This window comes from Malania oleifera, chromosome 2 (assembly GCF_029873635.1).
Source record: "Malania oleifera isolate guangnan ecotype guangnan chromosome 2, ASM2987363v1, whole genome shotgun sequence".
Taxonomy (NCBI): domain Eukaryota; kingdom Viridiplantae; phylum Streptophyta; class Magnoliopsida; order Santalales; family Ximeniaceae; genus Malania; species Malania oleifera.
The window spans coordinates 96,712,235-96,784,323 of NC_080418.1; the positions used below are offsets into that span (position 1 = coordinate 96,712,235).

A 72,089-nucleotide genomic window follows, 5' to 3' on the forward strand; every position below is an offset into this window, starting at 1 on the left:
AAAAACAAAGGGGAGTTCTCTTTGCTGAGTTTGTTTTTAAATGATTAAACTTTTCTACCAAGCTTAGCCCTTTTTGCTGATGCCAAAAGAGGGAGAATGTTTTTTAAGCAAAATGATAATGATTGAAATATAGGGGTAAAATTTATGAGCATGTGCTTTAAAGCAAAAATTTAAATGCATGATCATTTGTAATGTCTTCTTTTGTAAATATGCTTAAGTTTTATTGTTTGTATTTTATATTATGCATATTCTCAGGGGGAGCCTTTTCAGGCTGTACCCATTTTACTCTGATGCGTTTGTCATCATCAAAAAGGGGAAGATTGTTGACTTTTTAAGTCTGATCCTTGGTTTTGATAATGACAAACCATAAGTTACTTATGTGTGTTTCTAGTGGTTGAACATGTTATAATTTAATACACATATAAGAGGTCTGAGATGGAAGCCAAACAAAGCTTAAAGAACACATTATTTGGCATATTCCATGAAGACGGAAGAGCAAAAAAAGAAGAAGAAGAAGAAGACATGTTTTCAGTTGTATATGCATCTAATTTTTCTATTTTGGTATGCAATAACTGCATACATCTTGCATGATATGTCTTAGTGCTAAAAAAAAATCATAGATGGACCTTAGGGCTTACTCCGGTGGACCTTCGGTCGACCGACGCCGGGTTTTTTAGGGTAAATTAAAATGCCTAGACCTTAGAGAGACCATAGGACCCTGCACTTCATTTAAGGAAAATAACAAGGATAAAATATAACCTAGGTTGAAAATTGAAAGGGATTCGGGCGATTGAACCAGGTAAGTCAAATTGCCTCAGTCGACCGAACTATTAACTTGTCAAATAGTTGACTTGACTTTGGACAACCAAACTTAAATGACTATAGCGTCTTCGGTCAACCGAACTTGTACCCTGTCCTTTTCCATCAACTTGGGCATCCAAATGTTTACGCTCAAAATACCTTTGGGCAACCGCACATGCAAGTTCGGTAGACCAAACTTAAGGATGGCCAACCAAATCTCAGACATTTTGAAAATCACTGACTTCAGCCACCCGAACCAGTTTTCAGGCACCCGAAGTTCAAAATTGCCTTTTTCTCATGTGTCTGTTCGGGCGATCAAACCTATGGCTCGATCGACCGAAACTATCGAGTTGGGGTAATTTTAAATGCTAAAATGGATTTAAAATTTAATTAAACTTTTATAATAATACCCATCGTATCCCCAACGGTCAAAAAATTCTCAAATTCTATATATACCCCTTCACAAGCCAAGATTAGCAACTTTGATTAGCTTAACTTTTCTCTCAAATCATTTTCCTAATCGAAGTTCCCTCACATATTCTTTTACTTGAAAAATCATTTTGGGGTCAAAATTTTCATACTCTCCAAACACTCTCTTTCATTTACTCTTGAGAATCATTTTTACAAGAAAGTATTATTTAGGCATTTTGTTTACATTCAAACCTTAGGTTCTCCTATGTTTAATTGAAAATATTTTTCGAAGAAATATTTGGTTTATGGTTTAAATCTTTGAGGTGCACATCATACATATTATATTCAAAGATTACAAAAATTATTTTGAAAGCATCCTTACTCCTTGAGCATTATTTCATATCACTGAAGTGTGTATTTTTATGAGCTTAATTTGTACATCCATGCTTGTATTTTTCAGAAGCATTTTCATGTACAAAAATGTTTTTATTATACCAATTGTGCTCATCCTATTAATTGAACTGGGAAGTCTTAACCTCGTAAGTGAGACAGGTTCGGTTTAGCTCGGAAATTGAATTAGGGAGTCTCAACCCCGTAAGTAAGACCGGTTCGGTTCAACCCGAAAATTGAACTGGGGTTTTCCTTGCCTTATAAGGAGAGGATGTAAGTAGCTTCTGCTCTGCTCGGTTAAGTGAGTAGGGATAGTGTAATCCTTGAGGGGTATGCCCAAGGCAGGGACGTAAGCTAGTTTGGCCGAACCTCAATAACAAATATCGTGTGTTCCTCTCTCCCCATCTCATTTACTTTCCGCACTGTAATTTCAATGTGTATGTTTTTCCATTTAAAGTTATAATTATTTGCATGCACACATTCATTTAAATGAGATATGTTGCACGTGTAGCTTTGCACTCACAGTTTTATTATTTGCATACACGTTTATATTATGAATGGGATATGATTTGTAGTGAATCGGCGAAATGTTTAAATTAGCCAAAAAAAATTTAAAACCCAATTTACCTCCCTTCTTGGGAATACACCAATTCCAACAAAGTATATTTCTAATTGATTTGAGAAATTATTTGTCATTTTAGAGTCGTAGTTTTCTAAGTTAAGTAGCTCCCCCTCAGTTTATGCACTCAATCATATTTCTAGGTGGCATCTGTACTGTGCATTAGGCCTATTCATGTTTAATCTGTATAAATCTATCCTTCTGACGAGGTTTTGTGAATATGTCAGCTCACTGTTCATTAGTGCACACGAACTCAAGTGCCACATCCCCCTTTTGCACATGACCCCGAATAAAATGATGTCTAATTTCAATGAGTTTGGTTCGTGAATGTGAGATGAGATTCTTGGAGATATTGATTGCACTAGTGTTATCACATTTGATTGGAATCGTGTCATAGTGCAAACTAAAATCCATAAGTTGTTGCTTCATATAAAGCGTTTGAGCACAACAACTTCCAGCTGCAATATATTCAACTTCGGCTGTGGATAAGGCAACTGAGTTTTATTTCTTAGAGAACCAAGAAACCAGAGATTGTCTTAAGTAATGACAAGTGTCACTAGTGCTCTTTCAATCTACTTTACTACCGGCAAAGTCAACATCCGTGTAACTAACAATCTCAAATGAAGTATGCTTAGGGTACCACAATCCTAACTCGATAGTCCCAACAAGGTACCTAAATATCCTCTTAACTGCTAACAAGTGAGACTCCTTAGGTGCAACCTGAAATCTAGCACACATACAAACACTAAACATAATATCAGGCCTACTAGCTGTAAAGTACAAGAGACTACCAATCATCCCATGATAGAGTTTGACATCAACAGGAGTATCTTGCTCATCTTTGTCAAGTTTAGTGGAAGAACCCATAGGAGTTCCTAGAATTTTACCATCTTCCATATTAAATTTCTTGAGCAAGTCCCTAATATATTTTGATTGGCATATGAAAGTCCCATGTTTAGCTTGTTTAATCTAGAGTCCTAGAAAGAAGCTTAGTTCACCCATCATGCTCATTTCAAATTCGTTTTGCATGCATTTGACAAACTCATTGCACAATTCATCATTTGTAGCTCCAAAGATAATATCATCAACATATATTTGTACAAGGAGCATGTGATCATTTTTAGATTTAATGAAGAGTGTAGTGTCAATTTTGCCTCTGGTAAATCCATTTTCTAGAAAAAAAAAAAAAAACCACTAAACCTCTCACACCAAGCTTTAGGAGTTTGTTTCAATCTATACAAGGCTTTAGACAATTGATATACATGATTAGGATACTTATGATTTTTAAATCCTGGTAATCGTTCTACATAGACCTCCTCATTTATATAGCCATTTAAAAAGACGCTTTTAACATCCATTTAATACAATTTAAGATCCTTAAAAGCGTATGCAAGTAACATGTGAATGACTTCCATCCTAGCCACGGGAGCATAAGTTTCCTCGAAGTTTATTCCTTCCTCCTGATTATACCCCTGGGCTACTAATCTAACTTTGTTTCTAGCCACTACTCCATTTTCATCCTTTTTGATTCTATAAACCCATTTGGTTCCAATAATAGTGTGATCATTAGGTCTAGAAACTAGGGTCCAAACTTTACTTCTTTCAAATTGATTTAGCTCTTCCTACGTAAATAGTACCCGTGATTCATCCTCTATGACTTCATTAATATTTTTAGGTTCTTCCTCAGATAAAAATGCAAAGTGACTAACCAGGTTTCTTAAGGAAGAACGTGTAGCAACACCACATGAGGGTTCACCTATGATTTGTTCTAAAAGATGGTTCCTAATAAATTTCAAGCCTCTAGGTAGTTCTTGAACCTCATTTTCAACTTTGTTATCCTCAATTGATCTATCATTAATCTCTGAATTTTTATCTACATTATTTTCAATGGAGAGCTTCTCTAATCCTGTTCTAATTTCAATATCATCTTCATCATCTCTTTTGGAAAAAAGGATTAGACTCATCAAAGACAACATGGATGGACTCAAGAACAGCTGAGGTTCTTTGATTAAATACCTTGTAAGCCTTGCTGTCAAGTGAGTAACCTAGAAAAATTCCTTCATCAAATTTCAAGTCAAACTTTCCTAGGTGCTCGTTTTCCCTAAGCACAAAGCATTTATAGCCAAAGACATGAAAATAATAGATATTTGGTCTATAACCATTCCATAATTCATAGGGAGTTTTATTAAGAGAGGGTCTAATTAAGACTTTGTTCATTACATAGCAAGCAGTGTTCACTACTTCGACTCAAAAATATTTGGGTAATTTATGTTCATTAAGCATTGTTCTACCCATTTCTTGGAAGGACATATTCTTTCTTTCAACAACACCGTTTTGCTATGGGGTCCTAGGTGCAGAGAAATTATGAGATATACCCTCTAGGTCACAATAGTTCTCTATGCCTTCATTTTTAAATTCTGATCCCCTATCACTTTTAATGTGTGTTGTTTTGTACCTCTCTTCATTTTGTATTCTTCTACAAAGTCTAGTAAATTGTTTGCATGATTCATCTTTATGTGCAAGCAATAGTACCCATGTGAACCTAGAATAGTCATCTACAATTACAAATGCATATAATTTTCCTCCTAGACTATGAACTTAGTTAGGACTGAATAAGTCTAAGTGCAACATTTGAAGTGGCCTAGTAGTAGATATGATTTTCTTTGTCTTAAAACTAGATCTCATTTGACATGCATCACAAATTTTATTTTTCACAAAAGGTATTTTTGGTAAGCCTTTAACAAGATCCTTTTTCACAAGTTTTGATAGAAGATCCATACTAGCATGCTCAAGACGCCTATGCCACAACCAACTTCTTTCATTTATAGTAGAAAAACATATTACATGTTGTGAAGCTAAGTTATCAAAACTAGTGGTGTAAACATTTTTGTGACGATTAGTAGTAAAAAGAATTTTGTTATCAGATTTATTTTCAACAATGCATTTGTCATTTTCAAAGGACACTTTATAACCTTTATCACACAGTTGACTTATACTTATTAGGTTATGTTTTAAACCATCAACTAATAAGACATTATCAATGACAAGGGAAGGTTCCTTACCAACCTTACCTACTCCGATGATTTTGCCTTTTGCGTTGTCCCCAAAAGTCACAAACCCTCCTTCCGTGGGAGCAATGGACACAAACTTGGCCTTGTCGCTAGTCATATGTCATGAACAACCATTATCCATATACTACTTGTCCTTAGATGAGGACGACCTTAAGCACATCTGCAAAAATATTTAAGTAACTGATACTGGTCCCCAAATTCTGTTGGGTCCAAAGGTGCTTGATTCACCTTTGACTCTCCATACTTTCTTAATTTTCATATTTCTATTTTTAAATGGATAGTCAAATTGAATATGACCATTCTATTTGCATTTAAAACATGTCATTTGACTGAAAAATTCTTTTGGTGGAATGTGAGTTTTTGATTTACAAGTAAAATGTCCCAAATAAAGATCATTTCGTCTTATGTTTTGAATTCCATTAAAACTAAGACCTTCTTTACCAAGCAAATTTCTTTGAAGCCCCAAGAAGTTTTTCAAAATTGTTTTGACCCTCTGTAAATTTATAGATAATTTTGGAGCTATCCTCCAATTTTTTTTCAAGCTCAACAATTTTCAAATCCTTTTCTTTAAGAGATGCAACATGGGACTTCTTTCCAATTTCAAAAAGTTTTGACCAATTTTCACATTTGTTTTTCAAAGCATCATTTTCCTTGGTCATCTTATTTAACAATTTAAAGACACAAATATATTCATACTGCAGTTCTTTATATGTAGGCATGCTATCAGAATCAGAATCATCACTAGAATAGTAAGAAGATAAAGAACAAGATGATAGTACCTCATCATTGTGTGCCATCAAGCACAAGTTAGCAACCTCAGAGTCACTAGAGTCCATGTCTGAATCACTGCTATTAAGTTTGTCCCATGATGTGGCGACTTTCATTACTTTCTTCTTTTATGTTGCGACTTTCATTGCTTTCTTCTTTTTCTTTAATTCCTTTTTCAATAATGGGCAGTCTGGTTTGATATGCTCGACTTTGTTATAGTTGTAGCATGTGAGAGCATTTGATTTTTCTTTTCTTTTGCTTGACTCTCCTTTTTTAGATGCTGAGTCCTGGAACCTTCTAGATGATCTGCTATTTTTTTCTAAAGAACCTACTAAATTTTCGAGTAAGCATAGCCATATTTTCTCCTGACTTTGGTTCATTACATTCACTATAAGTGTTAATGGATGTTTTCAAAGCAGTTACTTTCTTTACTCTATTTTGCTCATTCAATCTCTCATTAATAGCCATCTCATATGTGATAAGTGACCCTATTAGTTCATTTATAGTCATTGCCTTTAAGTCTCTACCCTCAGCTATAGATGTAGCCTTTACTTTCCAAACAGATGGCAATCCCCTAAGAATTTTCCTAATCATTTCATGTGTGGGATATGTTTGGCCTAAAACATGTAATGAGTTAGTGATGTGAGTGAAACGAGTGTATATGCTTTGTAGGGATTCACTAGAGTTCATTCTGAATGCCTCATACTTACTAGTTAACTTGTCAATTCTACTATCCTTAACATCTTTAGTGCCCTCATAAGTAATCTCTAGTTTATCCTATATTTCCTTAGGTGTTGTGCATGTCATAACCCTGTTGAATTCATTTGCATCAAGTGCACAATATAAATTATTCATAGCAGTTGCATTTACATTTATTGCTTTTATGTCATCATCAGTGTCCTCTACAGTTTTCATGGGAATGTCATTTCCTCTAGAAACCACTATCCACACCTTCCAATCAATGTTTTGAAGGTAAATGTGCATCCTTTATTTCCAGAAAGTGTAGTTCACACCACTAAAAATAGGAGGACGTGTGGATGAGTGTCCCTCAGCAAAAGGGGTTACACTAACATGAGCCATTATGATTTTTTTTGCAGAAAAAACGATTAAGTATAAGCAACTTGGCTCTAATACCAATTGTTGACTTTAGTGTAAACCCAAAAGCGGGGGTGAATTGGACATTTAAAATTTTTCTGTCTAGGTCAAGTATACAACAATAGTATTTCACAAACCTAGAGTCAATCTAGTGCAAGACTGACAGATGCAAATACAATTAACTTACTCCAGATAAATCTAAACAAGCAAGCACAATATAGCAATGCAGGTAAATTAAAAATGACACCAGATGTGTTATCAAGATTCAACAAATGTGCCTACGTCCTTGCCTTTAGTTCGCAAGCCCAAGGATTTCACTAAAGCTCACTTGCAGGTGGAGGGACACCGAATACAACACTTTTTCCTTGCTGGGCAAGGGAAACCCCAGGTTAGATTAACAGGGCTGACCCCAACCTTTACAAATAATCCTTATGGGCAAGATCAACACCCCCTCAGGCCACGCCTAAAATACAACACATAGGCAATACAAATTTGTGTACAATATCAATGCTTCTCCAATAAGCAAGTACGTACCAATACAATCAATACACTTCAATATGATAGGAGTTATAAGCTCAATGAAGTTTAATATAACTACTCTCAAGATAATGTCAATATATCTAGTAATATGTGAGAGTGTGTTGTGAATGAATCTTTGAGTCAAGATATGTATGTATGTATCAATCGCAAGTTGCAAACTCAAAGATATCAAGAGCACAAGAAAATATCTCAAAAATAATTTTTCAAACAAGTACGAGAGATATTCAGATTTAGCTTGTTAAAAATGTTTTTCACAATATCATAATACAAGTCCTTGAATCTTGCAACAAGAATGCAAGACTCACAAGCCTTAGAGAGGTTTTCCAAAGAAGACTTATGAATTAAATCACAAGGGAAAACTCAAGCTTACTCTCAATAAAAGAATATAAGAGTGTAAGCTTATAGTAGCAGTATGGATGATCTCAAGATACTCTCACCAAAGGAATTTTTGCAAAAGGAATGTGCAAGAGTGGAGTTTTTAAGCTTGTAAGGGAAAAAGTGGCTTAAGAAATTTCAAAAATATTTTGCTAATTATATTTTCTAATCTAATGCTAATCATAACAAATGAAGGAGCATACATAGACACTCCAAAAATTATAATCCTTTGGGACTCAATAGGTATTTTTGAAAATGTTAAATTAGGTTTAATAAAAAATAACCCAATTTACCCTCAGTAAAAATCTCGCAACCCAAGAGGTTTGGTCGACCATATTCAAGGTTTGGTTGACCATATTATTAAGTTCAATCGACCGTGGTAATTTTGAACTAGGGATTCGGTCGACCATCTCAAGGCGATTTTGAACCCTTTTGTGGGTTCAGTCGATCAAAGCTAAGGTTCAGTTGACTGTTCATGTGGTTTGGTCGAATGATGTCAAAATGAACTACACATTTGGTTGGCTAAACAGTTAGGGGTCAGACACATGTTAGTTCGGTCGACCTAAAATGATATGTTCATTTTAGAACGATTGACCGCATGAAGTCAAAATGTGGACTTATGAATGGTTTGGTCAACCATGGCATTTATACTGCTACAGGTTCGGTCGACCATGGCTAAGTCTTCTCAACCAACAAAGATTTGGTCGATCCAGTTGAGTATAACTAGGTGGGTTCTGTAGTGACCTGGAGAAATTATGGTATTTAAATAATGAAAGAAGGGCGGGGGGGAAAGGAAATTTAATTTTAATATTTTAAACAGCGTCTCATCGACGAACACAGAGGATTCATCAACAAAAACACATGTGGGGTTCGTCGACGGGGACATGTCTCGTCGACGAGAAGATACCAAGAGGATTTTTCCATAGTTCTGAATCTCGTTGACGAGGGGTGAGCATTCATCAACGAATTTCCTTCTTGACCTCGTCGACGACGTGATGCGGCTCGTCAACGAAGGCCAGTGTATAAATAGGCCTAAACTTCATTTTTGGTTGAAAAATCACGCACAAACCTCTCCTTCTCTCTCCTCTTCGGTTTCCCACCCTTCTCTCTAAGTTTCTGGGTTTGTCTTTCACCAGATCGATAATCCAAAGCCACCACGACACTCCTGAGAAAGTTCTCTACAAGTCTGCTAGAGTGGATCGTTGGTGGGACTAGCTTGGTTTCCATCCTAAGTTTAGGGTAAGACATTTTATTCGGTATTTGACTTTCCTGTAGTTGTAGAAATTATAGTAGTCAAGAAAATACTAAAGTTTTGTTATGGAAGATGTTGATTTCAGAATGTTGAATGGGGAACCCTGCGAGTGCGGGATGGTATATTTTAAGGGCTCTTCAGGAATCAGGTAAGGGAATAAATTAAGCTAGTTGTTTTAATGAAAATGTATGTATAATTTTACAGCATTTAATTTAAGGAATATATATATATATATATATATATATATATTAGCATTATGTTTGGGAAAATACTGATGTAAATGATGATATGTTCTAAATATGTGCAATACCCATTTTGTGTGGCATGAGTAGAATTTATTATGAATTACTATTTTCTGGGAAAAGGTTAAATGATACAAAGTTTTACTATGATATACCAACGTACGGACCGAGAGTTGTTATATGATATATTGGTGTATGGGCCGAGAGTTTTTATATGATATACCGGTGTACGAGCCGAGGGTTTTTCTTGATATGATATGCCGACGTACGGGCCGAGCCTTTTATCTGATATGTAATATGGTGTACGGGCCGTGATTAATGAAAATACGAAATGCCTGTGTAAGGGCCAAAGATTTTCATATTATGTTATGAAATGATATGATGATATTGACTTGACAATTATTATAATGAAATAGTCATGTATCACAATTTGAAAATATGTTATATGTTATTAGAACCTGGTTGACTTGGTTTAGACTTACACGAGCACGATACCATAGCTATATGATCACGATTATGATATTGTTAGTGCTACCGCTAGTCATACGGGGCAGCGAGAGAATGGCAGTCAATGTGGTTTATTGTAGTGTTGGCACCCCTAGTGTAAGGACCAGTAGAGGCAGACCCATCGTACTTATAGATTTTTGCTTTTGATTCGGTAGTGGTTAGCCAGCCATTGTCGGATCCCACCTTCGGGCCGCATAACTCAATCATGTGGGGGTAAGACATGACACTAGCCAGCTAACCTTCCAAGGTGTTTTTGTATTATTATTATTATTATTATATGAGATGAATTATGTTTATGAAATTCTGTATGTTCCACCATGATATGATTATATACATGTTTTTCCCAGATATGATACAGACAGTTTCACCAAATATGTTTTATAACACGGAAATACTCATGTTGCCACACATTGGTATTAGTTTATCTTCCATTATTGAGAGGTGTCTCACCCCAAATTATATGAACATTTTAGGAGTCCATGATAGAAGAGTGGATAAAGCTCCGCAGCGCTAGTGTTCGATAGTCCTACCTTACTTGAAGGGTAAGTACTTGTTAGGGTCAGACAAATTTTTGGATAGCGACCCTAGGACTATTTTGGATATTTTTGTGATGTGTATATTTATATGATGGTTGTAGTAAACTCTGGTATTGGGTTGTATGGTAATATGATTGTATATGATTTCACGTTTCTTGCTGCTTAGGTAATGGTGATTAATTATGGGTTACCCCTGATACCCTTGGGTCCAGGTGGATTATGGTTTATAAGGGTATTATTATTATGGAAAAAAAAAAATCTATATGATAATTAAGCAGGTCGTTACAGGTTCGGTTGACTCGGGCCCTTTCAAAGATTACTTTAGGTTTTGATTTTTATTAGAATTCACCCCTGTTACTAATGGTATAACTTTTAAGCTATATGGGATTTTTCATGAAGTGTTTATGGGGGCCTAAAGTCAATCTATGGTCATTAAGCTTATTAACTCTATCATGCATGCGATGCATTAATTATTATAGACTATATTACAAACCCAAATGAATTAAACAACAAATACAAATGAAAATATTTGGTCTTCACTTCCTTTACTTCTCCAAACGCAACCATATGATCTTAGCATTGAGTTCTTTATGTCCTTGTTTGAATTTATGCCATTTCATGCTAAGAATGGTCTTACACACAAACTCAGGACACAGGTAAGATACAAAGATATTTGTCATTATAAAAACGGGATATGACCTATAAGGTCAACAATTTTGGATCCTAAGGTCATTCTACGGTCTTTGTTGAGCATCAAATCACATTATGCAAGATATGCAATATTACAGACCAAACTTAATGCATTACAATTTCAACAAAAATATTTTCAATCTTTGCTCTTCATTTTGCCATGGCGCAAGCCAAGTGATGTTAACTTTTAGTCCCTCATGGCTTCCATTGAACCTCAACTCTTCGTGCTTTTTAATAGAAATTTTTGTTCAAACACTAAATGCACAAGTGAGAACTGAAATTTTTGTTCAAACACTAAATGCACAAGTGAGATACTTTGGATTTGTCATAATCAAAATGGGATAGTACTCATAAAGTCAACATGGAGATAACATGGGGGTAGAATAATGACTCAATATGTTAATCTATAAGATTATGTGCCCTAACATCTTCCCTACAGGTACTTCTATTATAAATATTATTATTGAGTAGGAATATAATGTTGCCTCCTTATCAAAAAATATTCGTAGACATTTTTTCTATCATATGTGTTGTGATGCTTATTTGCTATTGATGTTATCGCATGATGGATATCTATGTTGGATGTGACTCTTGCCCTCTTGTGTTGCGGAATTAAGGTGACATTGTGTAATGGTCTCAGTCCAATAGTGATGAGGTATTGCTAATTTTGACCTATTGGCCTCCTAGTTTTGTCTTATAAAGGCACCTTACATAAATGGATTCAGAACCAACCTTAAAAGCCCAAAATTTGTTAGCACCGGAAGAGTCCATGGGTGGACTTGATATACATGGGTGAACACCAACTTGACCCAAAAGCTTAAGCCTATTGGGTTTTGGGCTTGACCACGTATATAAGCACCCATCATCCACTTAAATTTTCCAATGTGAGACAAACTCACAAGTGAAATTCTCAACAATCTCCCTCTCACTTGTGAGTTCCAACTGCTCCCCCTTGAATAGAAATTGTTTCCTTTATGGGAGTAACCCTAATTCCTCAATAGTTGTCAAATGGGTCTTACCACTAACGCCTTATGTGCTTCGGATTGCATTCCACATGCCTTTGAAACAATCCTACCTCCCATGTCTTAACCCTATTCAGATCCATCCCAGACCTAGATGATCCTTATTGGCCTCAATCACACACTTGGTCCTCTAACTGTTAGCACGTTAGGAGAATTAGTTTCACATCTCAACTTTTTACGATGTCGCTCGCCCAGAGTTACAAACATTCGGCTCTGATACCACTTGTTAACATTGAGAAAGTCTATGGATGAGTTTGATACACATGGGTAAACACCAACTTGACCTAAAAGTTTAAGCCTATTGGATCTTGGGCTCAACCACGTACATAAGCACCCATCATCCACTCAAAATTTCCAATGTGGGACAAACTCGCAAGTGGAATTCTAAAAAAAAATCTTCGTTAGTACATATCCAATGTGAGACCATAACATGCTCTCCCATATAATCTCTCACACCCTTGTTAGAGTGGCTCATGCTTTTATATAGGATCCACCCACATGATAGTACTTGTAAGGTGTCTTTAATACTAAACGTAATTGTCCTAGTCCAATATCGGTGAAATATTGTTCGCGTTGACCCACTGGTTTCGCAATTTTATCCTACAAAAAAAACCTTACATAGTTGGAACTCAAATCATCCTTATAAGCCCAATATTTCTTTAGTGCACATATGATGTGGGACTATGATATGCTCTCCCATTTGATTTCGAACGCCCTTGTCATAGTGACTCACACCTTTTTATAGGATCGACCTACATGATAGCACCCCCAAGATGACTCTGACACCAAATATAACAGTCTTAGTCCAACTTCGATAAGGTCTGTTTGCTTTTACCCAAGGACCTCATGGTTTTGTCCTATAAAGACACTTCATAGAGTTGGAGCCAAAACCATCCTTATAAATATAGATTCTCTAGTAAGCATCCAATGTGGGATCGTGACACTAAGAATAAACAATTTCGTTTGGGCTTTTAAGTAAATTCAAACTATCAAATTATGCAATTGCTATTAGCATTAGATTACACAGGTATACAAATGTACATATACATAAACATGATCACATTAAAACGTCAACACATTTGTATTTATCCAAAAATGTAATCACTCAAGAATACACCATGAAACTACCATTACATTTTTTAAACCAAATTTTCTCATTTCATTCTCTAAAATTTCCTGTATTACTAAAATGACCTTTCTAATCTATGAATTTTATATTTTTATACCATGAAATACATATGTCGTGAAGTTAATTATAATAAAAAAAATATTGAATTTCTTAATCCCTAACTAAAAATAACTTTTCTTTTACTAGTGTCTATTCTTGACATCCTAAAAAGTTTCTATATAAAAAATTCTAAATTTCAACTAAAAAATTACTATTACTTTAGCATATTTTCCAATCATCAAAGTGCATAAAGACTTTTAATTAAATTATAATAATAAATAAAAGTAAAAATATAAATAAATAAATATTTTTTATAAAAATTAAATGAAGACAAATTACACACACATCACTGATGTTGTAATATGGATGAAAAAAGAGATTCATGCATCTCCCTTTTCTTTATTCCTTAATTATTTTTTTGTACAAATATTTATATTTATTCATATAAAAAAGCTATTCTTTAATGGACTCTTCATTTTATTCCTTCAAATATTCTTATATCAAATATTTATCGGATTTTGAAGCTACTGTTAGTATGAAAAAAACATTAGGGATTTCATAATTATTTATAATTCTTTTTTTTTGGTATAAATTTTGATAGTTTAAAATATGCATATATAAATTTTAAATTTTAATAAAAACATTTGTCATTACATAAACTATATTTATTTGAAACATTTTTATTCATAGATTAAATATAAATTTAGAGTAAAAATAAGATAAATTAGTTTAGTTAAAAATTAAATTAATATAAATTCAATAATTTCTTAGTTAAAATATTAAGATTCAAGTTTCATAAGTTACAATTTTTTAGTTGAAATAATAATTTAATATTTAAGTAAAGAAAGGTTAAAAAGATAGATTTATTTATTATTCTCGTTGATTAGCACCCAAGATAGATCAGTATTTAAAAAAATGAAATAAATATAATATATATATATAGTATAAAACAAGAAAAAGTGAAGCACTTTTTGATGAGGAGAGACCAAGTGGAAGGAGAAAAAGGAAGGACCTAGCTTTTGCTTTCACTAATGCGAAAGGGAAGCGGGTGGGTCCCACCGCTTTTGTGCACTTTCCATCAGTTTTTGTGAGAAGTCTTACAGCGAACGACTTTGTTGTCTGGAAATTAGATAGAGATTCCGGTTTCTCTCTCTTCCACACACGCAGGCGCAGGGAGATTCGGGAGACGTCCGATGTTAGGGTTTCTGCGCGTCAAATGCAACCAAGTTCCTTGAACTTCCCTTTTCTTTTCCGCCATTCTTGCGGCTAAGCTGATAAATAAATAAATAAAGGTATCGTCGGTCTTTTCCGGTTGTTTGGCTCTTTCCTTTGGGCTTGCATTTGTGTTCTGTAATCAGTTTAATTGTCAATCGTTTTCCTGCGAAAATTTGCAGTTTTTTCTCGGAAAAATTCAGAGAAAATGCGAAGGCTGTTGGAGAAAGATTTTTATTTTTATTTTTAAATTCCTTTTATCGATGATTTTTTTTTCGCGGTGTCTATGGTAGAACGATTTGTTTTTATTTGATGGGATGTTGCAGATAGTCAGAAATGATTTTTCGCTCTTATTTTATGGTTTTTTTTGTGATTTTTTTTCTGAGTTAAAAATGTGAGCAACATGAGGTATATGCATAAGCGCCAAGTTTGTTCTGAACTGCAAGTTATTTCTTCTTCTTCTGATTTAACGGGGCTGTGTGGGTCTGTTATGGTGATTACAGTTAGAAGTTTTTGCCTTGCGGAATTAATTGGTGAGGTTGTTTCGAAATTTTGATTTCTTTGTTAATCTTCTTATTGATAAATTTGATTCGAGAGACTGCTAGAGTGATAGATCGCCGGACGGGTTTGTGTTCTTGTTGCAGGTGAAGGGAAACTGTATTGTTGAGCTTTTGAAAGAAAATTGGAAATTTTGAGAAAAAAAAAAAGAGGGAAATCAAGAAGGGGGATTTGTTTGAAATAGCTTTGCTTCGAGGAAAATCTTAAGCCTTCAATTAAACACGGTGAAGAAAAGTAATGCACGAAACAACTTGTGATGTTAATTAGTGTTATCTTTCCTATTTCTAGAATTGAAATAATCTTTGTGTCGTACACTGTGAAGGTTGGTTATTGAGATCTGTTTTGTAATTTTGATTTTTCACATGCATAATCCATCTCATGCATTTACTTGAGAAGATTTTTTTTTTCATGGAATGGCCCCCCTTTTTTCTAACCAGCATCCAAATAAGTGAAGCTAATTGATCATACTGGTGCAGTTCAGAAGTAACAAAGTCCTTATTTATTTTCATTGGACATTTTCTCTTGTTTTTATGGGTAGTCACTGTTTTTTCTTGCAACAGCTGAAAAAAGTAGGGCGCAAGGATGAAGAGCTGCCTTCAGGGTGCGCAAGTTCTACAAAATTTATCCTTCTCAGCTAAGGGTTATATCTAAAGGAAGATTTAGGAGAAACATGGGTTACATGTGTGATTTCTGTGGGAGTCAAAGATCCATGGTCTACTGTCGATCTGATGCTGCTTGCTTATGTTTGTCTTGTGATCGGCATGTCCACTCTGCAAATGCTCTTTCCAGGCGTCACTCCAGGACCCTTCTGTGTGAAAGGTGCAATTCCCAACCTGCATTTGTCAGATGCGTTGAGGAGAGGACCTCTCTATGCCAGAATTGTGATTGGATGGGGCATGGTGTCTCAACTTCGTCTACAACACACAAGAGACAAACTATTGATTGTTACTCTGGTTGCCCTTCGGCAGCTGAGTTTTCTTCAGTCTGGTCGTTTGTTTTAGATATTCCTACTGTGGATGATTCTGCTTGTGAGCGTGGATTCGGTTTGATGAGTATTAGCAAGAACAGTGATCAGAATTGCTTGGACACTCCAGAAATTAATGGCAGGCAAGACTTATCTGCAGCAATTGGAGTGAATGATTCAAAAAAGGTGGATAAATCAAGTGTTTGGATGGGCTCAACTTCAATGCCTCAACCTACGTCTTCACCAGATAGTGTGGATCAACCTTCTGGATCTGCAAATTTGACTGTGCCCAAGGTGGGTATTGATTTTCAAGTATGTCATAAACTTGAAGGCTTACGTTGATATTTTCCCACAGGAAATCTCTGGAGCACATCTCCTTGGCTTTATGGATAGTCTTACCATAGAAAAAAGTGATAAATGATTTGACTTATGGGTAGTGGGTTAATTTTATCAACTGGTTTCCCAATTTGGATCCCTTGCCTAAATTTTGGCTATTAGGCAACCATAAAATTTTGATGTGTTCCCATTTGCACTTAATTATTCCCCATTTTTATTTTTTCCAATTGTCCTAAGTTGGCATGGATAAAGCTAGTAACAGGTTTGGTGTTGGACTAATTAAATTGATTGCCAAATATTTTTCTGCACAAAGTGTTTTGGCTAAACTCATCCTATGGCAGGTTTTGGACCCTGCAGAAATACTATCTGCGGTAGATATCTTTGTTGTTCCTGTTTCTGGTTTCTTCAATTATTGTGCATTTGGCATCTCATCAACATATCGAACTATTCTACCTATAATAGAAAAATATATGAAAGCCGCAAACGCGTTTATCAATGAAAACCAGAGATGCACCACTTGTTTGGGAAACTTGTGACATGTAGCTTACTTGTCTGTAAAGTTATGCGCTGGTTTCTTCTGCTTGAGTTGCAGATTGGCTGTATTATGTGTATAGTCCTGATCACTGTCTTTATAATTTACATTTTTTGGAATAGTTGTTCTGTTTCCTTGTTGGTTCTCTAGAATGTACAAATCGTTGTTTTTATGGTTGCAATTGCAATCTATGCATAAATTTTTAGTTTGCATCCTGTTGACATTATGCTACAAAGAAACTACAAGGCCATTATTAACTTCTGGTGTCCGAGAATTAAGAAAAGTTTCATTTCCCGATTTTGAATGTCGTTTACAAAGTAAAAAAATCAAGCCTTGAGCTTTTATGCGAGTGTATGTTATTAATTTCATGATATCGTTTTTTAGAACCATTGCAAATATTTTCACTTTATTAATATGCAGTTATGCTGTCTTGGAACTAAAGGTCCTGGACTTTGTGAAGATGATGGTCTGTATGAGGACTTCAATATGGATGAAGTTGACTTGAATTTTGAGAACTACGAGGAACTTTTTGGGGTAGCTCTTAATCATTCAAAACAGCTTTTGGAGAATGGTGGGATTGATAGCTTGTTTGGAACGAAGGATATGTCTGGTGCTGATTCCAACTGTCAAGGACCAGTTGTTGCTGAGGTTCTATTATCTTCATTTTGCTTTATGGTGCCCTTAAGATTTCTGAAATAACCATGTTCTATTTCTTTCTGCAGTCAGTGCTTTGTTTTTTGTGTTAATTATACTTGTTAAAGTTATAAATTTCAATTTCTATTTTAATTTTAGAAATGATATAAATTAATAGTAAAGCACGGAATTTTTTGTGAAACATTAGAAACTGTTAATAAGCATAATAATGCAAGATTTACAAAACTAAATTTTTTTAAATACATCAATGATAAGTATGTGATTATATGGTGTCACAAATGTAATAAATAACCATATTGAACAATATTCAATTAGTTTAAATGAAATTCATGAATCATTTATATTTTAGTTATGCCAATTTAGACATGAAAGGTCAATACAATGTTGAAGCTAATATCCAAGTTCAATTTTGCATTAAATTTAAATGTTTGAAATTTATCATTTGTGTCCTTGTAGTAATTTTATTTTCAATAAAAATGGAAGTTAAGACAGAAATTTCAAATTTAGTTTTAAATCTCAAATTTTAACTTCAAAGAAATTTTTTGTTCCACCAAATTTTTCACTGACCTTTTGATTTTTTGATAGATTTTAGATGATTTGTGAAAAATTTGGTGGAAGTTTTGTAAGGTGTTAATTGACTGGCGTTTTGGTTTCAAGGGTGGTCGAAAGCTGAAATTTTGACGATTGTGTGGAAATTTAAGACCATGATTATACTTCATTGATGCATAGTCATGGAACAACTTTTTTTTTTTATTGTTAAAAACTAAAAGTTTTTGTGTTTATTAAAAAAGGAAAAAAAAAAGAAAAGAAAAGAAAAGAGGAAATTTTGCATATGATTGGAAGATATGATGTTGTTGATGCTCTCTCTTTTCTTGAGTAGTTTGTGGAGGTTATGAAAAACTTAAAGTGGTTATTTTCAACAGAAATAATTGAAGAGGCTATTTTTCATTCTTCATTGCTTTTAGATACTAATAATTTTTTCTTGTGTTGCATGTGAATGATTGCGAGTGAGTAATATTATGTGCAATTGAGGTTATTAATTTTTATTTAATATGCGAAGAGAGAAAATCAAAAAGTATGTATTTGAACTTTTCAAAGTAAGAAGCATTTGAACTCAAATGATTATTGATGTGTTGTACTTGTGCATATCAGTGTATATTATATAGAAGGTAACCTTAGTAGACAATAGTTAAGTAGTATTAAATTAATTTAAATATTTTAATTCATGTTAATATTATATATTTTAATTAAATGAATATTAAATTGATTAGGAAGACTTGACATCAGTCAAAAAATTGTTTAAGGTATATTTGTAAGATAAGCAGCAGAGGGGAATACTCTAGATTTATTAGAATTCTAACTTAAAGAAAACTTCTGCACAATTCATTTTGTTTCATCATTGTCCTTAATATCAATTGCATCTGCACATATTTCTTGTTTTATTATTTGGATCCTTGCTAAAAAATAATGTTAAATTGCTTTCTTTTTAATCTACTTTTCGTAGTAAATGCACACTTTATTCTAGTATGAATCCAATTTTTTTGTGCCTGTCATGGTGACATTCTTTGGGCAATGCTATGAAATGAGAAAGAATTTTATTATTTATAGGTAAGAAATTATAAATATATGCATTTTTACCTTATTTAATGATTTAATATATTTAATTACAACTTACCAGACATCCTGTTAAAGTTGAGTAACATGAAACTTGAAAGTCACGTTTACCATATCAATAACATTGTACACTTGAACTTTTTACTAATATTTGCATTAAAAAATTTCTAGTATTTTTAGATCATTGAATAAAGGAAATTATTTTCTTTTCCATGTTTTTTCTTGAGTATATTTACCTGTACAAATGTAGATTTTCTTTTTTTATTTTTGAGTATGTATGTATAAATAGTAGTTCATGATGCCTATTGTTATCTGAATTCAAATATGGATCCGTCAAATTTGTGACTTGTGTTTTTTTGTCTGTTATGTTTTATTAATTCATATGCTTATTTTTGTCATTCATAAATTTGCAAATTAGAATTGAACGACTGTAAATCTTCAATTGTGTTATATAAAGAAGTTTAACAAATAAGTCGAAGAACCATAGTCAGATTCCAAGCAAAAGTGTCTCTTTACTTTGCTAACCTTTTGATTTAGATTGCTGGTCACTTTTTCTCCCCCAGTCTAAAATTTTTGGAAAATTTGCTGAAATTTTAGTCAAAATTTCAGATTTTTGCCGAGGGGGTGAGGGAGAGGGGGATGTGTCAAAATTTCTGATTCCTGATATTCCTTTAAATCAAAATCAAACTTTCTAGTGAAATCAAAATTTCCAGAAATTGAGGCCCTCAAAATTTTTGTGAAACTGAAATTTAAATCCCTGGTTTTTTCTTAAGATTGATTTTTAATGCCTGACATTATTGCCTAATGGATGTTATTCCATTTTTTGTTTAAATTTTGACTGTTAATTTATGCTGATCTGATCATCTGTATTAAAATTTTGGTTGTACAATATTGTTAATCTATGCTATAATTCAATTGGTAATTTGTGTCAGGTTTTCCTAAAATTATGTTTTAGGAATGTTTTGTCTTATTTTTAAAAGTCGGGGATTTTTTTTTGTCCATAAAATGATTTACATTGGTCATACTTTCATATATGGTATATAGTATAGATAACATGCAGTGGCAGAGTGCAGTGGGTGAAGTATACAATAACACCACTGCGAGTTGTACTGGTAGAAGAGCAGTGCTGCAGATGACTTCTTGGATTTCCATAACCAGGATAAAGGCAAGCCCAAAATGTTCATCTCGTTTGAGGATGTTAGAGTGGGCCTTAACTTGGGCCTTGGAGCTGCAGATATGGGGGTCTTTTTTGGCCTTGCAGTCTCACTTGACTACTCAAAGTCCAATCGCAACTCTTTTTCTCCCTTTAAGCTTCATGATGGTCCTTCTGAAGCTGCAAAAAGTTAGTCCACTTTGGGAAGGCCGTCCCCTTCAAGACCTCCCCTCACAGGCAGCTGCAACTCAAGAGGAGACTGTTTGGAGCACGAACCCCCTAATTCTCGAAATGATATCGGAAGACTAGCCCTTGTCCCAGCCACTAGCACTAGTTATGAAACTTTGTGTGCCAATCCCAACTTTGAGGATTGATTGATAGACCCAATTTTGATACTTCGAATGACTTGGACTCGGACAACACTCACTTCAAGAATTAGGTTTTTGTTTGGGTTCTTCGGAAATTGAAATTGGTAAGAAAAACCATAGGCATGTCTTTTGAAGGGTTTGAGGACAGAGCCTTACAATTGTTTGAGGATATTGAAAGAAAGAGAAGAGAGGAGATGGAAGTAATCACTAAAAAAATAGGGAATTAAAGTCCTTGCAATGCATAGTGAACCATATAGAAACAGGAGGATGCTCAGAAATGGCAGAGGCGTGCGTAGCCAGAGCCCTTGTGTTAAATCATGTTAAGAAAAATTATTTCCTAGGACGTGAGGGGTCTTAATGACAAATCTAAGAAGAGTTAATCAAGTCCTTTCTTAAGGATTGGAGGTGTGATATGGTTTGCTTGCAAGAATCTAAGGTGGAGAAGGTGGAGCAGCTCTTGATCAATGACCTTTGGGGTCGAGACGCTTGTGATTGGATATCCCATGGAGCAGTAGGTGGCTTAGGGGGTATACTAGTCTTGTGGAAGCGTAGTGTTGTGGAATTGTTGGACCACTCCAACTTCTTCTCAATCTCTTGTTTGTTCAAAAGCACAAATGATAACTTTCAATGAATTTTCACAAGGGGGTTTACGACCCAAGTGAAGGATCCTTTAGGTCCCTTTTTTGGAATGAGCTCTTTGAGATTAGGAGTAGATGGGATGCTCTTTGGATTATTGGAGGCGATTTTGATATGATTGTGTATCCGTATGCAAGTGGGGTAGCCTTAAGACTAGTAGCATGAGAGAATTCCTTGACTTTATCAACTGGAATGGCTTTGTTGATCGCCCTCTCATTGGTGGCAACTTCACTTGGTCAAACTTTAGGGAGCTGGCCTTCCTTTTCAAGGGTTGATAGGTTCCTAATTTTGATTGAACTTCTTTTTATGTACCTGATTTAAAGTCTACTTCCTAGGCCCATCTCAGATCATTTCCTCGTCTCCTTTGACATGGGGGGAGTTAAATTGGGGACAGCCTCTTTTTGCATTGAGAATATGTGTTTTAAACATGATGGTTTCGAGGAGTTAGTGAAAACTTGGTGGTCATCTATTCTGGTCATGGGGCAGGCTACTTTTGTGCTTGTCTCAAAGTTGAAAGGAATAAAGGAAAAGCTAAAGATATGGAGCAGAAACACCTTTGGGAATGTTCAAGTAAAGAAGATTTTTATCCTTAATGGCATCAAAGTAATTGATGAGGAGGAAATAATCTAGGGTCTTGATGATGAATGGAGAATGAAAAAAGCTATGCTTAAGAAGGAATTGAACGAGGTTATTAATCTTGCAGGGATATCGTGGAGGCAAAAATCTAGAGCTTTATAGTTCAAGGAGGGAGACGTAATACAAAATTCTTTCATTGGATAGAAAACACTCATCGTAGAAGTAACACCTTATCCATCATTGAAATTGGGGAAATCACCTTAACTAGGGAAGATGATTTTGCTAAAGCTATTTGTGATTTTTATAAAGATCTCTACACTGAACCTGAGACTTGGAGACCTATAGTGGATGACATCAATTTCAAATCTCTTAACACTTTCATTGCGGGGGGGCTTAAAATATCCTTTGAAGAAGCAGAAGTCCTCTAAGCTATTAAAAATTGCAATGGGGATAAAGCGCCTGCATCGGATTGTTTCTCATTGGCTTTCTTTCAAGAAAATTGGAGCCTCCTCTAAGCATGACCTGTTAAACGTGCTTGAGGAGTTCCATAGATTAGGAAAATTCGTCAATTGCAGCAATACCATTTTTGTCACTTATGTACCAAAGAAAGTTGGGGGTGTGAACATCAAGGATTTCTGCCGTATTGGCTTGGTGGGAAAGCATTTATAAAATCATTGCCAAAGTACTAGTTGTGAGGCTCAAAAAAGCAATATCGGAAGTCATTGGTTAGTATCAACATGCTTTTGTGGCTTGAAGACAGATTATGGATGGTGCCCTTATTGCTAATGAGGTGGTGGATGCCTATTTGAAGGAGGGAAAAAGGGGAATAGTGTGAAAACTAAATATGTAGAAAGCATTTGATCATGTCAACTGGAACTTCCTTCTTTATCTCCTTAAGAAAATGGGCTTTGGGGAGCTATGGTGTAGTTGGATTGCTCAATGCATCAAAACCCCAAGTTTCTTAGTGCTTATAAATGGCTGCCCTTCTAATTTCTTTCGCTCCGTGAGAGGCTTGAGACAAGGAGATCCCTTGTCCCCTTTTCTGTTTATTTTGGTTATGGAGGTGCTTAACTTCATGTTGAGGAAAGCTATTGAAAGAGGGATCTTTAAAGGTCTCACGGTGAGCAAAAATGGAAGGCTTACAGAAGTTTCTCATCTTCCTTTTGTAGATGATGCTATCATTTTTTGTGAAGATGACCCCCTTCATATCCTGAACTTCGGAGGCATTTTGTTAGGGTTTGAGGCCATCTCAGGCTTGAAAGTGAACCTTGGTAAAAGTGAGCTTATTCTAATTGGAGAGAATGCAAGGGGCATGGGTGGGTGGGTGGGTGGGTGAACCTTCCTTGCTAATCTTTTGGGCTGCAAGCTTTCCCATTAATTACCTTGGTCGCCCCTTTGGAGCCAAATTCAAAGACAAAGGTGTCTGGGACCCTATTATTGAAAAGTTTGAAAGGAGGTTGTTAGGATGGAAATGAGAGTTCTTATCAAAAGGAGGCAGATTCTCCCTCATCAAAAGCACTTTAATGAATCTTCCAATTTACTTCATCTCTCCTTCCCTTACCAGCCTCGGTCGCTAGGAGACTGGAGGGAACTTAGAGAAGATTTATTTTGGGAAGCTTAGTGAAGGAGTTTAAATATCACCTGGTTAGATGAGGAGTGGTCAAACAACCCATTTGTTCGGGAGGTTTGGGGTTGAAATCCCTCCTTGGGAAGTGTTTATGGCGGTTCATGAAGGAGAAAGACCACTTTTGGTGGGATATTATTTTTTCTAAATATAGGCTTGAGCACAATGATTGGAAAACTCACAATAGAAGGGGTCTCTATGGAGTGGGACTATGGAAATTCATTCAGGAAAGGATGGGATGATTTTCTTCCAATTTGTGACATTTCAACTGGGGGATGGGGCCAATGTTTAATTTTGGTATAATTTGTGGTGTGAGAACAATAATCTTAGAGCTGCCTTTCCTTCCATCTACAGCATGACTTGTGACAAAAATGCCCTCATTTGTCATCATCTCTAAATCACTGATTAGGGAATGTTCTGGTGTATTCCTTTTACTAAGAATGTGGTAGATTGGGAACTTCATGCACTCTCTTTAGTTTTACAGATTTCTCTATAAATTCCATCACCAGAACATCCCCAATGAACCAAAATGGGCTTTGGACAAAAATGGTGTTTTCATTGTTAAATCTTTCTACAAGAAGCTCTCATCATTGGGAACAAATTGAAACAACTCCCCTTGGATTCACATTTGGAGGATGACAGCCCCTTCAAAGGTTTTCGTACATGGAAAATTTTAACCCTCAACAACCTGCAGAAAAGAGGCCGACAGTCACAATAGGGGTTCTGTTTGTATGGCTGATGCAGAATTGCTTAACCATATTGTTCTCCACTGCGTCTGGACAAGGAACTTGTGGAATTTGGCTCTTTCCTTGACTGGACAGCAGTGGGTTACGGCAAATTCAGTTGGAGGGGAGATTTGGGCTTGTAAAGGTGTCAAAGCCATGAAGGAGAAGCAAAAGGGTTTGAATGTCATCCCTCTTGCGATCTTTTGGTGTGCTTGGAAAGAAGAAATAAAAGAGCCTTCAAAGATTGAACTACTTCACTTCAGACTTGCAAAGACCAATGGGTTGCTGCTGTCTCCAGCTGGCTTAGTGGGAAAATTGTTAATGATGATTATGTAATCCTTCATGTTTGTGACACTCTACAAAGTGGTTGATGTTTTGTACTACGGGGTGGCATCCCCTTGATGCATTGCTAATATTATTTTCTCTTTGCTAATAAGGAAAAAAAAAAAAAAAGGTAGATGAGCGGTATAACATGAAAGGATAAATTAAGGAATTAACATATTCGCAATAAATTAGGCATAGCACCTATAGAAGATAAGATAAAGAGGGGTGGCTTAGATGGTTTAGGCATTTGAAGCACAGGCTAGTTATTGTTTATGGTCTAGAAGAGGGAGGGACAGACCTAAAATAGCTTGGAATGAATTAGTGAGGAGGGATTTAACAGCTCTTAAGTTACTCATGGAAAATTTCCTCAATTGTGTGAATTGGTGTAAAGGATTCATATAGCCTACCTCACATGGTGGGACTTAAGGCTTCTTTTTGTTGTTGTTGTTGGAAAATAATATTAGTCTTTTAATTTAATATTATAATAATTTTTTATTATATCTGTCATAATAGCATTTGGTGATACTTATTTACTTAGAGTTTGACTACTTCTATGTCTTCTTTTCTAGTTACCAAGGAGAATGGTGTTTCTTTGTTTTTATATTTTTGATAGACAAAGAATTATATTAAAGTATATTAAGGAAGAAAGGAGTACATGAGGAAAGGAAGAAAAGAAAAGACCAGGGAGTACAAGATATCCTCACATTCAAAAGGAAAACTAAACAAGAAGAAAAGAAATTCAAGAAAAATAATGCCAACCAATCCTGCAGCAAGTCTTCCAAAGAAACATAGTGAAAGAATCCATTTTCCAACATCAAAGGGATGCAGGGAAAACCTCACTGCTCTTAAGAATACTACTGAAAGTGATAACATCTTTAAAGATTCTATCATTTCTTTCCAACCAAATAATAGCCAAAACAGTAAAATGCTGCAAAACTTTCCTCTCTTTCTGCTTACCAAAACCTTCTAGCATAATGGTACAAATTCTCCAAAGAAGCAGGGCAAACCCAATTTTTACCATATACCGCAAAGAAATGCAGAGAAGGGACAATGTAAGAACATGCCAGAGCATGTTTTTAAAAAAAGGCTGCGACTGTTACGTAACGCCGTTACGTAACGGTTTTTTGGGTTACCGATACCATTACACACCGCGAAATCGGTGGGAATAAAAATCACGGTTGTAGCGGCTGTTACGGACCGCGACCGTTACGTAAAGGCCGCTACAGCCGTTACGTAACCGCTACAGGAATGTTACACCAAAAAATTATTTTATTTTTTACTTTTTCTTCTCACTTTTTCCCTCTTTTTCATGTATCATTCTCAATATACCAAGTGGCAAAAGGGGGAAAAGATTATAAAGAGGATGACAATGATATAAAATTTACTATTTCTTTAAATACTCACAATAGATGCATTAATTAACAATTTGAAAATACTAACTTGTTAGGAAAAATTTTATTTTGATAATATTAGTAATGTGATATTTATGTTCTATATTTTTCAACTTCAACCTTCTTTCTTTTCTAACTATTTTCTATTTGTATTATTCGTATGTCTTATGTGTCTAATAGATTAATGGAATGTATAATGTATTTTGTTTTATTAATCAATTTAGCACTCATAAGAATTTATCACAGATAAGAATAATGAGAAGTATAAATACGCACACACAGGTAATTTTTCTATCAATGGTGGTTTAAACCAAATGTAAACTTATTGCCCTTACTAAACAACTTAGTTGCTCTAATTAAACAATCCAAAATACACTAAAACTCTTTCTAAGAAGGGCTAAAAGCTTAAAACATGCAAGTACGCTAATATGCACAAGGTTGTGCGTGCTTCAAAAAAATTCACGACTGTTACACCCGCTTCCCGTTATGTAACATCCGCTTCCCGTTACACCCGTTATCGTTACGTTACGCTATCCGCTACCGCAATTTAAAACCATGTGCCAGAGCAATGTTTCCTATTCCTGAAGCAAAGGATGCTAACATTTGGAGATGGGGCAGTGTTAGGTCGTCACTTATGTGTTAAATCATTAATATTGATTTTCTCAAGGATAGTAGTCCAGTAAAAGGTCTTGATCTTTGAAGGAACTTTACCTTTCCAGATTAGAGAATAAAGGGTGTTGTAAAGTTAGCAATGGAGGAAAGGAGAACAAAAGAACAGGAAAAATTAGGTTGCAGTTTCCTGGAGCTGACAGAGTTAGGTCTGCCCTCTTATATTGATGATAAAAAGGCATGAAAGACTAAGAACACCCCCCCCCCCCCCCCCGCCCCCCCTTCCTTCAAATGGCATAATTATGCAAATTTGATATTCTCTTTGAACACTCCCCCTCAAGTTGGAGGCATATAAATATCACCTAATCCAAGTTTGTTACAACCATTAGACAAGGTAGGTTTAAATAAAATCTTTGTGAAAACATCATGCAACTAATCCTAGATTTCACAAATTGAGTCCACACAAATTTCTTCAACACAACATCTCTCGCGGAATAATGGTTAACTTCAATGTTGTGCTTTGTCCTCTCATGGAACGTTGGATTGCTAGCAATATAAATGTTAGCTTGATTATCACAGAACATATCTACGGGTTTTGTGATATGAGAGACTTCAACCACTAAATCCCATCTCTGATATAAGAGACTTCAACCCAAGGTCTTAAATTTCGATTTCGACTCAAATTTCGAAGCTCCAAAAGTACAGAAATTTCGATGGAAATTTCAATTTCGATGTCAATTTCGATTTTGATTTGAAAAAATAATGGAAATCATTAGTAAAACATGGAATTCTTTTATGAAGCTTTAGAAATGATTAATAGACATAATAATGTAAGTTTTGGGACTAATATGTTACAAGTAAATACATCTACGCTGTGTATAAGGTGGAGAAGTTGTAATATAATATGTGCGTCAAACATATTTGTAAGATAATGTACATTAAACATATTTAGTGAATCAGTTAATACAAACATAAATCATTTAAATATTATTTATTGTACAAATAATGATAATTTAGAACTGAATAGTTAAATAAAATGTTGTTGTAAATATATTTTTTCATATAATTTCAAAAGCACTTGTAATAATCATTTGTTTCAATAAAAATAAATAAAATAAATTAAAAGAGAAATTTCATTTCACTACTAAATCTCTCATTTGAATTTCGAGGAAATTTCATTGCATAGTTCAAACTTTGACAAGTTTCGCTAAAATTTTGAGATTTTGATAAATTTCGGATGATTTGTTGAGATTTCGATGGAAATTATGCAAGACGGAAATCGGCTGCCATTTCGATTTCAAAGGTGATGGAAATTGGAAAACAATTTCGTGGAAATTTAAGACCATGCTTCAACCATAGAAGCTCACTTATTGTATGAGCCATATTAGCTTCATCACTAGATCTTGTTACAGTAGTTTGTTTTGTTTCCTTTTTATGTCATCTAACAAGATTACCTCCCTCATATAGGAGTGAGCGTAATTCGGGGAAAACCGACCGAAATTGGTCGGTTTGGTTAAAAAATCCGGTTTGGTCGGTTTGGTTAAAAAATCCAGTTCGGTCGGTTTGGTTATGCTTTCCAATATTTCGGTGAATAGAAATTATTAATTCGGTTAATCGATTAACCGATTTAATAATTAATTAAAATTTAAATATAAATTAGTAAACGAAAATCCGGTTGTTCCTTCTCAGTCTCACTGCTTTCAGAAGTCAGAAGGCCCTCACTACCTCTCTCTCGCTCACCCGAGCTCAGTCCTCTGCACCACCATCTTCACGCGATGCCATCGCCTGCGCCCATCGCCATCGCCATCGCCGGCCATCGTCACCAACGCAGTCAATGCTCTCTGAAGTTAGAAGACCCTCACTGCCTCTCTCTCGCTCACCCGAGCTTAGTCCTCCGCACCACCATCTTCACACGATGCCATCGCTTACGCCCATCGCCATCGCCATCGCCATCGCCGTCGCCGGCCATAGTCACCAGCACACAAGCTCCCTCTCATTCTCATTTTTCTTCTCTCGTGCATAGACCAGTTCACCAAGAACCACCCCCGACTCCTCACCGGCGTCAAGCTCACTCGAGCCCAATAGTCTCCCTAACCACCTCTCCTCCGCATCAGTCTGGATACATCTTCCCAGCTTCCCCCCTTCTCTCGTTTCAGTCTGGATACACATTCCCGGCTTCCCCCCTTCCCTCGTTTCATGGTTAAATTCGGTTATCCGAAAAATAAATTCGGTCTGGTTTGGTTCGGTGAGGCCCAATGGTTCAGTCGGTTCGGTTAACAGTATTCTTTAACCGAAATTTTCGGTTAATTCGGTTAACTAACCGAATTTGGCCAAACCGACCGTTTGCTCACCCCTACCCTCAAATGCATAGTATCTAATAGTAGACATTCAATCATCAACAAAGCCACCACAATCTACATTGGAGTATCCCATGATTTCACAAGTTATATTACATTTAATAACAAACTTTCTACCAAGGGTGCCTTTGAGATACCATAGAAACTACAAACATCATCGCAATGTGGTTGTTTAGGATTTTTTTTGTAAACTGACTGACCGCCCACACAACAAAGGATATGTCAGGTTTAGTGACAATGGATTAGATCAACTTATCAATTGCCTAGGCTGACGTTTATCTTCAAAGTCATGTACAATGTCCCTAGAAAGCTTCGCATTTGCATCCATAGGAGAATCAATTGGTTTTGTTCCTATTGTATGAGTCCCATTTAGCAAATTCCAAGGTATATTTTTGCTAAGATAGATTCAGCTATTTTTTACATCGTACAATCTTAATACTGACAAAGTAACAAAAAGTACCCAAGTTATTGGTTTGAAAATCTTCTTCAAGCCATTGACATCTGCAATCCCGCTTTGGTCACCACTAGTGACGATGATATCATCAACATAAACTGCTAGAAGTACCACCATTCATGTCTCCTTTTTGCAGACAAAGACTGAGTGATTAGATTAGCACTGCATAAAACTAAAAGTAGAGACCCCCATGCTAAATTTGTCAAGCCAAGCTTGAGGAGACTTCTTAAAACCACCATAAATGGAGGATCCCTCATACTTCATTTCTGTGCTCTTCTGTTGTTTTCCTCTTTGTGGAGGATACAGTATTCTTCTTTTCTGTGCTCTCTCTCTCTCTCTCTCTCGCTCTCTCTCTCGTCTAAGAAAAGGCTTTGTTGCATTATACTCATCTCGATGACTAGATTCCTGTGCAAGTTACAGTTAAGGATTTTCTAGAAAATTGGCTATTTCATTGCTGAAGAAGGTTTGGGTAGTCACAACAACTACTTTGTAATTTTTATCTCCAAACTTTTATGGAAAGTTTTGGCTTCAATTATGCAAATTATCTTTCAATTATTAAAAATGAAAGCACTAAATGCAGGTTAGATTTATATTCCATGAAATTTTGTTATAATATTTGCGATGAATCTGCTTCTAGATTATGATGTTGACCAAACTTGGCATTTGCAATTTTCTAAACCTTCCATCGAGTTACGAGTTACGAGTTACGATGACACTATTTCTGCAGCAAGTCACTAAACTGTTGTATGTTGCATTGATTATCTAAATATAACATTGTGTTGTGTGCTCCTTGTTTATGACACCAAATCAGATCATCAAATGATTCTGTAGAAGTTAGTACATCATACGGTTAAAGCTTGATAAACATTGTTGGTACACAACTTAAATAGCTTAAGCTTTTATGTAAAGTGTAATCAAACATGGTATTTGAGTCATGATTGACAGGAGGTCCTGGGTTCTAGTCTTGTTGCCCATGTTTATTGTTTGTTAAGAATTATCTTATTGCCTGTAATTGGTGTTTATCGTTTGTTACCTCTCCATGTGCAATTGGGCTGCATGTGCAGGGGATTGTTAAGGGTTTATCTGTATTGTTGGCCCACAACCTAAATAGCTTAAGCTTTTAGAGTGAAGTGGTAATGTAACACATACGTTATCATTGATTTGTTTGACAATCGAATCATTAGTCAGTCCTGTCAAATGTTTGGTTTGTATGTGATGAGTTCTGCTGTGAAGCATTTAATACTAAAAATATTGTATCTGTCAACCATTATACAGAAGTTCCTGTTTCTGTATAATTAACAAATTTTTGGGTAAGTGACTCCCATGTGAATATGTGTTAAATGGTTGGTCTTGAAGCTTGAACTTCAGGCATTCTTTGTTTATGCACCTAACACAAACATCAACTTTCTTTGTGCATGCAAATTATTATTTTTTTTTTCTTTTTAGTAATTACTTATTGCAATGTGCGTGTGTTATTTACTTGAACACCTTTTGTGTTCACATAGATACTTCTTGTATGCAGTTTGTAGATTAAAACACCCTTGTACTTTTTCATGAATAATAAGATTATCCTGATAGTCTTATGCCATTACATTGCCTTGCTTGTCAAAATGTGCATTATAACTGTCAACAAGTGCGGACCTGAGGGGCTCTGACTGCCTCGAAGGGTGCCAAGATAAGTAGGTGGAAATGGGGTTACCTATCTAATTTGAATGGAGTCACCCTGACCTTTATTTGACCTAGTTATGGTTTAAGTTGTCTAATTAACTATCACTTTATGAAAAACTAAGTCAAACTTAGGTCATAGGTACTATGGTTTGTTTTGTCCAATCAGGTCAGGTCAGGTTCGTTAGTACAGCTATACATGGGGTAGGTACTAGTGCCCCACTCCATTTGTAAATGATACCTTTGAAACATGAATGATCAATTGAATTAGCAGCCACTTTCTTTTAATCCCTTTTTAATCTTTGAATCCCCTCAAGACCGTCCCAACAGTCTGGTAGGCAATGAAGATCATCTCACCTCCGGAAACCTGCCAGTGCTCTTTTTGGGCATCCGTCTTCAGATCAATTCAAATGTTTTATGAGAGAAATAATGTAGTTAATAGCTCAATCATGTACATCGAAATGGGAAAGCACATGTCCAAAGAAAGTGATTCAATGAACAAAAGAAGAATAGAAGTCCTAAGGAGCAATTTTTTATTTCTTTGAATTTCTGCAATTTTCCTGATTTTTTCCCACAGTTTTTATTTTATTTCAACATTTTTCTGATAAATAAATAGCAAATAGAATAGTGATAACAATAATGGTACAATAATAATTATAATAATATAGTAATAGTAATAATAGTGGTAGTTATAATAATAATAATAATAGTAGTAATAATAATAATAATAATAATAATAATAATAAACTAGTAATAATATAATGATAACAATAGTAATATTTAATAATTATAATAATAATGTAATATCAATAATAATATGAGTAAAAAAATTAATAGTAATAATTCAAATACAAGTAGTAGTTGTAACCAAAAAGGAATTTTAAAAAATTTTTAGGGTAAGTTTTTTAATCTTATTTTCAAATTTATTGGATATTGGATAGAAACAAATAAACAGTTTTTCCTTTAGAAGGATCACGTCAATTTGGGTTATATTGCCCAGTCTGCATATGACTACTTTGTTGGGGTGTGGGGGGCGAGTTCCTTCGTCCAGTTACAGCCAGAGAGAGGGTGGTGGCGGTGGCAAGCGACATGCTTTGCCAGAAATATGGAAAGGTGGAGGTGGTACTTTGGGTGTTGAAAAATGACCAAAGGGGGATTTTTCCTGTATTATTTCTTTTCGTGTTTGTGGGTGCATGAGATGAGAGATGGGGAAACTATATATAGGGATTAGGGTCAAAAGTAGAGAATTTTGGGTGTGAATTAAGGCGAGGAACAGAGGGGATTGGATGTGAATTAAGTCGAGAAAGGGGGACTGGGTGCGAATTAGGGAAGAAGGTGCTTAGGATGCATATGCGTGGTTGCCATGCTTGGCATGCACGTGCTTGCACCCATGTGTCCAATTATTTTATTTTTTATTTGAAAGTACACCTCAACTTGTGCATATGGGAAAAAAAATCCAGAAGGCTACAAGAACTCGAGAAGAAAATTGATAATTAAATAAGAAAATTCTCCATTCTGCGCAGCAACTCCCAGACTGCCTTGGACCATTCTAAATCACTAGGGGTGGTACACAAGGAGAAAAGGTTAGAAAGTCAAGGAGTAAAAGGAGATGGGGGAAGAGAAAAAAAAATGGGATAGGAGACAAAATTGGAGATCTGACAACTGTCTGAAGTTAACACAGACAAATGCAGTGCTGAGGACAACAATAGTTTAAAAACTCTCAGCCCCTTTTCTGGGTCAAGGGCTGGTCTGGGTTCTAAAACATTGGTTATAATTGGCTCACTAGTATAGCACTTAAGAAGATAAATATCCAGCTATTAGATGAGTGGCATGTCATAGTCCACTGCTTGCCTGCTTCTGTTCTGCATATTTTTTAATATTGAAAACATCTTTTCTCCTATGTTGCCTGCTAGACTTTTGTAAGTTTACAGGGAAATATGAAATGTACTTAATGGCTAGAATTTGATGCTGATACCAGGGACCCTCAGTTGGACTTGTGAATGCAGTACAACCAGCATGCAGCAATGCAGCTTCTGGTGATTCCATGATGAGCTCTAAAACTGAACCAGTCCTGTGTTTTACGACAAGGCAGGCCCACTCCAGCCTCTCATTTTCTGGCCTTACTGGGGAGAGTAGTGCTGGAGATTATCAGGACTGTGGGGCTTCTTCAATGCTTCTCATGGGAGAGCCTCCATGGTGCCCTCCATGCACTGAAAGTTCCCTTCCATCTGCTAACCGGAGTAGTGCTGTTATGCGTTACAAGGAAAAGAAGAAAACACGCAAGTGAGTATGACTGAGCAGCCCCCCTGACCTATGTGATATGCATGTGCATTTTAATATTTTTTTTTCTTGCCATGTTTGAGCGATGTCGATTTATATTTTGCTGAAGTATACATGGTCACCTAATAAATTTAAGGCCTAGTTTTGTTATGATCTCCTCTTTGAACTGAAACGAAGAATGAAAATTTCCAGCTTTCTTTGTTTAACATCCACCTAGTTTTTTATGTGTATAAGATATGGTGCAAAAATAGATCTTCTTTCACAAACTCCTTCAGATGTTATGCATGTTTGCTATCAGTGAGCCTTTGTGTTTATGCACAACTCTGCTGAATGTAGCATTTGTACGAACTATTTGGGGATGGCTACATGAATTTAGATTTTAGTTGAGCATACATGTGGGGCACAGGATAGAGGGCAGCATACACACCATCATTTGCAGTTACATAGGTCAACTATGTGCCATTTGAGTTCAGATACAAACTAGCTGAATGAAACCTTTGTTCTTTAATTCTGTTAACGGTTGGCTGCATGAATTTGGATCCTTTGCTCTGATTTATTTAGGGCCATAATTTTTTTTTCAGAAAATGTCATCTTTTCTCCCTATCTCAGCTCATGTTCTTTTTAGTAACCTCATTCTAGCAGAACTCTTTAAATAATGAAGACTGATTATTGATTTTCATTGGATATGATCAGGCCATCTTAAATGAATTCTCTCACCATTTTCTCCATTTTGGCTACTTTTTAACTTTGGTCAAATCTATCATTTCTGATCTTCTCTTGTTTTGTTGCTCATCCATCTCAACATCTGGATTAAAGCCAACATTGTTCTAAAGGTTCATCATTTTGTGCAATAAAGCATGTCTGGTGTTATGGCTTTGTATTATGCTTCCCCTACAATGTCATAGTCCTCCAGAATCACCATCAACTTCAGCCAGCCTATTCTATTCTGTCAGCAGCATCCTCTTCAATTTCTCTTTCCATAAATGAAATCAAGTGGCCTATGTGATAAAATGGTCATCAAGCTTTTGGTACTTCTCAGTTATCAATCCTATATTTGTGCAACAACCCATCATGGAGTTGAAGGATTTGGTCTCACTGAGAATTGCATTCATGCAAAGCATTGATTCTTCATCTTTTGATTTTAAAGGATTTTGCCCCACTTTTAACTTCTACTAATTTCACCATCTAACCACAATTCAGATTCATGAATCAAAAGCAACAATACATCCATAATTAAGGAAAAACTGGCGTGGTCAAGTGCTAGCCCCTGTTCTCTATTATTTGCAGCCCCATAATTTGTTCAATGATTCATTAAAATGCGTTGCACTTATATTATGTGTGTTGAAATTCTGGTTTCTATGATTGCATTTTCGTGGAACTCCTCTATTGTTGTTTAATTTTGATCCTTTCTAATGCACTAGGAATTCACATTTTTAACTGTTCTCTTATTTTTTGCCTTTAATATACAAGATTTGAGAAGAGAGTGAGGTATGCCTCTCGCAAGGCACGAGCCGATGTAAGGAAGCGTGTGAAAGGGCGCTTTGTCAAGGCTGGAGATGCTTATGATTACGATCCACTGAGCCAAACCAGAAGCTATTGAGAGTTCAATTTTCTACCATTCATAAATGTTATTTTGGGTTGAGATGATCCAGTATTAATTGGGAGACAGATAAAACTGATGTATCCCTGCACAATGACAAGCTGTATAATTGTACCACAGGGACCTTGATTGTCATCTGTAGAAAAAGAAGAATGTGGAAAGTTCAATGCTTCCCCAACGAAATTCAAGACCAGAGAATCCGAATCTTCATGACTGAAGAGAACTGATGGATTGTGCCATCCTCTGATGGCGCCACATATATTGCTTTTGCTTCAGCAAGCAATTCTGTCGCTTTACTGGGTGCAAAGTTCGGATGCTCAGTTTCTTAATGAAAGGAGTATACTCCCTGGTCTTCTCAATGATGTAATTATGCTCGGTGTTCATTATGTCTTTAACTATTTCTCCTTTATTTCCACCTGCTCTGGTCACCTGCAAGACGCATCTCGAGCATGGCATGATACAGCTTCCAGGTCAGACAAAAAGCTTGCTGCTGTAATACTCCATTCTATTGCATGTAAATTTTAAAGTACGGGACCATCATATATGCTGGTGAGAAAGCATGGGCTGGCAACCGGATATGGTTGCAAAACCAGACAAGAAGCTTGCATTTGTAACTCTCTCTCCCGTTACATGTATAGCACACAGGATTATTATATATGCAGTCAGAATGGACACTGTAGTAGTTGAATATTAAGATGGTTTTTGTTTTGATTCGTATCATGATTGGTGAGGATTTCATGTCCCCCAAAAAAAAAGCATAAAGATCACTGTTGTTTAGCATTGGGTTGTATGAGGAATAGCCGAATGGTAACTACATCATGTTATGTTATGTTATGTGCATACAACATTGAAAATAATCTATATATATTATATGAGCAAAAATTTGGGATGATATGCGACGAACAGCAAATAGGAGATCAACCTTGACCTAGAGCTCCTGTTACACCACAGGTGCTGTTCAAATCCAAGCTCCTCCAATTCCTCAAATTCTTTACAAATTGCGGAGTGACTGTTGAGACATTTGCTTGTCATTGCTTCGACCGAACGTTGGGATCAAGTAGCACAACAGCAAATTCACGGGGTTAGGGTTTTTCTGCAAACTCTCTGAGCGTCTGCTTTCCCTTCAAATTTTCTTCTTAGACTCGGCGATTAGCTATTTGGGGATGATTATTATTGAGATTTTTAGATTCTGAGAAGTTCTTTATTGAATTTTGAAGAGGTCAGTAGACCATGCCCTGAGGTATGGTTTTTCCCTTCCTTTTTACGTCAAAATTCTTCCTAAATCCAATTATCAGCTATTTGGACTCGAGGTCAGAACTAAATTGTAGCAATGCTGGGTGTACACTGATATAAAAATGACGATGCATGTATTAATTTTGTTACTACTTAGTTTAATATGGAATAATAAAAATATAAGTTGGTGATTATGCTGTATTATTATGTTTAATTGTATAATAATTAATTTTTAATAATATTATTATTATCATGTGCTTTTCTATGTTTTGCATTTTATATTTTGTTACATTTTTTTATCATTATTTTGTAACTAGTATATTATTATTTCATTTATCTGCAATTATTGTTATGCATTTAAATTAATATAAATAGTAATATAATATAATATATTATTATTATTATTATTATTATTATTATTATTATATTAAAACTAATGATTGAAGCACTAATGCAATGTTTTATTTTTTTTCCCTATACATTTGGGTGCCCCAATGATATATTTTTTTTTCATTAAAAACAAATGAGTCTAAACAAGATTTTGAGTCCTCAATTAGCAAGAAAAAAACTAATAGTTTTAAACCACATTAATATGCATTAATAGTCTGAATTATCTCAACCAAAATATTAGAAATGATTTCAAGCACAAGCTAATATAGTAACAACTTATAAAGATATTTGGGATCTATTTATTTGTGGAAATATTTTTTTATTTTTTAGTTTTTTTAAAAAATATAACATTTTTAACTTATTTTTTTTAGTTTTTCATGATTCATGTTAAAAATATAGAAAATAAAGTATGTTTGAATGTGCAAGATTTTATTTCATTTTCTATTTCTAAATTTCAAAATAGGTATAAAAAAGATAAATTTTTTAAAATTTTTTCAAAAAATTATATACGATAATTCCTAAGATTATTGATTTTGGGGGTTTGAATTTTGGATTTGTTGAATTTAGAAGAAACTTTATACATAATTCTCACAAATTATAGTCTAAAATTTGAATTTCATGTTTTCATATGCTAAGCAAACATCTAAAATGGGAGGGTATGTGTTAAAATAAGTAGGATCAAAATGAGTTAAATTATTTATGATCTATATATATAAAACATTTGACCCATTTAAAAATAGGTTAATCCATTTACCCATTTAATTTTAAAGCACATGAAACTAATTATTGAATGCTGGGTGAAACCTATAATAATTTTCAAACATTATTATTGCCATATCTTTTGGCTATCTTTGAAGGATATTCAATCTATTAGTCGATTGAAAAATATGTACGTAATTACATAATTACATACATGCATGATGCATGCATTGGTTTGCATAACTAAATTGGGCCAATTGCGTACACTTATAATTGCATAATTATGTACTTATTTGAATTAAAGCACTCATAAACACAAAATTATGTACAGATTTTCAAATTACAGTATTAATTACATGATTAATTATATAATTTATTTTCAAATAATAGTTGTAACTAGTCAATGCTATAATTACATGTGGACATATCTTAACCAATAGATTATATAACTTCGTACATGTGTGCATCAATATTAATTGATTTACATAACTAAATCTAACAAATTACATATACTCATAATTACATAATTATGTACATATTTAGATAAGATGTCAACAATTATAAATTTATGTATAGATTTACAAATTATAGTATTAATTACGTAATTAATTATATAATTAAATTTCAAATGATAGTTATAGCAAATACTATAATTGCATATCTATATAATTACGGACATATCTTAACCAACTAGTTGTTAGGGAAGAGGGGGGGGGGGGGGGTTATAGAGGTGATGTTCAATACACAATGACCCAAAAATAAATCTTCCCCTAGTCCAATCAATACTAAGTAGAATAATTAATTATCCAAAAATAGAAATACATAGCAACCAAACACACAAAACTAGCCACAATCACAAAGAGAACACTAAAATTTGCGTGAAAAACCCTTCGGTGTGAAAGGAAAAACCACGGGACCGAAATCCACTTCCAATCTTCCACTATTTCAAAATAGTAGGCTACACTAGGTTTTACCTAGTTAAAACTAGATGCATATATCAACAACAATCATCGAGCGTCACAAATTCTTGGCATAGAAAATAATATGAGACATCACCATCAAGGTGGAATCAAACTTAAATGAGAAATGAAGAAGTCTCACCAAAAATAGGGGCCGCTGTACAAGCCACGAAACCAAAGCTAAAATGCTCCAAATGACAATAAGACCGACCAAAATGAAAAATGATGAGTCACAAAAAACTTCTCAAAATTTCAGCTCAATTGGATTAGGAATCACCATCTGATCGTCAAGATTAAGCTGATTGTGCAGGCACCTTCAATCCTGAAATTTCAGCCAACTATTTTCTTCTTTCCCTCACTCTTTTCTTGGCTATCTCAAGGATACACGAAACTTCTGTTCTTGCAGCAATAACTTCTCAAATTAGGTGTTTTTCCTTCTCCAAAAATGATCCACCATCTTCTAAAGAAAGCTACAACCAACTAATTAATGAACCACTCCATTCCAAGACAACAAGTGGGATACTACTAAGCACCAAGGTCTTCACCTCCACTTGGGCATTAACCAATAATTCCAAGAAGATTATTTTATACATGTAGGTTATCTTCCACATAGGAGGGAAACCCAACAAATCTCCTCCTCCTGACTATATGGAGGAGTTCACTATGTCAGCAATCATGCAACACATTTTATGTTTTTCCTTTGATAGGAATTTTGTCATCATGTTTGAACCATTGTCATCAGTATGAATCTTTCCAATTTATAACAAGTTAGAATCCAGTGCATATCTAATCCAATAATATTTTACTTCAATATGTTTTGATCGAGAATGAAAAGTGTGATTCTTACAAAGATGAATCGCACTCTGACTATCACAATATAACACATACCTCTTATGCTTGAACCCAAGCTCCTGCAAGAATCTTTTCATTCACAACACTTCCATGCAAGTTTCAATGGGCTACAATAAACTCATCTTTGGTAGTAGAAAGGGCAACACATTTCTATAACTTTGATTGCCTAGCCATAGCTCCCCCTGTGACAGTAATCAAGTACCCCAATGTAGACTTTCTAGCATCAACATGTCCAATCATGTTTGCATCTGTATAACCAACCAATAAAGGTTTTCCACTTCCAAAGCAAGCACATAAGGAGGAATTACCTCGAAGATACCTGAGAATCCATTTCACAACATTCCAATGCTCTTTGTAGGATTGGAGGGAAATCTACTAACAACACCAACTGAATAAGCTATGTCTGACCTTGTGAAAACCATTGCATACATTAAACTTCCAACTGCTGAAGCATATGGAACTCTTCTCATCTTTTCCTTCTCTTTCTCGGTGGAAGGACATTGCTTGAAACTCAACTTGATGTGATTAGCAAGAGGATAGCTAATTGCCTAAGCCTTATCCATGTTAAATCTTTCAAGCACTTTCTCGATGTACTTCTCCTATGATAGCTACAACTTTTTAGCTTTCCTATCATGGGTGATTTCCATGCCAAGGATTTTCTTTCCTGGCCCTAAGTCTTTCATAGCAAAAGACTTACTTAAATCTTTCTTCAAACTATTAATCTTATTAATTTTATACATATCATGGTCAATAATTAGCATATCATCAACATAGAGCAATAAAATAAGAAATTCACTGTCATAAAATCTTTTAATAAAAACAAAACGATTGGAAGTAGTTTTTCCATAACCATGTTGCTTCATAACTGATTCAAACTTCCTATACCATTGCCACAGTGCTTGCTTCAACCCATACAAGCTCTTCTATAACCTAAAAACCACTTTTTCTTTTCCTTTCACTTGAAAACCCTCTAGTTGCTCCATGTAGATCTCTTCTTTCAAGTCGCCATAGAGAAAAACAGTCTTCACATCCATCTACTCTATCTCCAAATCCATACTAGCTGCTAAACCAAGCACCACTTTGATAGATGACATCTTCACAACTGGAGAAAAAATACCATCACAACTAACCTTACCTTGTACCTGTGATATGAACTATTTTCTTCAGTCTTCAATATGTATACCCACTTATTCTTAAGAGTTCTTTTTCCCTTTGGCAACTTTACTAGCTCAAAAGCATCATTTTCATGTAGCGATTTCAACTCTTCTTACGCTCATGTTCTGTGGCCTTCTGATAGGACTCTAGTTTTCCCCTGTTTTTGAGCAATACATATTCATGTGGGGAATACCTACTTGAGGGTTGACGGTCCCTCAATGATCTCCTCAATGGTATATCAGATGAAATTGGTGGCACTCTATCTTCTACAATCGGCTGCTCATCTGGCTTAATTATCTCATCTCTAACTGTAGGTGGATCTACATCACCCAGATCACCCCGATCATCATGTGCATCATCTCCAACTTGATCCAAAATCATAGAAGAAGGAACTGGATCAAAATCAACCAAGTCATCATTGTTTGTCTTTTCCTTTTCAACAGCTTTTTCAATGTCCTCAATAGTCATGTCTTCAACAAATACAACGTCCCTGCTTCTAATCAATTTCTTCTTAAATGGATCATACAATCTGTACCCCAAAGTGTCATGTCCATATCCCAAAAAGATACACGACTTTATTTTTGCATCAAGTTTTGATCTCTCATCCTTAGAAATGTGTACAAAAGCTTTGCAACCAAACACTTTTAAGTGATGATTGGAAACATATTTCCCACTCGAAACGTTTTTCTGGCATGTAACTTTGGAAGGGAATACATGAAGAGAGATTTATCAAATAGACTGTTATACTCAATGTCTCACCCCAAAAGAATCTTGCCAACTTGGCATATGGTAATATGCATCTTACTTTCTCTATCAGAGTCCTGTTCATCCTTTCTTCCAAATCATTCAACTGAGGAGTTTTTAGAGGAGTTTTCTGATGTCAAATGCCTTGAGCTCTGCAATACTCATCAAATGATCCTAAATATTCACCACCATTATCTGATCTGATGCACTTCAATTTTCTCCCCATTTCTCTTTTAACACTAGCATGGAATTGTTTAAATACATCCAAGACTTGATCTTTGGTCTTCAAGGTGTACACCCACACTTTCCTAAAATGATCATCAATAAAAGTAACAAAGTACAATGCACCACCAAGTGTTCTAGTTTTCAAGGGACCACACACATTTGAATGCACCAAATCTAAAACATTAAATTTTCTAGATGGAGAAACACTTTTAAAGGATACTCTGTGTTGCTTTCCAACTAAACAATATTCACAAGGCTTCGAAGATATACTTTTCATTTCTAAAAGAAGCTTTTTCTTGACTTGAAATTCAATTCCTTTATAACTCATGTGCCCAAATATTTTGTGCCATAACTCTGAATTTAAATCATTCTCCCCCATATTGACCATGCCCTTGGAGAGCTTTGCTTGCATCAAGTAAAGTGTAGAACACTTCTTTCCTCTGGCAACAACCATAGAACCTTTAGTGAGCTTCCACTGCCCATCACTAAAGGTGTTACAATATCCCTCATCATCAAACTTCCCTACAAAGACTAAATTTAATCTGATGTCTGGAATATGTCTTACATCTCTGAGAATTAACCTATTTCCATTATTAGTTTGCAAGTATACATCTCCAATGCCAAAAATTGTAGATCACCTATCATTTCCCATCTTCATTACACCAAAGCCACCTGATGTATATGATAAGAAAAAATTCCTTCTGGAGGTTGCATGAATGGAGGCACTACTGTCTATTACCCAACTAGTCTCTTGGCAAGCAAGATTAATTTCAACATTCTCACAAACAATAAAACAACCATAAAAAACCATAGTGGCCCTGTCTTTATCTTCATCTTTCTTGTCATTTTTTCTTTTTCTTTTCTTTGTTCTTTCTTTTACTTTCGGCAATATTTCTTTATATGAACTTTCTTACAACAAAAAAAAACATTCAATGTCTTTCTTTGAGTGGGACTTGCCTCTGGATTTATCATGATTTCGAGGACCTCTTATTTTGTTTCTCCCCCTATTTTCTGTGACAAAGGCTTCTGTCAGAGAGGATGAAGAACCTATAATTTTTCTCCTTGTATCTTCATTCAAAAAACTACTTTTTACCAAAATCATTGATACAACTTCTTTAGGGGCTGAGTTTGTGATGGAAACTATAAAAGTCTCCCAACTGTTTGGCAAAGAACCAGAAAGCCATAAAGCCTACACCTTATCATCAAAAGAAGTTTCTATAGATGCCAACTAATTTATAAATCCTTGCATTTCATTCAAATGATAAGTAATAGGAGCACTATCCCTGTATTTCAAATTCATAAGCTTCTTAATATACAATTTATTTCCCCCTGTTTTTCTAGCATAAAGCTCAGCTAGCTTTGTCTAAAGTGAGTGTCCATCAATTTCATTGGCCATATGGTTATGGTCATTATCATCAACCCATTTCCATATATAACCACATACTTGCCTATTCAACAATTTCCAATCATCATCAGTTCTATCACTGGACTTAGCTGACTCACCAAGAATGGGAGCATGATAATTTTTGCAATAAAGTAGGTCCTCCATTTTTCCTTTCCCAATGTGATAATTACTCCCATTCAAACTAATCATTCTACTAGTGTTCACCTCCATGGCTACAAAGAAACCAAGCTCTGATACCATTGTTAGGGAATAAGGGGGTTATGGAGGTGATGTCCAACACACAATGACTAAAAGATAAACCTTCCCCTAGTCCAATCAATACTAAGAAGAATAATTAGTTATCCAAAAACAGAAATACATAGCAACCAAACACACAAAATCAGTTATACAATCACAAAGAGAACACCAAGATTTACATGGAAAATCCTTTGGTGTGAAGGGAAAAATCACGGGACCGAAGTCTACTTCCAATCTTCCACTATTTCAAAATAGTAGGTTACAATAGGTCTTCCCTAATTAAAACTAGAGGCATACATCAACAACAATCATCAATAATCACAAAACCTTGGCATAAAAAATAATATGAGTCATCACCATCAAGGTGGAATAAAACTTGAATGAGAAATGGAGAGGTCTCACCCAAAACAGGGGTTGCTATACAAGCCATGAAACCAAAGCTACAAAGCTCTAAATGACAATCAAATTAACCCAAATGAAGAAGGATGAGTTACAAACAACTTGTCAAAATTTCAGCTCAATCAAATGAGAAATCACCATCCGATCTTCAAGATCAAGTTGACTGCGCAGACACATTCAATCCTAAAATTTCAGCCAATTATTTTATTTTATCCCGCACTCTTTTCTTGGTTGTCCCAAGATAAACGAAGCTTCCTTTCTTACAGAAACAAGTTCTCAAATTAAGTGTTTTTTGCTTCTCCAAAGATGACCCACCATCTTCCAAAGAGAGTCACAACAAATTAATTAATGAACCACTCTATTCCAAGACAACAAGCGACATAACACTAAGCACAAAGGTCTTCACTTCCAGTTGGATATTGACCAAGACTTCCAAGAGGATCATTTTATACATGTAGGTCATCCTCCATATAGGAGGGAAACCCAACACTAGTTACATAATTACTTACATGCATGCATATTAATTGGTTTTTGTTAGCCTGGGTGGCTACATGATCCTAATTGTCGTATTTTGATGATAACAACCTATTAGCGGGTCTAAGTTAAACTAATCTTTGCATACTAAGCTGTGATAGGTATAAGTAGCAAAATCAAGCATATACGAGTTGTAGTGCAAAGAACAAGTGAACATTCTCGTAGGCAAAGATCGAGTGGTCAATTCAAGAAGTAAAGATCAAAGTGGACAATCACTCAAAAGGACTCAAGCACAACCATCAAAGAAAATGTAAAGTCATATGTATAATGGGAAGTGTTTGAGGTAGTGTTTATTGTAACTCTTATAGTTATGATTCGAGCAAGTTTATTTTGCAAGAGTTAAGCAAATTGCATGTGCATACTAGTTCGTAAGAGTACATAGGATATCACCGAGTCATAAGTTCAATACTTATGAGTTTTCAAAGTCAAAACAAGAGTTTTATAAAAATATCCTTTACTCAAATGTATTTTTATATGGGACAAGTTTTAAATCATATTAGTGTTATAATCTTTTAAAGACTTGGTATTGATTGAGTTTAAAACCTCATTTATGCACCACTCAAATTCCTCTCTTGAATTTCCTGAAACACCCTTCAGTATTTGGAGCATAACTTTTACTAGAGAACTCCAAAAAGGGTGATCTTGGTATTTACGAAAAGTTAAGAAAAAATTCCACAACTTTCGTTTTGAAGATTTTCACAGATGAGAAGGTTTAGAAAATGAAAAAAACAGGTCAAACCGTCGATGATTTGGCCAGGTGCATCAATGGTTTCAAGCAGAGAGTTGAATGGTTGTTTTCTTGAGGAAACTGTCAATGGTTTGGGAAAACCGTCAATGGTTTGCATCAGGACTCGAAATCCAATGGCCAAAAAGCTATTAGTTTTCAAAATATTTAATTGTTTTAAATGCCCAATGACCATATAATGGCTAGTTTGTCAATTTGCCTATATATACAAGCCTCAAGACTTGTTTAATGATCAATCTTAGTTATTAACATCTTTAGAATATCAATCACAAGTGTTAAACGTCCAAGCCCAGGAGTATAGTGTAATTTATGGTGTAATCCCAAGAGGGAGGTGGAATGGATATTTAAAAATTTTTAGGTCAATTAAACCAGCAACAGTATACCACAACCTAAGGTCTGTCTAGACAAGTATGAATTCATAAGATATGCGAGCAGTTGAATAATTTGCACAAGTAAAAACAATTCCAGTATTTCCCAATCCAATACAATTTAACATTCAAAATCATATCAATAGTATCAATAAGAAAGATAAGCAAGAAAATACTGTAAAGTAAAAAGTGTAGGGATAAAGCGACATAGGAAATGTTATCGAGGTTCGGCCAACAGTGCCTACATCCCCGCCTTAAGCTCACCAGCAAAAGAATTCACTAAATGCTCACTTAACGGGAGGAGCGACGCCGATTACAACCTCTCCCTACAGGGCAAGGAAAAATCCCAGCTCAAATTCCAGGGCTGAGCCCAACCAATAACTACACCTTACAAGACAATGCTCTTAGTTCTCCTAACCGAGTCTGAACCAATTCGGTGCACGTTATAGGCCAGTGCAATCCTTTTTTGACCACACGTCGCGAATACAATAAAAGTTTGTGTACAAAGAGAATGCTTCTACACTTAAGTAGATGATGTACAACAATAAGCACAAGTACACTCACAAATAATGGGAGATTAAGCTCAATAGATATTTTGTTAAACTATATGTCAACTGTCAAAAATGTATGTGCGTGTATGTATATGTGTGTGTGTGTGTGTGTGTGTGAGAGAGAGAGAGAGAGAGAGAGAGAGAGAGAGAGAGAGAGAGAGAGAGAGAGAGAGAGAGAGAGAGAGAGAGAGAGAGTAAGATCTTTGATTCAAGATAATATATCCACTAAGTGTATTTATCAAAAGATCTTTAAGACCCTAAGCAAATATCTCAAAAGATGTTTTTCAAATACAAAGCAAAGGAGATATTAGGGTTTAAGATTGCAAAAACGTATTTATCAAAAGCACAATGCAAGCCCTTGAATCTTGCAATAAGGATGCAAAGATTCACAAGCAAACAGAGAGTTTTTCCCAAGAAATATTTATGAATAAAATACAATGGGAAGAACTCAAGCTAACTCTCTAAAAATCAAATTTCAATAATACAAGAATGAGAGAGAGTTTAAGCTTTCAAATAAAATATGTAATGCTCACAATAATGAACACTCAACCTAACTTCAAGTTGCAATCAATGTGCAAAAGAAGAAGGAGAGTATTATGCTCTCCTTCTATATGAATATGTAAATAAATGTGTGAAAGAGAATGAGAAAAATAAGCTTTTACGTGAGTAAAATAGAAAGAATAGCACAAAAATATTGAGAGAGAATTTTTCCTAATCAAAGGGTGCTAATCCAGCTTTGGAGTGGAGTATTTATAGACTCCCCAAAAATTACAATTGTCAGGCATACGATGGGGATTTTAGAAATGTTTAATTGCAAAAATAAACGTGTTTAGTGCTTTAAAAATTTAGCAACCCGATAGGGTCAGTCGAATGACAGAAGGGTCGGTTGGCTGACCGCATGAAAAATCAGTCCTTTCTACAATGGTCGGTCAACTAGCCAAAACATCGGTTGGCTGACCAGTGTAAATTTCAAAGCATTTTGAAAGGCTCGGTAGACTGAGATAGCGGCTTGTCGGCTGAGCCAAAGGCGATTTCCAAACCTTCGTAGGTTCGGTCAACTAAGGCAATAAACAGTTCATTTTGACCAGTCAGCTATGTATGCTAAAAAGGCAAAGTATAACGGTCAGTCGACTAAGGAAGATGTGTTCATTTTTGGTCAGTCGGCCGAGGCTTTGCAAACAGCCTAGCTATGAAGGGTCGGTCGACTGAGGTGTTTATAGCACTCAATGGTTGGTCGATCAAGGCCTTTGAAAAATCAAGGTAAGCCCTAACTTTGACCTTAAAAATTCATCCTTGTTTGTATAAGGTGTCTTTTTAGTTTAGGGGATTCTTCATGAAAGATTTGGAGTCCTAAGGTCAATCTAAGGTCTTTGTTGAGTTGTCATTCCCATCATGCATGAATGCATTATTACAGACCCAAAAATAAATGCAATTACAACACAAATGAAATGTCTTCATCCTTTGCTCTTCATGTTGCCATGCCATACCCTCAGAGAAGTAGTCTTTTTGCTCCTCATAGTTGTGATAGTACCTCGACTCTACGTGCCATCTAAAAGAGATATCGCACTAGATGCGCAAGTGAGATACCTTAGATTTATCATAATCAAAACGGGATAGTTCTCATAAAGTCAACAATCTCCCCCTTTTTAATGATGACAAATGCAAGAGCAATAGCCTAAGAAGGCTCCCCTTAAGACTATGCATAAATGAAAAAGCCTATGACATTTCAAGCATATTCAGGACAGAGGATATTTAATGATATGCATATAATTTTGTCATTTAAGCTCTGATGCCAAAAAAAGAAAGGAAAAAAGATATGCCCAGTTTTGCTAAAATATTTCTCCCCCTTTTAACATCAGCAAGAAGGGGCTAAGGTAGGAATGTAATGACCTAAACTCAAAAAAATAAAAGAAAATAAATAAAATGAAAAAGGGGGAAAATAAAAGGAAGGGGAAAAGAAATTTAACAAGGGTATCAAGTAGGGAATCATTGACGAATTTGTTCTCCTCGTCGACGAACATCTTTTTGGGTTTCGTCGACGAGTACACATATCTCATCAACGAGGAATTACCGAGAATAGGGAAAATTTAGGTTTTTAAACACTTCGTCGATGAACATTTAGACCTCGTCGACGAATGTTCTTCTTGGCTTCATCGATGAACCCACGTGTCTCGTCGACGAAGGCCTGGTTATAAATAGGCCTTGGATCCTCTTTTCTGTGTATTTCTCTCTCCTCTCTCATTTTCTCTCTCTGGGTTTCGGTTTCCCTAGTTAATTTCTTCAAATTCGACCCTGATTTAGCCAATTCGACAATCAGAAGCTACCACGAGATTCCTGGGAAGATTTTCTACAACATAGTCAGAGCAGATTTTTAGTTTGGAGTACTTGGGTAACACTCCAAAACCAGGGTAAGTAGGGTATTTTTAAGTTTTATTATTATTATTATTATTATTATTATTATTATTATTATTATTATTATTATTATTATTGAGTATATAGGGTCTAGGGATTGATAAAATAACTTTTTATTGAAGTTTGGGTTGATAAACTCGAGTTTTTGAATTAGGGTTCGGGTGAGTGCTGCAGGTGACGTTATGGGGTTTTCGTGGGTGTAATTTAGGAAACCAGGTAAGGGGAAAACGTTATAGCAGTTTTTTATTAATTTTAAATGGGTTACTTTCGATTTTACAAATAATATATATATAAACAAGGCTTTCACTTCTTGTTTTGATGGTAACAAATAAATGAAAAGTTTAACGTGTTTGTGTTCAAGTGATGATATTTCAGGAACTTCAAAAAGCCAAGATTCAAAAGAACATTCTAAAGATCACTAAGGCCTCAAAGACATATTACAAGGTGATCAAGAGAAAACTCAAGGAGACTCAAAGCAACATCGAAATGTACAAAGGATGATGAAACTAAAGCTAATTCAAGCTAAAGTCCAGGGAAACACAAAGTGAACATGACATGAAAGACTTCAAGCTTAGAATATAGGGCTTTAGGACATGAAATGTAAGTACTTCATAAATGAAATATCATGAGAAAATATTTTGAAGCTTATTAGGGGTATTATGGACTTAGAGACCTTATTTTTAAAATTCTGGAAATTGTTTTATAAAGTAATTAAAGTAAGAGAGCAAGTTGTGTTTGAAAAAAAAAAAAATATGAAAATCATATTTTTGTTTGTCCAAACGACTAAAGGTTCACTTCAGATGTTTGAAGAATTTCCTCAGACGACTGAATATTTTATTTAGATGGCTGAAGAATTTCTTGAACAGATTCTAAAGAGGCAGTATACCCTCAGACGTCTGAACTGGATCCTCAGATGACTAAAGTGTCACATCATACATTAGAATAGGATCTTTAGACGGTTGACCCTGTATCAATTCAAATTCGTTAGAATTTTTAAACTGTTCAGACGACTGAACCCGAAGGTCCAAACGACTGAACACTGTTAACGACTATAAAATTTAAATTTTTTGAATTTAAAAATAAGTTTCTTGTGCCCCAAATTTTATGGAAACTTGTGAAATACTCCAAGTAATCTTGGGTAACACGAAAATACCTTTATTAGCCTATAAATACATGTGTTTGGAAGATCGAACTAACCAAGAAATTGAAAACTCTCACAAAAGCTGAAAGCTCTCTAAATTCTTTCTTGCTCTCACTCTTGTTGATCTGAATTGTTGAGAATCTTAGACTTACTGATTATTCTTCACCTGTATTCTGAGTGCTAATCTCTCATTTGTAGGAGACATTGATGAAATCACTCTTGCGCTTCAATCTAAATTCTTTTGATATTTTACATCGAAGTATATAGTGCTGAAATTGTACTAACTTGCTCTTTTTGAGAGTATTTCTTGTACACAGAAATCTTTATTGATTCTCTTGTAGATTTACGATTCCAAGGTTTGTTTGGATCGTTGTATCGAGCATGGGGTATCACTTGGAGAAGTGCAGCTCTAGCCTATGGAAGGAGTGACCGAGTGTGGGGTATCACTTGGAGAGGCAGTGCTCTAGCCTATTAAAGGAGAGTGTAACAGTTTTGTTTTGCCTAGAAAGGAATTAGTTTAGTGAATCCTTTGGTGGTTTGCCAAAGGCGAGGATGCAGGCTGGGAATAAGTCGAACCTCGTAAAAATCATGGTGTCACTCTCTTTCCCTGCTCTCTTTAATTTTCAACAAACATATAAACTGCATGGATATTTTAATTTTCATGATCATATAAACTATGAAGTTTGGAAATTAAATAAATTGAAGTTTAATTTATTTTTGGGTTTTCAAAAACTGAAAGGAAGTATGTTGGTTGATCAATAAATTTGCAGAAACCATAAGGGAGTACGTTGACTGGTCAACACCCCAAAACCTATTAACTGAAGGTTTATTTGAAATTTGAATTTTGGAAAGAGTGTGGATGTTATATTGATTATTAAATTGAGAAAGCTAATACATTCACTACAGGGCTTGAATCAAAATTCATATATACACAGGGCTGCATACAACCAAGCTGAGAATTGCCAAAAGAATTGCATAGCATATCTTGATTGAATATTAAGTGGTTGTTTGATTAGTTACTTATTTGTGGTTGATTGATTTGATTGGTTGATTAAGTTTTGTGGTTGTGGATTGAATAAGAATTAAACATTTGTTGTGTGATTGCTAAATCAACAAGAAGTTAAAGAATTCATAAAAAGAATTTAAAAGAAATTTTAATAACCTATTTCACCCCCCCCCCCCCACTATTGGGACTACACCTTTGTTTTCAATTGGTATCAGAGTGGGCTTATAGAAAATCTTAATTAGTAGTTATACAAAGATCTAGATGGTACACTTAGGCATAGCTCCCTTTGGAGAGGGTCAATCCTCAACTAGGCCTCGTATTTTCTGTGGTTTAAACTACATATTTTGGAAACAACACATTAGGATCTACCTTCAAACCATGGATTGGAAAGCATGGAGGGTTGTCACACATGGTGACCTTATCCCCACTAAACTTGTAGATGGTAAAGAAGTACCCAAAGAAGAAAAACAATGGACCGACCAAGACCATAAGATGTTACCAATAAATTCTAGTGCTATGAATGCTTTATATTGTGCTCTTGACATAAATGAATTTAATAGGGTCATGACTTGCAAATTAGCCAAAGAAATATGGGATAAATTAGAAGTAACCTGTGAAGGTACTATTGGTGTAAGGGATAATCGAATCGATATGCTCACTAGCGAGTATGAAGCTTTTAGGATGAACCCGGATGAATCCATCACTAGTATGTACACTAGGTTCACCCACATAATAAACATTGGCAATGGAATGAGGAGTTTGTTTTACCGATTTACTATGAACAGGATCAGGTGTGTGGATTTATAACCTGTGTGGTTGTGGTGCCTGTGTGGGTCACGATATATTACTGTGTGGTGTTAGTCCTATGTGGACTATGTTTTTTGTGAAGATGTTAGTCCTGTGTGGACCATGTGTTTTATATGGATGAGAGTCCTGTGTGGACATTGATTACTATGTGAATATGGTTCCTATGTGGGTGTGAATGAAGATCGTGTGTATTTCTTGTGTGGATTGGTTGTGATATGCGTATACATGTGGAACTCTGTAAAATGATTAGCATTGGATGCGTGTATCTTTAATTACATAAGTATTTATGGTAAAGTAAAATTCTCCACCCGAGGGCTTGCTGAGAAATGCGAGTGCCCTGGTAATTTTCTGTGGTACCAGAGCAAAGGGAAGCTACTAGTATGGACATGTAATCTTCCATATTCCTGGAGACTTCTGTGGTACCAGAGCAGAGGGAAGCTACTAGTGTGGACAGGTAATCTTCCCTATTCCTGAAGACTTTTCCTGAATACATAACCCGAGAGCTCACTGAGTAAGGTGAGTGCCCTAGCATTAGTGTTAGAGTAGAGGAAAACTACTTGTATGGGCGGGTAAACTTCTTTATTCTCAGGAATTATTAGTAAAAATAATTATGAATGTGTGTATGATATCATATATCAGTGATGCTATTAATGATGTGACTTCTCAGCTTCAATGTTATTGATTATCAGATAATTATTTTTGGTATGTATTAAACTCTCTACCACACACTGTTATAGCTTTTTCTTCCTTACTGAGAGGTGTCTCACCCTGTCGAATTATGCAAGTATATGATCTTTGATTTGATCTTAAAGCCTACAAAAAGTTTCTCTGAAAATATTTATCAGGAAAATAATCGGGAGAAACCAAGATTTACTCTCAATAATGATTTGAAAATAATGAAAGAATTTATGAAAGTAAAATGCTTTTGACAAAATAAATGCCCAATCAAAAATGAATACACTCTTTCAAATGATTTCCAAAGAGTAACAAAGAGAGTTTGGAGAGTATAAAATTTAACCAATAAAAGATTTTTGAAATAGAAATTGAAATGAGGGAACTTTGATTAAAAAATAGTTGAGAGAATTTTAAAGTTAATTAAAGCTGCTAATCTGGAGTAATGAAGGGGTATTTATAGTTTTTTATAGAAATTATGACTATTAGGGACACACTTGGTATTTTTAAAAATGTTTGATTAAAAGTTAAGCGTATTTATGTGCGCACTCATAATTCCATAATTACATATATATATATATATATATATAATTTCATAATTAATTGTATAGTTTAATTTCAAAAGATAGTTTTAGTCAATCCTATAATTACTTACATATCATATAATTACAAACACATCTTAATCAAAATAATTACATATACGTACATGTATACATGCATATTAATTGGTTTGTATAAATGAATCCAACTAATTGTGTACACTCATAATTGTATAATTATGTACACTCATAAGTAAAACAAGTCAATTGATATACATATAATTATGTAATTACTTGCATATTTAAAATCAAATTGTCAATATATTACAAAATTATGTACATAGATATCCAAATTATATATTCATGGTACATGCATATGAACGAAATCAATTGCGTACATTTTTAATTACATAATTACGAATATATTCATATTGAATTGTTCATGATTACAAACTTATGTACATAAAATTTTCTGATAAGTACTTATATAGTTTAATTTCAGATGATAGTTATAATTAACAATTAATGTAATTGCATACCTATAAAAATTATAGATATGTCTAAATTGAATCAATTATGCAAAGTATGTACATGATACACATTAATTGGTTTGGAAAATCAAAATACAACAAATTACATACATATACATAATTGTGTAATTATATGTACATATTATAACCAAGTTGTCCATAATCATAAAATTATGCATGAAGATTTCTGAATTATAATATTAATTATGTAATTATATAATTTAATTAGGTATCGATAATACTGTATTCATATACCTATACAATTACAGACATATCTAAAAATATACCTACATAATTATGGACATATCTAAATCAAATAAATTACATGATTACGAATGCGCATACATATTAATTAATTATAATATTAGTTACTTATATTATAATTTTAAGTGTGATAAATTAATTACTATTATAATTAATATGGTTGAAAACTTAAAGTGGTTGGTAGGTTAAGTGGGTACACTCATCTATCCCATTTAATAAATGGATTTAAATGGGACACCCATTTATTTGTGATAGGTACAGGTGGGTTAATGGGTGTAGGTTGCAATTGCAACTAGTAATGCAAAGTAATAGAAATTTAGAAAAAATAATAAAAACTTGTTTCTCAATTTTTCTATGTAAATTTAAAAAATTGGAACATAAGGCAACATTTTTGTAATTATTTAAAAAATTAGAAATAGAAAATAAAACTATTTCTACAAGTAAAAGATGTCAAAACCATTTATTGTTCGTTTATTTCATTCAAATATTCTAAAAATAAAAAATTAATTAATTTTTATTTAAAAAAAATTAAAAAATAAAAATAAAAGGCCTTTTTAGAAAAATTCATACAAACAACTCTATGCAAATAACATATACCAAAGTAACTTTTTTTTTTTTTTAAAAAAAGGGCAGCAATAAAAATAAAAGGCCTTTTTAGAAAAATTCATACAAACAACTCTATGCAAATAACATATAACAAAGTAACTTTTTTTTCTTAAAAAAAAAGGGCAGCACCTCCATTTATTTATTGATAAACCCTTATTTTTTGCGGAAGAATACTGTGGTTATAAGACAATCAAATGGAAAAATAAAAGACAAAACTTTAAAGGTCTCCCAAAAAACAACACCAACATTTATCCAAAACAGGATTATAAGATCAAACAAAACAAAATAAAATAAGGACCTAGAAAACAAATCTCACGCAACAAAACAAATAAAAGATAAACAACATAAAGTATAAACCAAAACCAATAGGATATCAGCTAAACATATCTCATATAAGTCGTACCCATCTTCTCCAGTTTATACAACTCATTGATAACTCTAGGGAGTTGACTACTATTTGTAAACAAACTATTCCCCCCCATAACACCTTGACGAGTCAAGACATATGCCACTTTATTCTCTTCTCTATACCAATGTTTTATAAAGCATATTCATGGAGGAAAAGCCTCTTTTTGGTTTGCACAAAATAATAGGAGAGAGTGAGTCATACTAGATTTACAAGTTTAAAACAAATTCCTTCTTGTTTTGAAAGTATATACATATGCTCATGCACATGTAGTCCGAGCACCCCTTCAAGAATCAACATAAGAAACATATCATAATTAGGAAAAAAACTAATTCTTTTTGAACGAAGGAGATAAAAAAAAAAAATTTGTTTGTGTGATTCAATTTTTCATGTTACCAAAATTTTCTATCCTAATGGTCAATAAATTAATGGCATTTTTTTTCTAAGCACTATACAACATATATATATATATATATATATATATATATTCGGATGAAATATATAATTTAAAACACGATAAAAATAAATTTTGAATGTAATTTGTTTTTACTATTCCTGATTCAATTTGACTAATTAGTATGTAAATAAATAACTAATCAATAAACAACTAATTTTTTTTTTTTGATTAATCAATAAATGACTAAAAGAAAAGTGTTAGCTTTCTCAAAAACTTTATAAACATTGTATCATGAATCCAACTTGGTATTTGTTTAGGTCTACACAATTATCACTCAAGTCTAATATGTGAGACAGAGCATCGCGCTTAATTTGAGATGCATGTTTCTAAACTAGTCAGACATGGAACCTAAAGAGAGCATCACTTCAAATTTGAGTGTATGTTTGTAAAGTTGATGCATGTTCGTAAAATTGTGAAGAATACGAGTAATGTCATCACTAAAAATATGTTGCCATCACGCTATCAACTATTAGCGTATAACCTTAAAATGCATATGATGCGAATGAAAAATACAAACTTAAATGAACCTATTGTCGCGACGTCCCGGGAGCGCGTGTGCCCCGGGCGGCGAAATAAAAAATTATTTTAATATTTTCATGAAAAAACATGGATATCGGAGTCACCACTAACCTTTAGTGCGGTTAGAACACATGATTACTACCCCGTTAGGGGTAGAATTGATCTACATTACCAGAGTTGGGGCCGGGAGTTCGGTTACGCGAGGGGAAGGTACGAGCACCCCCTACGCGCCCGTTCTTACGAACGGTACCTAATTAATTTGAAATTATCCCTAAGTTAATCTAATAATTCTTTAAATTACTCCCTTTTATGAATTTATAAATACATGTAAAATAAATAAATAAAAAAATATATACATATATATATATATATATATATATATATATATATATATTCCCTCAGAGCTTAGGGTACGTGATGCCCGAAGGCCCATACCCCCGCAATAAAATCATAGGGATAATGAGTAAGAAAATACACTCCCAAAATTTTGAAATAGTATATAAAATTTTTATAAGAAAATACTAGTATGGGAGGTTTTAATATATATTAATAAGATAATAAACTAAGAAACTAAATTACCATAGTACATGTAATAATAATAGGGATACATATATGCTATATATACTACATAATAATAAATTGCTTATAACACCTAATAACTTACCCTAATAATAAACCAACCTAATAGATAGTAATAATACACGCATCATAATAATAATAATAATAATGTAACTCATATCATAATAATACTAAACTTAGAATAATAATAATAATGATACTATATCATACGTAATAATAATAACAATAATACTAATAATGACAATAATATACTACCATATAATAAGATATTAACATCCTATAGATACAATAATAACAACCTGGAAATAATCAAAACCCTAAAGTTAATATTCAATATATACACATATGGAAACAATTAAAAAAATAATAATAATATGGAAACAATTTGAACCCTAAAATAAATATACGATATATGCAATAATAATTATGGAAATAATTGAAGTCTTACCATTAATATACAATAACAATATGAGAGACCAATCAAACCCTAAAAAAAATTCAACATGCAATAAAATGGAAATAAATCAACAATCCTAAAAAATATGTACTAATAATTTGGAAACATAACAAACCCTAAAGTTAAAATGTGATAATAATATGGAAACTCTCATAACCCTAAAATTAATAAACAATCTATATAGAGGCAGTCAAACCCTAAAAATATCAATAACATGCTAATTATAATAATGATGATGATAATAATAATATTTTAACAATAATAAACAATATGCTTGTATTTATACATAAACAATGCACTTAATACTACCAATAATGTACAAATAATATAACATTTATATTAACACAATTCATCTAATAGTAATACTTAATAAATTAACAACGATATAACCGATAATAGTGACATACTAATTATATAATAATCTTACCAATAATGCTATATAAACAATATAGTAATAGTACTAATATAATTAATAATATAATAATGCTAATGATAATGAACCAACTACATAATAATATGACTTATAATGATATATAAATCATATAATACTAATAATAACAATACACCTATAATATGATGACAATATTAGAAATATTATACAAATCATATAATAATATTATTAATGGTAATATACAAATAATATAACAACACAAATATAAACATAAGTATATATAGAAAAACCTAAAATAAGTATTTCAAACGTAAAACCCTACAATAACAAGATTATACAATAAACACAAAACATAAAACCAAAAGCATTAAAAACCTAAAATGGATATTTCAATCATAAAACCCTACAATAACAATTCTAATAAGTACAGCAATATGCAGATCGAATATTAAAACCAATCCTTTAATAACAATTTTCATATACACAATAATGATAAAATAAAGAAAAATTAGAACTTTAAAACATAAAGTGTGTGTGTGCATGTGAGAGTATGTGTGTGTGCGTGTACAGGAAAACTTACAGTGGGGGGCGCCGTAGAACTGAGAGGATGCCGGAGACGGCGATGGTTGCTGGAGGCTCGTAGGAAAGTGGCGGCAACTATGAGTGGCCGGAGCAAGGGAGAACAAGGTTGCAGCGGCAGAGGGGCGACTAAACGTGTGCGTCGGAGCTTGGTGTCACCGGAGTGTAGCAGTCTCCTGCAGGCTTCTCAGGCTCGTGGCGGCAGCAACAGGAGATTAAAGTTTCTGGAGCGGTCGCAGCACCGTCGGAGGACGGCTGTGAGCAGCGACGGGTGCGGATTTTCTGCACTGGCCTGATGTGGGGAACTCGGACCAGTGGTGCTCGCCGGAGGGGGGGGGGCTGGTCGTTGCATTGCTGGATCAGGCCGGAGCAGAGGAAGGTCGTGCTCTGCTCACGGCCGTGCTGGCGTGGCTGGACAGTGCTCGGGCTACAAAGGGAGCCGCTCGGATAGCCGCTGGCAGGCTGGGTGACCTCAGGCTCGGGTGAATCTTGATGATTGCAGCGGGTGTTGTCGGTGATGGGGTCGTGGCCGTGAGCAGCGAGGACGCCGGGGCTGGTATGCTGCTAGTGCTCGTTGTGGCTGGAGAACAGGGAAGGACGACTGCTGCTTTGCGAGTGGTACTGTGGGTATGGATGCGGGGCAATGACGAGAGATTAAAGAGACAGAGAGGATGGAAGAAGAAGAAGAAGAAGAAGAAGAAGAAGAAGCCAAGAAACAATTTTTTTTTTTTCCTTTGGCTGTGCTCTGCGCCTGTGCCCCGCTGTGCGTCTCCCCCCCCCCCTTTGCTTTATAATAATTAAAAAAAAATGAAAACCCTAATACAACCTTCCTTCTTTGATTTTTTTTTTATTCTTTTATTCTTATGGTAATAATGAAAAAGGAAATAATAATAATAATAATAATTATCATAATAATATAAGTATCCATAATAATAATAATACTACTATTAATAGTAAATAATAATAAATAATTATAGTAAAAATAAAAATAATAAAGATAAAATAATTATAATGATAATAATAAATAAATAATAGTGATAATAATAAATTACTTATAATAATGTAGGAAAATAAATAATACTAATAAATAATAAACAAATTACAGTAATAATAATAATAATAATAATAATAATAATAATAATAATAATAAACAAATAACAGTAATAATAATAATAATAATATATCACAAAAAATAAAATAAAATAAAAAATAATAATTATAGTAAAGTAAAAAGAAAATAAAGATAGTGAAAGTACTAGTAATAATAATAAAAATGAAAAATAATAATAATAATGATAATAAAAATACAAGCAAAATAATAGTAAAGTACTAATAATATAGGAAAATAATAATAATATAATAATAATAATAATAATAAAAATAATAACAGGGGACCCCTTGTTCTATTTGGTTAGGGCAAAAATAGGGTGTCTACACCTATGAAACATACCTTTTAAATGAAACATGTAATTAACTCATGTATCTAACCAAATATTTAATGAATATATTTCTTTTTTAAAATATTTCAATATATGAGTCCAATAAATGCGTATTTTAAATTATGTGAGCATTATAATAAATGCACTATTTATTATTTATTTAATTAATTGCTCAAAAGTCTTGATTAGTTCTTCTAACTTTAGTTTTATTTTTTTCAGTTAATTAGGATTGAAATTTTAGAGGCTCTAAAGAGGTCATTGATATGCTTAAATATGTATAATTTCATTGGAACTATTTGGGCCCTTTTGGTCCCGAAAAATCTTTCCACATTTCCCACTCAATAATCCTTCTAGTTTCCTATCAAAACCACTCTCACCTTAAAACTATTTGGATTCAGCGAGTTCCTACACTTTTATGTTAAATCTGATTATTTTTATTGAAAGAGGAATATAAAAACACCTAATTTTCATTCAATACTTTGGTATTATATTTTTTATTGATGCATATATCATTTGTTGACATCAAAAATTGAACTCAATCTTTGCATCTATAGACTGTGATGACACCAATAACCAAGGAAAAAGAAATGAAGTTTGGCATGTGGGGAGGGGGACTCCGAGTGACTTCTAGGGACCTTCTCCAAATAGAGAAACTCTTTACTTCGATACCCTAACATTTTATTATTCTCCCCCCGTTGAATTAGGGGTCACAACCATTATGTGGGGTTCACCCCCTTTATATTCTCTTGATTAGATATGCGCTCCTTCAATATTTGTTGCTAAATTCATATTATGAGAAAACTCTATTGATGGTAAATGAGACATCAAACTTCTCTTAAAACCTAACAAGCAAAAAATGTGTAGACTTTGTTAATCGAATAACAATCACCAAAATAAAGTCATAACCCTCTTATGCTCTAGACAATCATGTAATGAAATCCATAATGGTTTGTCCAATTTCCACTCAAGCATAGATAATGGATGAAGTAATCTTATTGGTCTATGATGCTTAGCTTTGACCTATTGACATGTCAAGCATTTTGCCACATAATTAACAACACCCTTCCTTATACCTTACCACTAAAATATGTTAGAAGATCTTGGTATATCTTTATACTTCCTAGGTACTTAGATATATACCCAACTAATGTACCTCTTTCAAGTATATCTAATTCCATTTAAAACTCATTTGAAATAGTCAATTTGTCTCTAAATCCAAAAATTCTAGTATTAATAAGTTTTTTCAAGCATATAACTCTAAATGTTAAGGTTGAACATTAATAATCCTCTACGTTAGAGTAGGTCAAAGGGTCTAACTATTCAAGAAAGATTTACTACTTCATTAGTCGCAAAACTAAATGCAAACATATATCATCCTTTCAAATTTAAGAGTATGTTTGGTATTTGTTGGGAATAAATTTTGTTACAAGTGATAAAGAGAAGATTTCGCTAAGGTAGGTCAATCATGTGTAAGGCACGCGAGGCGGGTAGACTTGCTTCGAACAAGTCATCCACGTGCAAGGCAGGAAGGTAAGAAGGCTTGTTTTGCACAAGTCAGCTAGGTGCAAGGCACGTAGACGAGTAGACTTGATCCAAGAAGGTCAGCCACGTGCAAAAGCACGTGAATGAGCAAACATGGTCCAAGTAGGTTTGCCACAAGCAAGTCATATAGACGAGTAGATCTACTTCGAGCAAGTCAACCATGCGCAAAGCATGTTGATAAGAATACATTCTATGAGCAAGTTTTCCATATGTAGGTCTCAAGGTAAAGCAACCCCTGTTCTTGTCAAAGAAGCTACTCATAGGCTTAAGCAAGTGGAAACTACCAATTAAATAACCATGAAGGTAATTGTGCATATTCACACCACGTAGCCTTACGTGGGTCATTAATAACCTATTAGTGACCACCTATATTATGTGTGGAAGGCTCACGTTCAAAGGAGGTTGAGCCATGTAAGAAGATCAAACCATGAAAAGGGAAGAACCGCCCTATAGAAGTTAAGTACACAACAATTTTTTTGTATAAATTGGATTGCATAGCAAATATTGAATCAACACAATGCAACAATCAATGATAAAATTATAGAACAACATAACCATGCAGTATGTATGAAAGAAATAACAAGAGACACAAAGGATTACATGGTTCGACAATGCCTACATCCACGGGAGCAATCAACAAGCTTTCTTACTATCTAGTGTCAAAGACACTAACATTATTTACAAATACATCACAAATGACATATAAATAGAGTTTTCAGAGGCTTTCCCACGAAACCCCAACCAACTTAATGTCCCTTTTTTAAAATTCAAAAATCTGCGTTGGGCTCCCGAGCCAAACCGTTGACGGTTTGTACCATATCGTCGATGGTTTCAAACAAAATGTAAATTGTCTAAAATCAAGTGTCAAACTGTCAATGGTTATGGTGAATTCGTTAACAGTTTCCCTTGCTGTTCCCAGAACTTTGATTTTCCACTATGTTCTCTCTTTGTACATGCATCCCATTCAGTATATGAGCCACATATCACAACAATCTCCACTTTGGCGAATATAAGCTCCTTAGGAGAAACCGAAAACATAGCCTACTGCTCCATCTTGACCTTGAGACATTAAGTTGGGATTGTCTCCCTTTTAGCAACTTGAGGCATGAAATAAGTCCAAGTAATACTTGAACTTTTTCGTGGTAACCGACTTTGTAAAGATATTTGCTACATTCTTAGATGTGTGAACTTTCTTAAGTACAAGTTCACCTGAAGATATCAACTCCCAAATCCTATGGAACCTTACATCTATATGTTTGATTCTAACATGATACACTTGATTCTTTACCAAATAGATGGTACTCTGACTATCACAATACAACACAACTCCACCTTGCTATATGCCCAACCCTTTGACTAAACCATTACGCCATAACGCCTCCTTTGCAGCTCCGGCAACTCCTATGTACTCAAACTCAGTTGTAGATAATGCAACTAGGGATTATACCATGGACCTTCAACAAATAGGTCCTCCCACAAAGGTGAATACATACACCATTGTAGACCATTTGTTATTTATATCCCCTACATAATCAGCATCAACAAAACCCCACAACTGATGGACTACCTAAAAATTAAAGTGTAGTCCCAAGAGGGGGGAGGGGTGAATTGGGTTTTTAAAAGTTTCTTTTAAATCTTTTTCCAAATTCACAGCCGTTTGTAAGTTTAGAAAACACACAAGAATGATTTGATCTTTAATTAAACCAACCATGATCCACACTCAATATCAACACAAACCAAATACCTTTAACAATAACAATTAATCAACCAATCACACGATACTTAACCAATTATATGAGTTGTAGCACTTCCTTGATTCAGCGTTTTCAAAACTCAACTTAGAGTTTAAATAAAGCCCTGTATATATGAATATTGGTGCACTTCTTTTAACCAAGATTTCCGCAAATGATTAATCAACGTACTCCCTTTAAGGTTTCCGCAAAAGATTAATCAACGTACTCTCCTAAATTAAAAGTTTTCTCAATCTCAAACTTTCAGCTACTTGCACTTAGAAACACAACCACACAATTTATATATAATGAAAAATTAAAGAGTAAGGGTAAAGAGTGAGACTGAGTTTTTATGAGGTTCGGCTTATACCCAACCTACTTCATCGCCTTAGGCAAGCCCACCTAAGGATTCCACTAGAATGTTCCTTTGTGGGCAGAACAAACCATTACAATCCCTCATTTAGGGTGGAGCCCCCTCTCCAAGTGACACGCATCGCTCGGTACAATGATCCAATAACCCTGAACCATCAAAGAAAACAAGGAAAAAAGAAAGATTTCTTTTGTACAAGAGATGCTCTTAGATAGAGCTGGTTAGTACAATTTATAGTACTAATATACTTCAAAGTAAATATCAAAGAGAATGAGATTTGAAGCTCAAGAATGTATCACTAGAATTCTTCTCTTGATATGAATAAGTAACTCAGATGTTTAAGCTCAGAGAAGAGTGATTAGAGACTCAGTATATCTCAGAAAATCTCAATAAGAATATGTGAGCAAGAGAGCTTTGAGAGAGAGTGAGCAATATGGCTTGAAAACTAATTTTCAATTCTTGGTACTCATTTGATTTGATAAACCATGTATTTATATGCTTCAAAAAGTGTTTAATTAGTGTTGCCCATGTTACTTGGAGTGTTTCCCAAGTTTATACGAAGTTTGGGGCACAAGCAACATAAATTTGAATGTAAAAATCTGTTTAAAAAACTAGCCATTCGAGGGTCAGTCACCTGAGCCCTTCGGGGTTAGTCACCTAAACCTTTTAAACACTATGTAAAATTTCAGTTTAAAATAGGGTCTGGTGCCTGAGGATTCAGGGGTCAGTCGCCTAAACCTTCACTGCCTATTCAAAATTAGTTCATAAAAATCTTCAGTCGCCCGAACAGTTATAAAACCTATTTTTGAGGTTTGTTTCTAAAATCCTTAGCCATCTTGCTTTGATACATTTAAAAAGCATTTTCCAGGGTTTTCGAAGTAAGGTCTCTAAGTCCATATCAACCCCTAATGAGCTTCAAATCATTTCAAAATGATATTTATGATGAAGTATGTTGACCTTATAGGTCACGCCCGATTTTGATAATGACAAATACCTGTTGTATTTATTGGATGTTTGAGGATATGTGCAGGTATACAGTTGGCAGGTTAAAATCAAATGGCATAAAGACTAAAAGTTGAAAGACCTGAAGACCCTGAAAAGTATTTCATGTTGTATTGTAATTTATATATTTATCATTTTGGGTCTGTAATAGTAACTTAGGAAAATGGTCTGTAATAATTAATGTCTTACCTGCATGGTAGGATGGATAAGCTCAAGACCATAAATGGACCTTAGGAAACATGGTCGACCGAAACCGGATTTTTTTGGTGTCCTCAAAATGAAAAAGACCTAGAATGACCCTAGAACACTCACACATTTATATATATATATATATATATATATATATATATATATATATATATGTATGATCATTTGAATAGGGAGATTACATGCTTAAACAAGATCAAAATGCACTAAATAAGCATGTTCGTTCGACCGTACTCTCAAGCACAAAATCCTCCCAGTCAACCGAACCATTGCCAAGTCAACAGATTGACCACGACCTAGTCGAACGAGCCATGACCAGTGTATTCCTCTAGCTTGACTAAACTCCCTATAAGTCAATACTTTGACTACCTAGTTGATCGGGTTCAAATTGTAAACCAACACCCTGGTCGACCGAGTTCCCAAGTGTGGAACTCAATGGTCTGGTCGACCGAACTATCTAGTTCAAATGGTTCCCGGTCGACCGAACCACGCCAAATGAAAAAGTCATCTTTTGACTTACATGTCCGATCGACCAAACTTGCAGTTCATTTCCTACCCAGTCGACCGAACCGCGCCAAATGAAAAAGTCATCTTTTGACTTACATGTCCGGCGACCAAACTTGCAGTTCATTTCCTACCCGATCGACCGAACCTTAAGTAACTCGGTCAATCGAATTTCCTTCGATCGATCGGTGTTCTCGGGTTGCCTCAATATTTTTACCACGGTTCAATTTTTTAAACGGGGTTAAATATGCTAAAATGTGTTTAAACAATCTTAATAATCCCTTACATGTCCTGAATGGTTATATTTTTGGGAAACTCTATATATACCCTTTCATTTGCAAAAGTTAGTATGAGATTAGTAAAACAATTAGCAAATTTTCTTTGATTTTCAAAAGCTCTATTTCTCACATTCAAGCTTCATTTTTTCTCTTACTCATCCTCATTGCAAACCTTACTAAGTAAGATTGCTATTGTGAGTTTCTAATTAAGCTTACACTCTCGTTAGTTCTAGTTGATTGATATATATATTTTTATCCGAGAGTAAGCTTGAAGTTTTTCTAAGAGACTTCATTAATAAGTCTTTCGTAGGAAAGCTTAGTAGAGCTTGTGAGTTTTGCATCATCATTACAATACTCAAGAGTTCGTATTGCTTTTTTTTTTTTTTTTTTGTGAAATAAATTTTTACGAACCTCTTTCAAATATGTCGTGTGCTTATTTTTGAGAAAAATACTTTTGGGATATTTTGCTTGTGAAGATCTTTGTTAGTGTACCTCTTGATTGATAATATCATCTTAACACAAAGATCAAATAATATTTCACAAACTGATTTCAATATCTCATGTAATTTACTTTGAGAAATATTTTGTTGAGATATTTGTGCATATGCAAAAAATCTTTGTTGAAATATCCTTTGATTGACTTTATCTTGTTGAATACAAAGATTAAATCATTTTATAAATTAAATTTGAATATCTATTGTGGTTTATATTAAGAAAAATTATTTTTTGAGATATTTGAAGTGTGCTTGTGATCTTTGTTTGTGCATTGTGATTGAAATCATTATTTGACACAAAGATCATATCACTTACACTCTCATGCACTGATTGCAATATTTGCATAAATATTTGAGAGTAGACACTTAGACTACACTGAGCTTATCAAATCCTATCTTTTGGTAGTGTATTGATTATATTGTGCGTATTGGGTACATATTTGCTTTACATGAAAGCATAATCACTATAGCATTTGATTGAGAAATTATTGTTGTATTTCTAGGCGTGGCCTGAGGGCGCGGTAATCTAGGCCGAAAGGATTGTGTAGGTTGAGGTTAGCCATGTATTAATTGACCTAGTTGTAAAGGTTGAGGTTAGCCCTGTGCTAATTGACCTGGTGGTTTAGGTGCCGCTCCACCCGTTAAGTGAGCCTATAGTGGTAATCCTTTTGTTTGTTAGCCAAGGCAAGGACATAGGCAATTTGGCCGAACCTCGATAACATTACTGGGTGTCGTCTCCTTTACTGCTCTATTGTGCATGCTTTGTTAAATTTCTTTTGTAGTTTATTACACGTGTATGTTTACTTATTGATTGCATAGACTGAACCTAGGTTGTTCAATACTATTGTTAAACTGATTGACCTAGGCGATAATTTTTAAATATATAATTAACCCCCCCTCTTGGGATTGCACCAAAGTTAACAAAGTACTTACATCAGGCTTCTTAAAGACTTAAAAACTCTCTAAGTTGAAGTCTTCATGTATTTCTTTACTTTGAGTCATCTTTGACTTAAGCTTGAGTCTTCTTTAAGCTTCCACATGTTTTGAATATCTGGGTCCTCTTGAGCTTTTCTTTTGATCACTTTGATTAAGTATAGCTTTATGGTACTTGTGATCTTGGACTTTCATTTCTTTGAACCTTTTGAACTTTGTCATACTAGGTTATCATCACTTGAACAATAACTTTTTAAATTAACCTTTATTTGTTATCATCAAAACAAGATTCAAAATCCATGTTAGGCCAACAATCTCCTCTTTTTTGATGATGACAAATAAGGAGCAAAGATGAGAGAATTTTGATAAAGCTCCCCCTTACAATAAGCATATCTTTTAACAATATGTAAAAAATGATGATTTCAAATATAAGTTCAAAGCGCAATAAGTCATAATCAAGTATCATAGTATTATAGCTCATGTCAATATTATGTGTTTCACATATGTGTCATGCTCTCATGTTCTTATGGTTGCTCTCTAAGATACTCTCTTCTCATATTTGCTCTCTAAGATGTCTCTCCCCTTTTGACATCAATCAAAAAGAAATAAGGAGCATAGTCACAAGGAGTCTTAGGATAGCACATAAAAAGCATAGGCAGATAATTATTTAAAAATTACAAAAAGTCATAAGCAAAGGAGTTACAAGCCAAACAAGTCAACATAAGGCAAAACCAATACTTAGATAGTACTTCACTACAACACAAAAAAATAGATCAATCATAATCAACATCATTCTCATCATCATCATCAACTTTAGCTTCTTCATCATCACCCTCTTCACTTCCTTCTTCAGATTCTTCATCAGATGAAGCATCACTACTAAAATTAGGAATAGCTTCCCAAGAGGGGGTGGGGGGGGTGAATTGGCTTTTAAAAAAAATTATTTTAATTCCTTTTTAGAATTCTTAAACTTATTTTATTTATTTTAACCAAATCTTGACTTGTTTTTTTTTTTTTTTAATTCTTTAATCAATCAAGAACTTAGTTCTTTTATCCAATCAATAACACAATTAAACAATCAATCAATTAAACACAATCTTCAAACGAAACAATCAATTTATTTTCCAAGTACAAGTTAAACAACAAACAACCAAACCAAGATATAAAGTATTCAGCACTTTGGTAATAAAACAACTCAAGATGATTGTTTGTTCATATTTGCCAAATTTGAACCAAGCCCTATGGTGAATGAGAATTTATGCTTGTTGATGTAAAGTCCTGTATAGATGAATCAAATCACTCTTTACAAATATTTAGAACTCAAATAAACTCTTGGTAAATTTATCTTTGGGATGTTAACCAAGTAACGTATTCCCATAAGGTTTTCGCAAGATATGGTGTAACCAACGTACTCCCTTTCAGTTTCCACAACCCAAATCAAAATTAAACCTTAAGTTTGTTTGATTTCCAAATATTATGTAGTATATATGATTATCAAATAAACCATCCTCGCAATTTAACTATGTTGAAAATAAAGAGTAAGGGAAAGGGAGAATGAGACGGAGATTTTTACGAGGTTTGGCTTATACCCAGCCTACGTCCTTGCCTTTGGCAAACCATCAAAGGATTCACTAAACCTGTTCCATTGAAGGGTGGAACAAAACCTGATTACAAGCGATACCCCACGCTAAAAAACTCCTTCACTTAGGCTAGAGCCCGCCTCTCCAAACAATGTCCCCTCGTTCAGTCACTCCTTTAGGCTAGAGCCCGCCTCTCTAAGCAATATCCAATTGCTTAGCCAATGATCCAAAAAATCCTTGGAACGTCAAAGAACTACAAGAAACACAAGATAAGATCTGCATACAAGTATACTCTCTTAAAGAGTAAGTTAGTACAATTTCAGCATTATATGCTTGAATGTAAAATATCAATATGAAATACAATGAAGTTCAAGTGTAGGATTCACCAATATCCTTCTTAGATGAGAATTAGTAGTAGGAATTCAAAGAAGAAAGGATTAGCACTTCTAAATATCTTAGCAAAAGAGATTTGCCATGAGTGAGGAAGAGAACTTTGGAAGAACAAGAGTGCTTTCAACTTCTCAAAACAGAATTTTCAATTTTTGGATGTATTTTGATTTGAAAAACCATGTATTTATAGGCTTTTTTCCATGTTGCAAATAGTTTCCTTAGAGAGTTTCTCAAGTTGTTAGAAAATTTGGAGTTCAAACGGCTATAATTTAAAAAATAAGATTTTTAAAAATATGCCCGTTGAACAGTGTTCAGATGTCTGAGGTTTCGAGGTTAGACATTTGAAGTTCCTAAAACCCTTAAAAAATAGAACTAGATACAAGGTCAGATGTCTGAAGTTAGAGTTCAGATATCTGAAGTTCTAGGTTCAGATGTTTGAAGTTGCAAGTTCAGACGTCTGAACTGCTACTGCCTCTTTCTGTTTTGTTCCATAAAATCTTCAGACGTCTGCACTTAATCTTCAGATGTCTGAAGTAATTCTTCAGATGTCTAGACATGAAGTTCAGTCATCTGATCTTCCAAGAACTTGTTTTTTAAAAAAAATTTCTTTACAAACTGTTTTGCTCTCTTATGATTTTTACAAGACTTATTTCAGAAAGCTTCAATAGAGCTTCAAAACATATTTCAAATGATATTTTAGACATTAAAGCACTTACATGAGACTTCTTAAGACATTAACATTCTAAAGCTCAATTCTTCATGCTTGCTTTGGCCCTTTCTTGGTCTTCAAGCTTTAATATTCTTTAAGCTCTCTCACTTTACTTTTCTTTGGCTCTTTTGACTTTAAACATTCCTTGGCATGCATGACCTCATATTCTTCAAGGTTTAATATATCATCTTTAAATCTATGCTTTCCCCTTTTTAAGCTTCATTTGATCCTTGTAAGTACTTTGACCTTGCTTTCTCACATGTGAGCCCTGAAATAACATTACTCACACAAATATGTTAAATTCCACTTGCTTGTTAGCATCAAAACAAGATAACAAGATTTTAAGCCTTGTAAGGCCAACTACTACGATGGGCAGAGTTGGTATCTATGGGATCAACACTACGAGATGGGCTAGCCCTATACTACTCTATGCGAGTAAGGCGCTGGTCAAGTGAAGAGCAAGTAGTGTGGAGTGAGGATACGTTCTCCTAAAGTAATTGGAGGCTTGAATGCATATCTCTGCTGAAAGTAGTGAACTCATGGTGGAAGGGGATAAACCAAGAAGGAGTGTCAGCTGGAGGTCCTTGTTCTTATTCTAGAGGATGAGGAGGAGGAATAGTTGTTGGTCTTTTTGGTTGTCCTCCTTTCAAAAACCAACCTTGCTCATGCTTTTCATACCCCATTTGTTTCAAGGTTGTGGAATTGAAAAGGTCATACCATGTAGGATTTATGAACAGTTCACTAGGGGCAGTAACATTTAGGTGAGCGAAGAGAAGGTTAAAAACACCACCATACGGAAGAGTGACTCGACTAACTTCTAATTTTGCCCACATCCACTTTAGAATTAAGCTAGATAGATTGAGTTTCTTCCCTTTCAGTAGACACCATAACACAAAGCAATCTACGTAGAAGAGGTGATCATATGAACCTGCTTTTGGTAGGATATTGTTTGTGATAATTTTTTGAAGTATTTAAGCTTGAAGATTCAACTGTTTGTACATTGGAGGATGGCCAAAATAAACAGGTTCCTCTACCATAATTAGTGGCAAGAATTCCTTGGGAGTGAAACCTTGATCTATAATCCATGTTTGGGAAAATGTTGGACACTCAAATTCACCTGGGCTAATATGCAAAATAGGAGCTAAAGTTTGCGGCGATAAAACTATCTTCTTTCCCCTAACCTCAGTGGTTAGTACATTTTCTCCATGTGTCATATTTCCATAGAAGATTTTCACTAGGTTTGGATACAGGTCTTTGGATTGATAAGCTACAAAATTCTTCCAACCAATATTCCAAAACATTGGCAGGATTTCCGAAAATTCTGAATCAAACAAGGATTATCTATGACCTTACCAAAAATTGGTTCCATAGACCGAAGATGAGAGCGGTATCGATGCTTCAGTTGAGGAGTTACGAGCCATTGTTCTATGTTATTATCATCTCCCCCTAAAGAAGGACCTCAGTTTGTCGTAGTTTTGGTGTGAGGCATCTTTGATTTTGAAGGATAAAACGAACCAGTTAAGTGAAACCCTAGAAACTGTGGGAAAAGGTGTAGGAAAGTGATTGGGAGGTCTTTGATTTAAGGGATTTGGAGTTAGTAATCGAGGGAAATCAAGAGCAAGAGCCTCGAGTGAGTAATGGAGTAGGGTTTAGTAGCCTGAAATATGAAAAGTTAGGGGTTTTCGCTCTAAAAATATATAGGACTCGCGAGGTCAGGCGCCAGAAGATTTGGCTCCATCACCTGACAATTTATGAAATTAATTTTTGAGCAGGCAGTAGCACATCAATCACCTGAGGTCTTATGGCTCAGGCGCCTGATCCTCCAATTTACACTGCTTAGTCACCTGAGCTTCCAACCTCAGTCGCCTGACTCCCTTAATATTTTAAAAATTCTTTTTTTACTCAATATTAACTCTTCTTAAACAACTTCCCTACTATGTAACAAACCTAGTTCTCTTCTTATGGATATAAATCTCTCTTCGAGAAGGGATTTTATGAAAATGTCTGCCCATTGGTCGTTTTTATTTATAATTCAAGTAATATGTCTTCTTTTTGTATATGATCTCTTAGAAAATGGTGTCTTATGTCAATGTGTTTAGTCCTTGAGTGTGATATTGGATTTTTAGAGATGTTTATTGCACTTGTGTTATGAAACTTAATTGTTTCATGTACAAGGTTTGTGCACAACAACTCCCAGCTGGTACATACTCTGCTTCAGTGGTGGATAAGGCTACGTAGTTTTGTTTCTTAGAAAACCAAGATACTAGGGATCATCCTAGAAAGTGACAAGTCTCACTTATACTTTTTCTATCTATCTTACAACCTGCATAATTGGCATCTGAATTACTAATCATTTCGAATCCGGTGTCATTAGGATACCAAAGTCCTAAATCAATTGTACCTAATCAAGTATCTTAGGATTCTTTTCACAGCTATTTGATGTGATTTTTTAGGCGCTGGTAGAAATCGTGCACATATTCATGCACTAAACATTATTCCTGGCCTACAAGCTATTAGGTATAACAAACTTCCTGTCATACCTCTATAATATTTCATATCTACTGATTTTTCTTTTTCATCTTTATCGAGGCTTATGGAAGTACTCATGGGGGTACCTATGGGCTTACTACTTTCCATGTCGAATTTCTTAAGCATATCTTTTATATATTTGGATTGATTTATAAAAGTTCCATTCTTTGCTTGTTTGATTTGTAATCTTAGGAAGTAGTTCGATTCTCCCATTATGCTCATTTCAAATTCCTCTTGCATACATTTAGCAAATTCCTTACATAGATCATCATTAGTTACACCAAACATTATATCATCTACATAAATTTGGATTATAAGCATGTCATCTTTCTTAGTTTTGATAAATAAGGTACTATCAACCTTTCTTCTAGAAAAACCCTTTTCTAATAAGAATCCACTAAGTCTTTCATACCAAGCCCTAGGGGTTTGTTTCAAACCATATAATGTCTTAGTTAACTTGTACACACATTGAGGTTTTTGAATTTCCTCAAAGCCCAGTGGTTGTGTTGCATATACCTCTTCATTTATAAAACCATTTAAAAAGACACTCTTTACATCCATTTGATACAATTTGAATTCCTTATGAGATACATAAGCTAAAAGCATTCTTATTGCTTCCATTCTAACTACAGGAGCAAATGTCTCATCATAATCTATTCCTTCTTCTTGGTTGTATCCTAGAGCTACAAGTCTAGTTTTATTTCTTACCACAATTCCATTTTGATCCTTTTTATTTCTAAATACCCACTTAGTTCCAATGATTGAATGGTTATCCGGTTTGGGAACTAATTTTCATACTTTATTTCTTTCAAATTGATTTAATTCTTCTTGCATGACTATTATCCATGAGTTATCACTTAGAACTTCTTCAACATTCTTTGGTTCATCTTGAGATAAGAAAGTATAATGATTACATAGATTTTTCAAAGAAGATCTTGCAGTTATACCTCGTGATGGTTCTCCTATTATTTGATCTTTCAGATGATTTCTTACATATTTCTATTCTTTGGGTAATTTAGTATTTTCTACAGCATCATTATTTGAATTTACTTCATTTTCTTCTTCTTTTGCTTCTATTATTTCTAATTCTTCTGGTTTTTGGGTAGTTTGAACTTCTTCACCTTTTATTGATTTATTGAATGGATTTTCTTCATCAAATGTTACATGAATTGATTCCAAAATTGTAAGAGTTCTTTTATTATATATTATAAAAGTTTTGCTTTTTAATGCATACCCTAAGAATATACCTTCATCAACTTTTGCATCAAATTTACTTAAATCATCTTTATCATTTAATACAAAATATTTGCATCCAAAAACATGAAATTAAGAAATGTTAGGCCTTCTACCTTTTCAAAGTTCATAGGGAGTTTTATTTAAACTTGATCTTATTGAAACTCTA

The 72,089-nt window shown here is 34.4% G+C and overlaps 1 protein-coding gene across 2 annotated transcripts; it reads left to right on the forward strand.

Moving 5' to 3' along the window:
• The first annotated feature begins 14,528 nt into the window (after positions 1 to 14,528).
• On the forward strand, positions 14,529 to 35,896 carry LOC131148754 (zinc finger protein CONSTANS-LIKE 9-like). Of its 2 annotated transcripts, XM_058098663.1 has the most exons (6): positions 14,797 to 15,232; positions 15,344 to 15,491; positions 15,818 to 16,515; positions 17,510 to 17,737; positions 33,218 to 33,522; positions 34,990 to 35,896. In XM_058098663.1, exons 3-6 carry the CDS (start codon positions 15,928 to 15,930, stop codon positions 35,117 to 35,119), a joined length of 1,251 nt encoding a protein of 416 aa, XP_057954646.1. In that variant the 5' UTR covers positions 14,797 to 15,232; positions 15,344 to 15,491; positions 15,818 to 15,927; the 3' UTR covers positions 35,120 to 35,896. The 2 variants fall into 2 exon arrangements, with proteins under 2 accessions (XP_057954645.1, XP_057954646.1); XM_058098662.1 differs by lacking the exons at positions 14,797 to 15,232; positions 15,344 to 15,491 and adding an exon at positions 14,529 to 14,779.
• Positions 35,897 to 72,089: the final 36,193 nt, after the last annotated feature.

Coding starts and splice junctions, on each gene's coding strand:
- LOC131148754 (XM_058098662.1), top strand. CDS start 15,928: ATGGGTTACATGTGTGATTTCTGTGGGAGTCAAAGATCCATGGTCTAC. Junction 17,738..33,217: donor AAGGACCAGTTGTTGCTGAG/GTTCTATTATCT, acceptor TGCTGATACCAG/GGACCCTCAGTTGGACTTGT. Junction 33,523..34,989: donor GAAAAGAAGAAAACACGCAA/GTGAGTATGACT, acceptor TTAATATACAAG/ATTTGAGAAGAGAGTGAGGT.